This window comes from Leptodactylus fuscus, chromosome 6, assembly GCF_031893055.1.
Source record: "Leptodactylus fuscus isolate aLepFus1 chromosome 6, aLepFus1.hap2, whole genome shotgun sequence".
Taxonomy (NCBI): domain Eukaryota; kingdom Metazoa; phylum Chordata; class Amphibia; order Anura; family Leptodactylidae; genus Leptodactylus; species Leptodactylus fuscus.
The window spans coordinates 105,332,314-105,404,402 of NC_134270.1; positions in this window are offsets into that span (position 1 = coordinate 105,332,314).

The window sequence follows — 72,089 nt, forward strand, 5'->3', positions numbered from 1 at the left end:
TCATGCAATGATTCACTTTGTATCATTAAATATACCTGTAATCACGAATAAATGGAATGTGTAAAGTTGGGTTCCTGCCACTGACACTATAAGGTACAGCACTGTTATAAATCCAGTCCTATTTGGCAACCAGTGATATATTCTTTCATCTATATTTCTTGGTATTTCAAACTCCATAATCATTAAATATGTGCAGTATTTATGAGCCTGAATTTGTATTCCATCAGCTGAGAGATGGGTCATAGCAGGTGCTAACCTGTTAACTTTGTTGCAAGAAATACTCGAAGTAAATCAGATTTATGTCATTGAGTTATTAGTTTATTCTCACCCAGTGATGATATTATAGTAAGTAACATTGTTAAAGCAAGGTAGAAAAGTAGGAGAGGATGGTGGAAAATGTTGGATGAGAAGATGATGGCTTCCTGGAAAAATAATGATGACTTGTTATTAATCTCTGTAGTGCTAAAGCAATTTCTCACAGTAGAGTTCTTATGTCATTGTTATTGCCATCTGTGATACATAGTAGATGATGTTGGATGAAGACACAGGTCCATCAAGTCCAGTTTATAACCCCACAGTGTTGATCCAGACAAAGGCAAAAAATCCTTACGAAGCTAACTCCAATTACCGTATATACTCGAGTATAAGCCAAATTTTTCAGCACGGTTTTTGTGCTGAAAAAGTCCCCCTTGGCTTATACTCGAGTCAGCCCAATTTTTTTTTTTTTTTGGGGGGGGGTCTATGACCATCCACAATATCAATGTATAGAATATCCCATAAAATAGTGGGGAAAAATAGAAACTTTAAAAAAATAAATAAATAAAAGTTCTAAATCACTCCTTTCCCTAGAATACATACAAAAGTAGAAAATTAGTGTGAAACACATACACAATAGGTATCCCTGTGTCTGAAAGTGCCCGGTCTACTGAATATAGGGTATCCGCAGTGCTCGTCTTCCGTCAGAAAGGGGTTAATAGGAGCACTGCAGATACCCTATAGTCAGCCAGACTGAATTCTAAGTGGGGAAAAAAAAAAAAAAAAAAACAGTCCTCAAGCTCAGGGAAGGGGCAGACAGACAACCAAAACACCCCCTTCCCTTTCCCAGCATCTACTGCACCCAAAAACTCCGACCATTTTAATTTTAGAAATTTTCCAGGAGCTGCTGCATCACCCCCCCCCCCTTGGCTTACACGCAAGTCAATGTTTTCCCAGTTTTTTGTGGTAAAATTAGGGGCCTAGGCTTATATTCAGGTCGGCTTATACTCGAGTATATACGGTACCCGATGTGAGGGCAAAAATTCATTTCCAACTCCAAATCCAGCAATCAATAGAAAACTCTGGATTAAATTTTACCAAAAATTTTCTGTCCATGAAAGGCATCCAGGACCTTTTTAAACTGGCACAATCAACTCTCTACAATACCCTGTGACAGTGCATTCCATTGCCTCACTGCTCTAACAGTAAATCTATCTTAATCTTTGTCACCTTTATCTGTATTTCACATATCTTATTTTATACTTATAATTATTTAATTCTTCATCACGCCCCTCCTCTTCTTATATAATTTTTAAATGCTTGAGTTATTTATTTATTCTTTAAAATCATTTATTGTTCCCTTCACAGTTTTGTTTAACCACAGTGATTTTCTTTTGTTCCCATATGGCACACAGTATATCCTTCACAAGACATATTTAGGCTGAGGTCCCACATTGAGGAAACGCAGCTTTTTTTGTTGCACATTTTATTGTGGTGTTTTGAGCCAAAGCTAGGAGGGAACTGAGCAGAAGGTAGAAGAACTTCCTATATATTTCCTATTCCTTTTGTAGTCATTCTCGGCTTTGGCTAAAAAAAACCCCGCATATTAAACAAAAAAGTTCCACACAAGAAAAATTTATAAAGAAAATATAAAGTTCATTATAAATAAAAAAAATACGTATAACTACATAGTACACATAACAGAGGGAACAGACTATATCCACAAACCATTCAAACATGGCAGTAATTATATGCAAGAGAAAGAATCAAATATGTATATATAAATAAAACCTATGTAATATATGTGTGTGTATATATATATATATATATATATATATATATATATATATACATACATATACATAAACATATAAAGGCAGTGTTCCCCAACTCTGAGGACTGTTTTTTTCCAGCAGGACAATGCGCCATGCCACTCAGCTAGGTCAATCAATGTGTGGATGAAGGAGAACCGTATTAAGACCCTGTCATGGCCAGCCCAATCTCCAGACCTGAACCCAATTGAAAACCTCTGGAATGCAATCAAGAGGAAGATGGATAGTCACAAGCCATCAAATAAAGAAGAACTGCTTATATGTTTGTGCCAGGAGTGGCATAAAGTCACCCAAAAGCAGTGTGAAAGACTGGTGGAAAGCATGTCAAGACACATGAAAGCTGGGATTAAAAATCATGATTATTCCACCAAAGACTGATTTATGATCTCTTCCTGAGTTAAGTCATTAGTATTGTTGTTTCTAAATGAATATGAACTTATTTCTATGCATTATTTGAGGTCTGACAGCGCTAATTCTTTTTATTATTTTGACGATTTCTCATTTGCTGAAAATAAATACAAACATTTTTGCTTTGAGTTTTGGAGCCATGTTGTCAGTAGTTTATATAAGGAAAAATATCTTTGTAACATGTTAGCCAGTGGATATGAAATATAAAAGCATTTTTTTGAGGAGTCTTCAGTAGTTGATACCTTTTTTAATGGCTAACTAAAAATGATGACATATTGCGAGCTTTCGGGACTACTAAAAAGGTCCCTTCGTCAGGTTGGTATAACACAATATCTGAAGGCAAGCACATTTATACAGGAATAGAATGTTAGATGTTAAAAAAAAGTTTAAAAAAAAACATATATATCAGTTCACAGGAAGGTTCTAAGAGTTCTATGGCTCCTTTGATCAGTGACGTGGTGTCTAGTTGTTGTAAAACGACATAAAACCCTGTGACTGGTTTAACCCTCTTTGGAGTGTGTCAAAGGTCATCATGAGTTTATATTCCCATATCCTTCTGTGTTTTCTGCTTTTTACCTCTTTAAACCAGGATCTTCATATCATTGATGTTATTCTGATTTTGATTGCAGAAGTGTTTTGGCACAGGGAGGTCCATTCTCTTCTCTCTAATCGTATGTTGGTGTGAATTCATCCACATTCTGAGTGTCTGTCCCGTCTCTCCTACATACAGGCCCCCAGGACACTTAGTACACAATATCAAATACACCACATTAGGTTGCTACAGGTGAAGGTACCTGAGAAACTGAAAATTTTGCAGTGGTCTCTTAATTTTTTCCAGAGCTGTATATATAGACAATAGATATATGTGATCCCATAGAAACACATGTACATAAAATAACACCTCTACAATAGTGGCCAGAAATAGTTAATGCAAAGAGATATGGGAAAACATGATATTGTCATGACTACAATGCTGCACTGCTGATATAAACAAACATCTCATATATGCGAGCTATACTGCTTGCTTATATACCACGTTGGATAACACACATGTTATGCTTTTAAAAATGTTCCACTTAGCCTGTGTACTTTTGTTTTTAAAGACTTTTTCCTGGAATCAGAGCCGCTTTAACCATAGGGCCAATGATGCACTTGCCCTGGACCCTATTGTAGCGGGAACCCATCTTGGACAGTGGGACAGTCCTTGCTGTCCCACTGTCCAAGGCAGTGGGTCCAAGCTACCCCAACTCATCAGCATCCTCTGACGTCTGTACCAACATTGAAGATGGCCAAAAGTAGCGCGGAGTACGCCTGAGTCAGGGAGAGGTAAATAACATTGTTTGTAATGATTGTATCCTCCCCTGGATCTCCAATCATTATACTCTGGGATCTGAAAAGATCCCAGAGTATAATGATTGTTCATGGGTGGTCCACAATGGTTCATAATAGTATATGAAGGGACAACTATGGGGAGCATAATAGTGTGTGCAGAAATACGGTTTGTGTATGTGTGGGGGTGTGAGGACCATGTCAAATATTCGCCTTGGGGCCCGCCCATTCCTAGTTACTCCACTAGACCCCATATTGATGAAACAATTTCTTATTGCAGACTTTACTGCATTTTTTTTTAACCAAAGCAAATAATGGCTACAATAGAAATAGGGAATATATAGGAAGTTCTTATACTTCTAACTTCTGCTCAATCCACTTCTTGCTTTGGCTTAGAAAATGCAGCAAAATCTGCAAAGCAAAAAAGCTGTGTTTCTGCAATGTGGGGCCTCAGCTTTAGGGGCAGATGATAAATAACCCCCATTGACTACTCTTTGTCACTGCCTCATATGACTGGTGCAAGTCATAAATACAGCATGAAAAGGATCTTCATTTAGGCCACACCCACTTTTCTTGCCAAAAAGCGAAAGTGGCGAGAGCAGCATTACAGCATGAATAAAGACACCAATGCTTCATAAATGAAGTGTAGTGCAGAAAAAAGACTTCAAAAAGGTGCAATTTACCCCCCCCAAAAAAAAAAAAAAAAAATTGCACAAGTACCTTACTAAATGTGCCTCAATGAGTAGTGTTTTGAAAACTCTGTTCACACATAGCAGATTTTTCCATAGCACATTTTTGAACCTGCTGAAGATCTTAAATGTAGCTTTACATGAATTTCACATCAACTTTCGCTTTGAAATGCACCTTTTCAAAATTCAACGCAAATAAGCTGCAGAATCTGATCTGGCCTCACAATGTTTTAAGCTTACTGATACAAAGTTGTCTTTCTTGCCACCACAAAGATTGTGATCTCAGTTCTGTTCTGCCATTTTTCAAGTAAATGCTATATTTCTGCAATGATACGTGTAAAATTGAGCAGTATTTTGAGCTGCAGCTCCATTGCTTGGTTGAGTAAACGCTAATGAATCCCAATGCACTGATTTCTCCGGCAGTGGATTTTCTTCTTGGACAATTTGCCAATCAATTCTAGAGATAATATTCATGTGATGTCCTGAAACCGAAGCACAACGCCATTTAGAAAGAAAATGATGGTAACATTTTATATGTTATAGAAATAGACACCAGAGGCGCATGTTGCATCTTTGAGACCTTGGTCCCTCTATGGGATGACATGTGCATTCACTGTCAAATTCTTTATTTTCCCTTATATAAGGCTGTACGCACTAAAGCTAAGGCCCCACGTTGCCAAAAAGCTGCTTTTTTGTTGCAGTTTTTGTTGTTGTTTTTTTTAGCCAAAGTCAGGAATGGATTGAGGAGAAGGGAGAAGTATAAGATGTTTCTTTATATTTCTTTCCATTTCTTTTCAAGTCACGCTTGACTTAGGTTCAAAAAAACACAGCAACGATGGCACATGTCTGGTGGGAGTGTACTCTATTGCGCCCTTTTTTGTCGGGGGTTTGCCGAGTTATCAAGCAGGTTGCGGGTATAGATTTGGTGGACGACTCTGCCCCCCTACTCCTCTCCATATTCTCACGTAAGTTCCGAAAACATATCCATAGACTCCTGACACCCCCCACACTTCTATTCTGGCTTAAGGAGATTCTTAGTATACGCAATATGAAGAGTCTGGTAGTTGAGCTTTAACAGGATGACAGGGTGCACCAGCAGACGCGGTTCCTCTGGAACCATTTCTACTATTCTTCTGACTTACAATCCTTCTTTCCTTCTATGTCTTCATAATGTTGTCCTCCCTCTGGGTGTTTTTTCCTCTGTTTACCTATTATGGTTGATGTTGATTGATTCTGAGATCTGACTCAATTGCGACAGAGTACTTTACTGCTTCCTTCCCCCTTCCCTGAATTTTCTACCGGCGTCCCCTGCCTCTCACTCCTGGTCCCCCCCCCCTTCCATTTCCTCCCCTAACCCACCTATCCCTGATCCTGTTACCCGTGTTATTTTATATGTTTGATAATCTGTATAAAATTCAATTTAATGAGAAAAAAACACAGCAAAATCTGCAACAGAAAAAGCAGCTTTTCTGCAATGTGAAGCCTCAGCCTAAACTAGTTTATTGATGAATTAATTAATGTACTATGTGATTGTATATTGCTGTTACTTTGCCTTTTATCTGCACACTTATAGCATTGTTCTATTACTACTTTATTCAATAAACTAAGAATTAAAAAGAAATCTTTCTTTTGCAATAAATGAAGAGATCATCTTTTTGAGACACTGAGCACTTTTGATTGCTTTGTTTTTCCTTTACTGTTTCTAAGTCTTGAATGATCATAAAGTGAAATAAAGTAAAATCAAAATAAAGTGGCTTTTTATTCCTCCTACATTGATGCCATTAAAGGAGAGCCCTGTTCAGAATAATGGAGAGAATTTATCACGCATCTTGAACCAGTTGCAGCTTATGGGGCATTTTAGTCTAAAATTTGCAACTTTTGGTTTATTTGCACCCCAAACAAGAACTTTTTGAAAGATTTTCCATATAAGTTATACCAGCAGCTGTTGTAAATTATACCTCTGACGTAGATTTGAGATTCCGGTGCACAGAAGTCAGGAGATTCATCAAATTTCATAAAGTGAACATAATAGGATAGATTTATTTACTAGTCGTCATGAAAGCCCCCAACAGGTGCAGGCTACATCTAATTTATAAAGAGGCTCAAGCCCATCCACATATTGCAGAAAAATATGCACAGCAGAAACGTTGCAGTTTCGGAAATCACAGCATGTCAATTATACCTATAGAAACAGTAGCATTTTCCCTATAGGTATAACAGAATCAGAAAGTCCACAGAGGAAACTGCTGTGGACTTTTTTTTTTTTTTTTAATGTAGATTGTGAGCCCCACATAGAGCTCACAATGTACATTTTTCCCTATCAGTATGTCTTTTTTTTTGGAATATGGGATGGAAATCCATGCAAACACGGGGAGAACACACAAACTCCTTGCAGATGGTTTTTTGCCCTTGGCGGGATTTGAACACCAGGACTCCAGTGCTGCAAGGCTTCAGTGCTAACCACTGAGCCACCGTGTGGCCCCCCAACTGCTGTGGACTTTCTGTGAAAAGCGCTGTGGGAAAAAACACAATGAGTTGCTGCGATCTGCTATGTGGGGCCAAAGCCTCAATCGGATTTTTTCCCTTGTGCCAGAATGGAGATCAACATTAGTTAGGAACTGGTGTAGATTTCCATTATAAATCATGCCAGAAAACTGGAATGAATATGTCAGACCAGGGCGTTCTGATTCTGGTTCCTCCTGCTCTGATCATGTTTGCACAATGTGGTAAGCAAGGCACAGAGAAGGGCTTGTGGTGCTTGTTTGGTGTATGAAAGTGCTTTATGCCAAATATGCAATATAATACGATACCTCTATGACAAAAAAAAAAAAACTTGTTATAGAGAGATTATTAATTTCCCATCCAGTGCTAGGAAATGGGGAGAAGCCAATGCCAGTCTTGATAAATCTCCCCCACTGTCTCCTTCAATGATTTGTGAAGAATATTTTCTTCATATAATGGTGTCACTGGATGTATCCATCAAAGAGTCCACTCATTCAAATGAAGGAATTCTAAAAAAAATAGATAGATACAATATGTAGATAATATAATGATAGTAAAAATCTGTAGCTAGAAATACAGTAGAAATAGAGATAGAGAGAGATAAGAGAGAGGCAGACAGACCGACATCAGATACATGGAAAGCCTGTATTACACCATGTGGTTTGGTATGTAATATGTGAATGTTCTATCATAATCATAAATACTTGAACATTGTCGTTAAATTATATAAATATTCCAACAAAAAAAAAAGCAATTTAGCGAAACAGTATTACTTTAGGGAGGCAGTATTACTCTAATAAAAATGATGTATATCTTAATTTGGGTCTCATTCCTTACACTGGAAAATGGAGTAATGACTAAGATTTAGCTCTCGCTTGCTGTACAGTTGGGAATTTCGAAAATGAGACTAAAGCAATTATGATTCTGTTCAATCTCCACTGTAATAAGAGGCTCAGTGTATGGCAGGTATGGAGTGCAAGCTTCTGTATTTAATGCATACTTTGTTCCCTGTGCTTTGTGGCCTGTGTATGCATTTATAGTATACTGTATATAGGAGTTATTGTACAAGCCAACAATAACACTGGCTTGTTCCAGTAAATATACAGGGTACAAAAAAAGACCAAAGATGTACACACAGGACTGAGTTGAATACTGAAAACTAAAGCTGTGCCCCCTTGACACATTAGCAGAGAAGAATGGCATTATTCAAGTCAGGAGGAGCCCAAGGCCAATTCAAGTGGGGGCACTTCTGGTTGCGGTGTCACCATATGAACACTGGGAGAAATAGAGTCTGTACTCCAGGGGCCCACAGATCAACTCCTCCATTCCATACCAACACCTACCTACTAGGCATTTCCATGTCAATCCATCCTGACAGCTTTAGACTAGAGGAAAATTTCACGCCATGGTAAAAAGGTAAGCAATGGTTCTAAAACATCGCAAGTGCAAGATGGTAACTGGTATTCTTCTCCCAGGCAGGTCTGGGGCTGACAATAAACTCTCAAAAGTAAAGTTATCTGACTTCGGATAACAGTACAGTTGGAGATTGTGAATATAAGTCTAACATTCTCAGGCTGTTAACCATCACAAACCCATTAGTTAAGCTCCCGAATCTGATTAACACTTTCTCTCACTTTATACAACTGTCTGGCCTTAAGTTCAATATGTCTAAATCTGGGTTTCTCATAAGCGTGGAAAATACCTCAAAAACTGATCGCCATGGCTGCTTTTTACAGGTATGACTACTGGACTAAGTGCAGGAGTGGGACATGGCGGGCGACGTAGACTCTTGTTCGGCCATGAACATGCATATGCACTTTACAGAGTGTCCGCTGAGTAGTATTTGTTACTTGTGTCATGGATATCATCTGGTTGTTATTTGGTTGTATTCTGCCTCTTATTGTGCCTCTCATAGTGTAGCTAAATACTGAAAACTTCTATTGACACCAACTCCAATGACCGTGCTCATGCATGCAAAACAAGGCATCCTGCATAGATACGCCGTGCTTTTGCTGCTGTGATCAGAGTTATAATTTAGTTTGTAGGACTCTACATTATTAAATCTGGACTATTATTTCCCAGAGAACCTAACGGAGAAATACATCAGATTACTAGTAAGAGAGAATAAATGTCCTCAAAATGTATTGGCTCTTGGAGGCAGGGAGGTGGATGGGCAGTGTGAAAGACATTAGTTTATTCTAGATGTGCAACCTTGTGGTCCCAATATGACTGCTGACAAAAGGTCATGTCACTGCACAGCAAGAAAAACATTGAATGACCACCTGGAGGTCTTAATACGATACCCTAAGGGGTTTAGGAATGAGTGATTTAATATATACAGCATAGAAAGGCCTCATATCATATAGAAAGGCCTCTTTTCATGTAGCTTGAACCTCTGTCCTGACTATATTGCACCCATGCTGTGAGATAATTGCATTTCTTTCTAATTAGCGTACATACATCTGACTATAGAATGTTTTCAGCACCATGGACAATGGTATGTGTTGTGCCAGACTGTAGTGAGTCATAGGCACTGATATGGAGTTCGTCTCTGGTGACCACTTGAGTAATTAATTAGATGTTCTTAAGTCCTCCATAGAGAGGTGAATTATACATGAGCTGAGAGTAGTTTGTCTCAACCTCATTAGGAATTCATCTCAGTTTACAACACTACATCTTTCTTCCAGGAGACTCAAGTGCAACTTGTAGGGAACTAAAAGTAACCACAAGTCTAAAGATCTGCCTATAAATGGAGTGTGCCCATGGATGGAGAATATCCATGGCTGACCTGTGACTGATGAATCTTCATATATGTAGATTAGCAATTTGTTCAGTTCTTATCTGCATGATGGTAAATGGTGCTTGTCATGGCAGTTCTATCACAGACAGTTTCCCTAAATCACCTCATCTTGGAAATGTGGACAGATAATTACAGAACATTAATACATAATCATCTCCTCCATCTCCAGTCTATGTTTTGGTTTGTGACGTTATCTCTTTGGGACATTTAATCTTCCAATCATCCATAACCAGGTATGATTTATAGCAGATTTGGATGGAAAATGAAAAGTGACTACAAGAAATGAGCACAGTTTGCTTTCATGCCATATAAATGCAGGAGCTGTGTCTGCAATGCAGGACAGCTGAGTTCTACACAACTGTGTCTGTGCTTTACATGGGAAAGCAAGTAACTGTGTTACGTTATATTAAGGAGATTTTCCAGAATTTTCATTTGAGTTGTAACCTTTTGAACAACTATGTGTTTCCTCTACCGCCCCTTCCTGACCTACCTCTATAATCTATAACCTACTCTCTGACAATAGAGAAGACCCCTTGCCAGCTTTTACTAAGAGATGGGAGAAAGATTGGGACTTTCTTTTCTTCAGATGTGTGGCTCTCCGCCTTCCAGTCATACCATTAATTCTCCTATTCTTGCAAAGCACAAGAGACTATCTGTAAAATTCTCTCTCGCTGATACAGAGTCCCCTCTGACCTTCATGAGATTTTCCCTTCTGTATCGGACTGTTGCTGAACATGTATCACAAGTCGGGGTATAGTGCTCCACATTTGGTGGAACTGTCCCGTGTTACATCCTTTTTGGCACAAGGTCCTGAGAGTGATCAAAACGGTCAAAGGCGTTACAGTGGAAGATGACCCTGCCTCTCTTCTTCTATCTCCCTATCTATTCTCTATCTGCAAAGTAGGCTTTCTCCTAGTCGCAGCCAGGTCCTTCATACCCAGGCTTTGGAAATCCCCATCACCAATGACCCTCTCAGCCTGGCTTAAAGAAATCCTCTATATTAGGTGTATGGAGGACATGGTTGCAGAGCTTAAGCCAAACGACAGCACCTATCAGAATGTGTGGCTCCTATGGAACACTTTCTACTACTCTGCTACCTTTCCATCCTCCTTTCATATCCCTTCCACCTATCCTGTCACTCGTTCCCTCCTATTCTCAACCCACTCTCCTCCATCTAGGCCTCATCCTTTCTTCTCCTCCTATTGTGATGCCTCTCCCACTCCCTCCCAGACAAAACTGTTGTCCTGATAGGCTTGTCGGGAGATGCATTCTCTCCACTGTTCAGTTTTTGTTCTCTTTTTTATGTCTCCTTATACATTAAGTATTTACTTGAATGCTGCTCTTCTGCGCCAGAGCCTGTTCCCCACTTTTTTGTCCCCTGTGTTTTCTACCTACCCCATGTCTCTCGTACCCCATCCTTTTCCCCCCACAGGATCCCTCTCTCTATCTCTGTTCTGACATTCTACCCATATGTTTTGCCTTTTTCTAACTTTGTTCTTTGAAACTTTGAAAACTTTAATACAAATTTATAATGGAAAAAAATTGCAAATTTAAAATTGCACTTTATCTTTAGCAATTTATCTTTATCTTTAGTAATTATCTTTCTTTTTGGCAATTATGAAAATGCTCAAAAGCAATTGTGAAATAATAAATTCAGCACTGTTACATTTGCTTATGGCTTGATAATTAGAACCTAAATAGCCAATATCTCATTATTTATTTACATACTTTTCTCACAAGACATTTGACCTTTATTTTGTACATCAAAGTAATCAAACTAAATGCAATTAAACAGTTATAGATACACATCGTGAGTCTCATGTATAAATCCAGTAGCTATATTGGAGTTGTCCATAATGTTATAAGGTTCAGAGAGACATCCAAGACACAGAGACCAGACGAGTTACTACAGGAATAACTGCAGGAGTTGTTACTTTTCCTAAAATGGTCACACTTTTCAGCCAACTTTCATGCCATTTCATATCATGTGATTCTGGACCAAAATGAAATGCACTTTTAATTAAAAAAATGTGTCTGCTTTCTGCCTGTCTTCCTTCTAGCTTATTTGCTATTCACTCTTTTGTAACCAAGGAAGTCCATCCATAGTTGTCAGATAAAGGCAAGACAGAAAGACAGTGAGTGCAGAAAATAGCCCTTTTCTCTCTTCAGACGGTGAATGGAGAGGGGAAGGGCTGATTCTCCTCACAGCCTGCACAGACATATCTGCAAACTGTTACTGTGTGCAAAAGACTTAGGATTCTGCAAATCTCACAGCTTACAATGTAAGAAAAGACTGTACTTATGTACAGGGGTACAGGGCCCAATACACCTGCTACCTCTGCACAACCTATAGTTACAGTATACCCCTGCATATTGTAAAATATATATTGTTTGGTGTATGCCATATACTGGCCCATGCATTTCCATGGTTCTATGCTTTCTAGCAGTATACAATACCACACATCTATGAGGACATGAAAGGTCCTCTTTAAAAACTTAGATTCCTCTATCACTCAGTATAATGACACAGGCAAGCAGACAGAGAAGGAAATGAGTTTTATTCTCTTGTTTGTTTTCTGTTACCTATTGAATTTTACCAGAATCCACCTTTTTTGTACCTCTTTTGGTGGTATGGACAGCTCCCTTATAGAGGACCTTTCATGTCCTTGGGCACACATGGTTTTATATACCCCTAGAAAGAGGCCAATTTAACTGCTCACAATAGAACATGGATGTATGCTATTTGAGTATGGAGCTTGGTAATGGAATACCCGTTTTGCCTTTGGTTGCATTGGTAACAATGAAAAGGTTGCCTGGTGACCCCAGATGAAAACTGGTGCTCTAGCCTTGTCCCAGGCACATTGAACATCATATTTGCACATGGATTAAGATTACAAGATTACACTTTGACACAAAACAATGTTAACTCTTTCATTAACTGTCCCTACAATAGCATAAGTTGTTTACAAACTATATTATTTTGCATTATTCAGATGGTGGTAGACTTCTTTTAATATTTTCTGAATAGATGGAAATATGAGCCCAGTTGTGTAAGGCTAGGTTCGCATCTATACATGGGTTTCCGTCATTCGGGTCTGCCAGGGGGCCAGGACAACAGAGACCCTTACCGCTAAAACGGCGGTTACCTGTGGACACCCTTGGACCCTATAGACTATAATGGGGTACGCAAAGTGTCTGTTGGGTTTCCATCATTTTTATACTTAAACTGGTGGAGGAAAAAGTCCTCCGTGCAAGACTTTTCTCTCTGATGATTTTCGGCAGCTTTAGTAGTGGAGTCTCCAGTCCAGATGTGTGCTAACTTAAAATGGCAGTCCTGTATGTGTTAGAAGAATAACATTTGATGCATGCAGATGCGCAACACACTATATGTCAGTGTTTCCAGTATCAATTGTGGAGATACAGTGTTTTGCTTAAAAACAGATTCCTTTATCACTCAGTATAATGAGACAGGCAAGCAGACAGACAGGGACATGAGTTTGTTATTCTCGTGTTTGTCTTGTACTACCTATTGAGTTTTCTGAGAATCGGCAGGACTCAGGGGAAATCATATATATTTACACTTTTGGTGACGTTAAGTGATGTCATCTCCATTCCAGGTAGCTGACACAAGTAATACGTTTTCTATTTGTGGCTGAGATAAAGCCTGTGGTGCTCTTTTATAATAAGCGGAAGCAGAAGGGAATCGTGGTTATTTTGTCTGCTGTGGAAATACCAACTAATGCTTCAGGGTTCAGGGACATTGTCCAAAAATGGACTATTAAACAATAAGATTGAAAATAATAGCTGGTACTGATCAATGTGAACTGACACAGGTGCAGTGTTCACAATCCGTGTATTAAGCCTTTTACTATATATGAAATTGGAAAATTCATCTAATCCGCTGAGGGCACAGCCGCTTTTACTTTGTAAGACACAGTCATTCGTTTTATTTTTTGTCATATTCTGAAAGCTATAATCTTTGTACGGTAGCTGAAATTGTTGCAACATGAGTTTTATTTTTCATTGACATACAGTAAATTTGGAAAACCAGAACTTTTCTCAGTGGGATGAAAACAAATACCATTGATCTTTTTTTTTTGTTTAAAATGTTCACTCCACTGCCTAAATAGCAAGCTATCTTAAAGGGGTTTTCTGGGGCATTTTTTTTAAAAAAAGATCTATTAGTGCTAATAATGGGTTAATAAGTACAACCATATACCTTTAGCAGTGCTTTGAGTGATTTTTTTGGGTGTCTCTGAGAGCTCTTGGCATCTTCTACATTTGTTTGCATGGTGTAGGATCCTATGTAGCTGCAGCACTACATCCCTCACATTGCTCCCCCTCCTCTATTACTCCATTACACCCCCCCCATCTCCCTAGCTATCCCGTCCTCTACTAAACCTTCCCAACTAATTAAGCCCACCTGCCTCCCCCACCACATCATACTTACCTATCTTCCGCTATGGGAGACGGCTCCTCCTTTTCTTTTACTGTGCGCAGGCTGAAGACACCTACCTTCCTCTCTGCCAACACGTCTACAGACTAGAAATTGCTCTGACACCTGCGCAGTAGAGATGGAGTAGCACCTTCAGACTGAGCAAGCACTTGTGGAGAGGAAGAGTGAAGAAGCCACTCCTGGAGAGGAAGGTACACAACCAAGATGGCGTTTGTGGGTGGAGTAATGGTGACGTTCTGTTTCAGAAATGGAATGTCACCAGATTATCATAAAGTGTCCATGGGGTGGTCACATGACTACCCCTGGGACATGGGTAATTAAAGTTTTATTATAGTAACTAATTAGTAAATTAGAAGTTAGGCAGGGGAAGGGGTTTTAGTTTAGGGGTTAATTTTTGTTTCATCCTAGAAAACCCCTTTAAGGCTCATTGTGCTTGTCAGCATGCTAGCTATTTTTTTCACAGCTGCACATTGACCCTTTTTTTATTTTGGCTCCATACACATGCAGGTGTTTTATCACCATGTATGGGGCTGTTTTGCAGTCCAGGCTCACAAAGAAATGAATGGATCTGTGGAGGCATGGGCAACAAACGGATATCCTCCATGTACCATCTGTGCCATTTTTCCATGGACCTGTTACTGCACATGTTCGCATTTACCTTATTCTGTGGCTGAGTGACTGTTTTTGGATAATCATCTTCTAAAAGCTATATCTTTATTCATTTACCATTAACCTATCTAGCACAGGGCCTGTTTTTAGGGACAGACTTTTCACTGTTACTGATGAGAATTACAAGTAGTCAGGAAATTCTTGCCAAGATGCCTTGGTTGCTATTAATCACAGCATATAAGAGGTTAAGTGCCTAGGATTTATCTACAATCTCAGTCACAGCAGCAGGATGTCAGCTCTACATTACTGCCAGCTAGTTACAGCATGGTGTGGGAATGGGTAAAAGGGATTTTCCATGGACATAACCACATTTAAAATTAGTACACAATTACATTTGTTTGCACATATAGATAATTAGACATTTTGATGAATTTTGGGGAGCATTGCATGTATGTACATGGCATAGGACGTGTACTGGTGCAGATCCTGCCATGCACCAGTGACTCAGAGACTGACACCCTCTATAGAGACAAGGGTAAGAAACTTCCATAGAAGGTGCCCTCAGGCACACCTGAAGCACCGGAGGGACCCTCCAGAAGCAGAATTGATGTCTATCTGGCCTCACAGCTGGCATTTTCCTCACCAGCTCCTTCCTTGCTGCGGCTGTCTTGCAGCTCCATACCTCCCAACCGTCCCGATTTCCGCGGGACAGTCCCGATTTGGGTGACATGTCCCGCGGTCCCGGTTGGAGGGAGGTATGTCCCGATTTCAACTCAGATCTGCGTCCAGAGGACGCAGATCTGAGTTGAACACATATGCGGCTGAAGGAAGGAGCTGACACAGGTCAGCTCCTCGCTTTGCCGCTGGCCGCCTCTCTCCCTGACACATGCGGCTGAAGCGGCTCGCGTGCTCGCTTCGCCGCTGCGTCTCTCTCTCGCTGACACATGCGGCTGAAGCGAGGAGCTGACCTGTGTCAGCTCCTTGCTTCACTGCTGCCGCCGGCTCCTGGCTTGTAGACGCGATGTACAAGCCAGGAGCCGGCGGCAGCGGCGAAGCGAGGAGCTGACACAGGTCAGCTCCTCGCTTCAGCCGCATGTGTCAGCGAGAGAGAGACGCAGCGGCGAAGCGAGCACGCGAGCAGCTTCAGCCGCGTGTGTCAGGGAGAGAGGCGGGCAGCGGCGAGGGAGCGGAGGAGAAGGTAAGTTTAATGTGGAGGTGGAACGTGAATCTGGGGGCAGATGAAGGAGAGGACGGCATGACACTGGGGGCAGAGATGGAGAGGACGGCATGACACTGGGGGCAGAGATGGAGAGGACATGAATCTGGGGGCAGAGATGGGGGACATGAATCTGGGGGCAGAGATGGAGGGACAGGAATCTGGGGGCAGAGATGTGGGGACATGAATCTGGGGGCAGATATGGAGGGACATAAAACTGGGGGCAGAGATGTGGGGACATGAATCTGGGGGCAGAGATGGAAGGACATGAATCTGGGGGCAGAGATGGAGTGGACATGAAACTGGGGGCAGAGATGGGGGACATGAATCTGGGGGCAGAGATGGAGAGAACATGAATTTGGGGGCAGAGATGGAGGGACATGAATCTGGGGCAGAGATGTGGGACATGAATCTGGGGTAGAGATGTGGGGACATGAATCTGGGGGCAGAGATGGAGAGGACATGAAACTGGGGGCAGAGATGGAGGGACATGAATCTGGGGGAAGAGATGGGGGACATGAATCTGGGGGCAGAGATGTGGGGACATGAATCTGGGGGCAGAGATGGAGAGGACATGAATCTGGGGGCAGAGATGGAGGGACATGAATCTGGGGGCAGAGATTGGGGGACATGAATCTGGGGGCAGAGATGGAGGGACATGAATCTGGGGGCAGAGATGTGGGGACATGAATCTGGGGGCAGAGATGTGGGGACATGAATCTGGGGACAGATATGGAGGGACATGAATCTGGGGGCAGAGATGTGGGGACATGAATCTGGGGGCAGAGATGTGGGGACATGAATCTGGGGGCAGAGATGGAGAGGACATGAATCTGGGGGCAGAGATGGAGGGACATGAATCTGGGGGCAGAGATTGGGGGACATGAATCTGGGGGCAGAGATGTGGGACATGAATCTGGGGGCAGAGATGTGGGGACATGAATCTGGGGACAGATATGGAGGGACATGAATCTGGGGGCAGAGATGGAGAGGACATGAATCTGGGGGCAGAGATGGAGGGACATGAATCTGGGGGCAGAGATGGAAGAGGGACATGAAACTGGGGGCAGATGAAGGGTGTATATGAAACTGGGGGAGAGATAGAGGGGGGACATATAATTTACGGGTGACTGTAGGAGGATTATACTGTGTGCGGGCACATGAAAAATTAACGAGTGGGTGGAGTCAACACAAAAGTGGGCGGGGCTAAGTTTGCCGCGGCGCGCTATGCGCGCCGCACATTTTGTCCCTCTTTCGGTTCTTCAAAAGTTGGGAGGTATGCAGCTCTCCCTCGACAGCGGCACAATCTGATGTCCCTCAGCTGCCGCAACAATCTCACTCATTGACACCATCGATGCAGATCATAGAGCTAGGGGAGAGTTCACCTGACATGGCACTGACCCCTCCTTCTGCACCTCCTTCCCTCTAGGGCCTGCGCCATACATGAGCTTCAGCATACACTGGGGGAAGCTGGTAGCTCTCCTGCAGACTTCCCTGCTGACTCATCTGACCAAACATGTGGCCATTTAACTGATGACTTTCTCTCACCCTCTTTTGGACCTGCTCGTCACCCTTCTTCCCTTTTCTTTCTCTGCTGGGTCCTATCTGGTTCACTAGGTCCATTTCAAAAACCTGTAGCAAACTGTTCCTACTTACCACCCAGCACTCTTCAATACTTTCCCCTGAGGGTATGACTCCAGCCATGGTGCATACTTGGTCCACTAAGGGGTTGTTTAGATTCTCTGAAATGATTGACCCCTTTCTCTTTAGCCCAAGCCCCTTGGCTACTTCACCTCCACTCTGGGCATACCTGGATCAGAGTGGATTCATTATCAGCAGTTCATTCACTCTCTCTATGGGGACCTAAAGGTCTGTGAAGAGCCTGAATCCTGCCATATATCAAATTCTTTCCCTCTTAACGATATATGGGAAGCTGCTATGGTTAGACCTTTATAATTTGCACAATGGCAGATTATTTAATCACAAGCCTCAAGATTTTTATTTTTTTTTGCATTGTTTGCTGTGCTTATGCCATTCCTGTTACTATTATATTTAGTACTTTTCTTAATGGTTTTCTGAAAACCATTTCATGAAAGTTAAAGTTAAAAAAAAAAAAAAATTTTCAATGTATCTTTAACGTGTCCCAAAATCAAATTCCCTGATCATGGTCCTATGCAAATTTCTAGAATGCACAGGCTATAGCACTTAATGTACAATCTGACTCTTATTATTTTGGAGGTTTTAGGTTTTACAGTGGTCCTTTGCTTTAAAAAGAATAGGTCATACCTTTTTGATGGTACAGTCCAACCACGACGCTCACTAATCCTAAAATCAGTCCCAATCATGAAAACAGAGCAGTCAGTTGAATGTAAGCATGTGGGACCTTGTTTCCAGGATTGATAGAGGTTCTAAAGGTTAGACCCCCATCGATCAACCAGTTATGACCTATTCTGTAGGTAGATCATAACTTGCTTTGGAGCCACAAAACCAATACAGTTGAAAAGTACAGATTCTACAAAGATTTCTTGCATAAATTTAGGAGGCAGGTTTATTTTTCCTTGCTTGCCAGTTTTTTGGTGTACAATGCACAAAAAATGTGGACATTTTTTGCGCAAATCATTATTTGGGCCAAAAATTGGAACTTTTTTCTGTTCTTGACCGCTCACTCCATTTTTCCTAAAAAGTGGTGAATCGCGGGAGCAGAAATCTGGCAGATATGATACTATAAATCTACAGGTGCACTGGCCGACGGAGAGTGCACCTCATTTATGTAAATAAGACGCTCCTTCCACCGGCTCCGGGTTTATGAAGAATCTTTATAATTCTGCTGCTATGTCTTTACCTAAATACATGGACAAAATAACAGCTGAAATCCGCTGGTGGCCAGGGTACCTGTATTTTTCACTGCGTCATCTAAATATAAGAGGTAGTTATTCTGTAACCCTTCTGCATGTATGTTCTAGACTTGTTGTTATTCCCAGCGATTTTCTCTATTTTATGATGCTGGCTTTCTGCCTGCTGGGAGTGAAAATTTGCATTTGCTAGCACAGAAAAGAATGGTTATAACCTGCTGGATTGTCTTTAAAACAGAAGATACACAGAGACTAATCCCTGACATGAGAAAAAAATGTCACATGCCCCTGTGAACAAATCCCTCTTTCCTCAAAGAATTATTGTCTTTAAACAAAAATGTCAGCACTAATCTTGTCTTCTGCTTCCTGAAGATAAAAGAGGAGTGAGGAAGGGTCCGGGAACAATCTAGAGATATATTCTATAGGGGATAAACCCTTATTTCAGCAGGTAACCAGCAGATTGTAGAACACCATAGGCCTGTAGAAACCAAACAATAACTGATATTCGCATTACTAGATCAGTAAACACGGTAAAGACATTTTTCTAGTTTGGATGGAGGAGTACTCCCCATGCTTGACTATAGCTGCATTTGAATCCCTTCTTAAGGCCTTCTTAGGTCAGGGCTCCATGTGACATAAACGCTGCAGAAAAAAAAAAAAAATGGCGTTTTACAGTCCCAGCAAAGTGGGATGGGACTCAAGTGAATTCCATGCCCACTTTGCAGTAAAATACGTGGTGTGGACACGCTGTGATTTCCAAAGCCGTTGTGGTTTTGGAAATCTCAGCATGTCAATTATAACTATGGAAACGCCAGCCGTTTACTTATAGATATAATTGAAGCAGAGAAAACTTCTGCAAACTTTCTGTGCAATGCACTGTGATAAGAACCGTGATGTGTTGCCACGGTGGTTTTTCCTGCATTGCTTTGTTGCTGCAAGACACCACGCAACACCTTAGCCTTACTGTGGTCATAAAATGTAGAAAAATGTGTGAGACAAAACTTATATTCTAGTAATCCACACCGTGGAGAGCGATCTCCTGCAAGATGAAGGCATTGAAGCTATGGACTGGCCTGTTCATTCCCCAGACCTGAATCCGATTGAGCACATCTGGGACATCATGTCTCGCTCCATCCACCAATGTCACGTTGCACCACAGACTTCCAGGAGATGGCAGATGCTTTAATCCAGGTTTGGGAGGAGATCCCTCAGGAGACCATCCGCAACCACATCAGGAGCATGCCCAGGCGTTGTAAGGAAGTCATACAGGCACGTGGAGGCCACACTCACTACTGAGCCTCATTTTGATATGTTTTAAGGACATTACATCAAAGTTGGATTAGCCTGTAGTGTGTTTTTCCACTTTAATTTTGGGGGGACTCCAAATCCAGGCCTCCATTGGTTAATAAATTTGATTTCCATTGATGATTTTTGTGTGATTTTGTTGTCATCAATTCAACTTTGTACAGAACAAAGTATTCAATGAGAATACTTCATTCATTCAGATCTAGGATGTGTTATTTGTTTGTTCCCTTAATTTTTTTTAGCAATGTATATAGAATAATTATTTTCGAGATTTGTATTGGGATTGAGTAGTTTGGGACCAAGATTCATTTTGGATCCAACAAGTTCAGTACAAACCACACTTTAAGTTGTCTTAGTATATAACACTGTCAGGGCTCCTAGGAACCTATTCATCCAATTTCTAGCTCTCTAAGGCAAACAAAGCTGAAGTTATGTCAAAGTGAAAGTGACAATCTATGGAAAACTGGATGGCACGCAGTGCATACATACTCATAGTTTAATGACACACTGCACGGCCACTTGCTTTAACACATTTTCATATTTAAAATGATCCGATAATTACTGGGTTTTTTCTTGGGGGGGGGGAGGTGCTTAAACTGTTTTTTTTTTTAGCCAAACATAGCGGTTGTATTATAGAAAATTATGGTTTTGTAGAAAAATGTCCTTATTTTGTTGATTTGTAACTGCTATAGGCTTGTTCTTACTTGGGAGACAAGCTTGTGGTTGTGAGCCTAGGTGAAAAGTGATGAAGTGATGAATTGGCTTTCCAAATCAAAAATCTGTCAAACATGATCCCTTCATGGGAGCTGATATGAAATCAAAATGGTTTTGGATTGAATGATGCCAACACTGTGAAACCAACAGTGTGGTATAGTGGAATGTGCTAGACTAGGCCACTGGATGTGTCTGGGTGAGTTGTGGAAGTGGTGATAGCTGTGACAACATGTGCCGGTACAGCATAGAATAATATGATGGATCAGGCAATAGGACATGTCTGGTTGAATAGTGGCAGTGGAGGTACCTGTGGCAGTACAGCGTGGAGTAATATATTGGATCAAGCCACAGGACATATCTGGCTGAGTGGTGACAGTGGTGCTTGTTATGGCAGCATGGGAGGCAGACAGTAAAGTATGGATTAATATGATGGAACAGGCTGCAGGACATGTGGTGATAGCTGTGGCAACATTAGTCGTAATACAGCATGGAATAATGCGATGCAACGGGTCTCAAGCAGCAGGCAGCATAATGGGTCTCAAGCAGCAGGCAGCATAAGCAGTGTAGTAAATGGAACATGATATAGAGGAGATGGAGGAAGAGGTGTCAGCCAAAGGTGTGTGAAAATCCTCACAGATAATTTATGGAAGGGCCTTTCTGTCTCCTTAAGATTTGTAATTAACACAGATTCCCATTAGTGATGTGGCAATTTCTGATAAATTTCTTTCTCCTAGCCAGAGCAGTCTGCTCCCTCTTTTTGATGAGCTAGATGAGAACAGTTAGCATTGTATGCAAGCAGAGGAGGAAGACATGACTGGTGCTGGTAGTAGCATCAAGATGTGCGTTACTACTACTGCTAGTAATTTTGGTAGAAGAGCTAGGGGGTAATCTGGAGGTGGAAATTCATAGTGTGCACATGATCATGATGTGTCATGATGTGGTGAAGATGATGATGTCATTGCCAATGATGATTCTTTTGTGGATAAGACCTGGCAACAGAGTCAGGGCACCAAAAGCGGCTCTGTACAGCTGAGCACTTATCGTGATCAGGATTGGCTCCTACTGATCAGGTATTCATAGCCTATCTTGAGGCTAGGTCATAAAAAAAATTAAGCCCGAACAACTCCCTTAAAGGAGGTTGTCCATACATTGGAGCAACCCATGCATGGAGGTCTCATGCTGTGGCCTCATTGCTAGAAATCACGTACCCTATATGATCACTGAGAATAATCAGTGGCCTAAATGGTCACTGGAGAAGGACTGCTGACATCATTGACATATGTCACTAGCGGTCACATGAGGCGCAGGACTCCTGGCAAGAAGATAACAGCATGAGGCTGAATTAACACTGGTGGAGGACAACAGAGTACAATGAACAGGTGAGTATGCTTTTATTTTATTTTACACCTCCTTGCCTGCCACATGGGTTGCAGATCAGTTTTTCCAGGACAGTATGATACAGGTAATGTTTACAATTCCAGGAGTCATGCTGCTCGCTGAGCCATATCCAAGGTTAAAAGCTTTGTAGTGACACCTTGATTTCCAAATTAATCAGATTTTTAATGTCCACATTCCTGAATTATCCTGACTCAATTTTTTTACTCACCCAGTTTACAGCCATTAAGGCTGATGTATAGGGATTTTACAGCTACATTTGTATTCAACCAATAATCTGCAGTTTCCAGAGTGAAAAAAGCCTGTTAGTGTCTTGAGATGTATGATCATGGAAAAATCAATTTCAAGAGAAAAGAAGATAATTACACCCATCAATGTTGGCAAACATCGAAAGTATAATTATATACATTGCACAACGAGTTCTTTAGCATAGTTATCTAAGGAGCTGGAGACAAGGTGCCAATTATACAAAGAGCTTCCTCCTACAAATCATTCCAGAGTATGTGACAGACAACTAAGGGTAGATTTATTAAATTATAGTATCTATCTGTCTGTCTGTCTATCTATCTATCTATCTATCTATCTATCTATCTGTCTGTCTGTCTGTCTGTCTGTCTGTCTGTCTGTCTGTCTATCTATCTATAATTTCTCATATCAGCATTCACTTACAAATGCTGCTATCCATGCTGCTGACCATGCATCTATATTTAGCTCCTGTCATTCAATTCTTTATTGAAAAACAAGGAGAGTATATATATATATATATATATATATATATATATATATATATATATATTTCATTTTATTTAGGGGGTAATGCACTTTATTCAACTTTAGTATCAATGGCTGTTCATTGCTTTCAGTGGCCACCCTGCTGCTATTTCTCATGAGGCTTCTTAGAGGGACCATATATGTCCACAGGGAATCTAAGTAGTAGGATGGCAATGGTCAGCTTGATTCTGATGGACTCGAACTTTATGAACAACAGTGATGGAATAAAAATCGGCATTGCTCTTTCAACAATTCATATATGGTAATCTAAAAACACTTTCTCTTTTGGACTGAAACTTTAACCCCTTCCTGACATACCATATTGTATCCTTAAATTTTGTGGTTGCTCTAAGATCAGGGGACAATCGTACACATCAGGGAAAGTGTTTGCTTACATAGGCAGTATGGAGACTTACAAGTCATTCCTGATCCGCTAGGGATTCTGGGTAAAAAAATATGCAAATCTATTCTCCAGGACGTAATTAGGAGAACAGTGCACTCTGTGCGCCACCCTCTAGACAGCAGCATCCTTAACATCATCCTTAACATCATCCTTAACATCATCCTTAACTCAGTTATAAAATCTTTTTAATCATGATGTGGATTTAATTGCCAAATTAGTATTTCTATCCCAAAAGGAACAGATTCCCAGCTATGGACAGCGCCGTTTCGGCCTATTGGGCCTCCTCAGCATAGCGCAGGGATACTGATTTGGCAGAGTGAGAGACTATAGACCAGGTCTGGGGACAATCGTACACATCAGGGAGAGTGTGTGCCTACATAGGCAGTACGGAGACTTACAAGTCATTCCTGCTCTGCTAGGGAGAGAACGGTGTACAGAGTGCACTGTTCTCCTAATTACATCCTGGAGAATAGATTTGCATATTTTTTACCCAGAATCCCTAGCGGAGCAGGAATGACTTGTACGTCACTTTCCCTTTCCCTATATTTCAAATAAAAAAATAACCAAAGGTAAACATAAACAAATGCCTCCCATTGATTTCAATGTGTAGCACGCGTAAGCCAGTGCCCACTGAAATCAATGGGATCTGTTTTGAAGCGCCGCGCTCTGACACGTGTATACGTGTCTAAATGAGTGGCGCGTTACTCCGTGAGAACAGAGCCTTACAAGTACAATCTGTTCTGCAAAATTAAGCCCTCATAAAGTTCTGTGAATGGAAAAAATACACATTTAAGTCTTTTAAAATGTGGGGAGCAAAAAAATTAAAACAAAAACTGAAAAATAGGTGCAGTGGAAAGGGTTAAAGAAGAAATGCAAACTAGATCATTTATATCAATGAAAGCAATGCTATTCTTTAATGTGTCCATTGTATCTCCTATCGATATGAACTCTTGGAGCTCCAATCAATTAGTGAAAGGAATAACAAATAATTCCTTAGTTGATGAATCACCAAGAAAAGCAACAAACAGCAACTAAATATAGCAAATAAAAAAATCAATGATTCACCTTGTATAAGTACAGTCACATACATCATTCAGGAGCTTGTAATTTATAGGAGTAACTGGAATGGTTTAAGATAATTGGTGACTTGTCTATTAGTTTTAAATAAGTAAATAAGTGTCTGGTTGTTCATTTATCCCCTAAGGATCAATACATGGAAACGCATAGCACGGAAGCGATTAATGATTTATATATTAATGTTCATTGTCCATTGTGCTCATCAATGTTCTTCTTCTCTTGGCGTAAACAGCAACATTTCTTGTAAGATCAGATGTTTTTAATTTAGATCTGCTCTTCTTACACCTAAAAACAAGAATAAATACATGGAACTGTCGACATCTGTCTTCAGAGGAAGTGTGTGAATTATCCTATATACACAGCCCATTCACATTAATGTGACCACTTGTCAAAATCCAGAATAACCACCTTTCGCAGAGCGGACTGCTGTGAGACGTGCAGGAAGAGAGGGGATGTTGTGATGATGTTCACTGGGACGTTGAGCCATGCCAACACCAGTGCCGTGGACAGAAGAAAAGGACCAAAGGTCCATTGTGGAAGAGCCACGCTCTCTGGTGTACAGAAGAGGATGGTACACCAAGATCCAAACTCAAATTATTTATTGGATAACATACAGCACAGCACACAGCACGACGCGTTTTGGCCTTTACAATGACCCTTTCTCAAGTGCAAAAAGAAAGGGTGTGCTTCTTGTTCCAGCACTGGGCACAGGTGTTCTTCTTCCCCGGGACCTGCCGCTACATGTTATACAGGAAGTGAGCAATGGTAAACATTATCACTCAGTGCCATAGCCAACTGCACTAGGTTACCCAGTTGAGCATCCATGGCGTGAACAACCTGATCGAGGTGGTCCCACAGATTCTCAATTGGATTCAAGTCCGCGGAATCTGCTGGCCAAGAAAGTACGGTAAACTCATCCTGGTGCTCCTCGAACCACGCATGTACAATGCAAGCTTTATGACACGTTGCATTGTCCTGCTGGTAGATGCCATCATCCTGAGGAAAAACAATTCCCATGTAGGGGTGAACATGGTCCACAAGGATAGATGCATACTTGTGCTGATCCATTGTGCCTTCCACAATGATGAGTGCACCCAGATGACTGATGAGACGTGCCTTCTGCGATTGGTTATTTAACGTTGACGTCAAAAGTAGGCGGTGGTCCCATTAATATAACTGGACTGTGTATTTAGTGATGAGCTAAGTGGGAACCTAAAGGCATAGAGAGTGCAAATCATACAAACAAATAACCTCTCCATGTCAAAACAATTGTCTACAGATTTAAGAGGAATCAGAGTTTTGACTACTACTGAGATCATACAAAACTGTTTTTTTTTCGGTTATACTGATGTAGTTGAAAGACAAACGTTGAGGAGGAATATACTCAGCCAGTGAACTATGATGATGTAGCCAAAAAGGCCTAATAATGAGACTGTAAGGATTGGAGTCAGGGTCAGGCAGTGCAAAGTGACACAGCTGGGAAAGCAACACTGTGCAACTAATGACAAAAGGGGTCGCAGGCCCTGCAGCTATAACTATGCTGTAATATCTGAGATGAGGCAGACCAATGCACTTCCTAATTGAAGTGCGCATACCACGGCTCCTAACCTATCTGGCGGCTAGGATAAGGGGAGAGGAGGCCTTGAAAGTCCTAGGGACTGGAGTCACGGGGTCACACCTAAACAGAAAGCACAGTGTAAATGCAATGCAAAACAAAAGACTAAACAGCATGGAACCAGGGAGGACCACAAGTCCCAGCAAGACACAGAAGAGAAGGCGAGGTCAGACGAGCAAGAGGTCAAGCCAGGAGATATAATAAAGGTACCAAATCAAAAGACAAGGGATAGTCAAAAATACAAGCCGGGTCTAAAAACCAAGAAACATATGGAATACAAACAGACAGGGAATCAGACTGAGCAGGGGGACCAGGAAACACAAAGTGAATGGCTGGCAAGGATCCATGCCTGGGTGGGGATTAAATAGCAGCAGAGAAACACACCTGATGGCTAACGGCATGGAGACTGAAGGCAAGGAAAAGATTAACCCTTAATGACCTAAGCACACCCAATAGAACTCCTAACACGTCTCCCAGGGAGACGCCGCGCAGCAAGGAGACCGCGGCGACTCCGTATCCTGACAGAGACACTGCATCCACATGTTCAATTCACTTCCAGGTTTTCATGGGCACCTCCCGCCATTATACTACTGTCTCCCTATAATTGTTAGATTGGATGGAGTACTTGACATTTCAAGATAATTTTATAGGTATTTTTCTAGGTGATAGGATTTAAAGGATTTCCTTATCATGAAGGGAAATTTGCATTTCACATTCCCAGGAGGAGGCAAATGCCTTCTCAAAGACAGAAGGCAAGCTGAAAGTTTTAATCAGGAACATCATGATAAAAAGTATATGGCTCATTATTGTGCTAGGACTGTCTAAATACTGCTCTTAGTGCCCAAAATCCCTGTGTGAAGGATTGAAGGCTTAGTTTAGTAATTTAAATACCAAAGCCAATAGTAAAGCTTTATCTCACACAGAGGTCACAGAAATAATGTATAGTTCCCCAGTAGCCATATATGTCACCTACAATTCAGGAAAGCTATCATGGGACTAGTACCAAAGTAGCAAGGAGGAGAGTCAGGTGTGGATTAGTTATGTCCTCTATAGAGTGAGATATTGTCAGTAACAACCTGACCCCGTGCTTCCGGCATCAAAACTACCTAGCTCATCAGAGGTGTGAGCCGGAAATCAGTTACCTAGTTAACCAGTTACCTAGGCTAAAAATAGCATATCTAGAAGCACACATATAACATAGCTCCCCCCCTCCAGCCATAACACAATAATGAGCCATATGCTTTTTTTGCATGATGTTCCCGATTAAAACTTTCAGCACCTCATGCCAGTTGCTGTTACAGAGAGCCCTCTCATAAGTGTAGTATATTATATACATGAGGTGCTCACTAGAGGTGAGTGAGTAGTGAAATATTCGATATTCGTTTTGAGTAGCTCGTCAATATTCAACTATTCGACCGAATATCGAATCCCCTTATAGTCTATGGGGAAAAATGCTCGTTTCAGGGGAAACAACAATTCGACTAAGGAGGGTCACCAAGTCCAAAATGACACCCCAAGAAATGATGCCAATACCTCTGGAATGCAACTGGGACAGCAGAAGAAGCATGTGTGGGGGCATCTAACACACCCAAGTCCCAGTACTACCCCACTATCACAGCCTATAAACTAGACACTTTCCAAACTCAATAGAACCTCTATGGAAAGTGGAAAAATACTTGGAAATCTTCTTTCCTCTATGGATATGGAGAGAAACACAAATTTAAACCTAAAGAAAAATTAGCATGCGCTTATCACAATTCTTGACTTGACAGCTGCGTTAACCAGGGTGCAGGGTACAACGCAGACCAGGCCCGAGCACCAGGAACAGGTGTTACAAGGGCTAGCGGATGATGCTTCCAACTGTTTTTCCACCAGCCAGTCAGTCAGTCAGCCACTATGATTCTTCCAACTGTTTTTCCACCAGCCAGTCAGCCACTACCTCCAGTCCAATCTTGCCCCCTCCCAAGAGCTGTTTTTGGGTACTTTTCCACTCTTTGACTCTGTTCAACCACTTCACGAATCCAAGGAGCTAACAGATGAATGTCTCTGTCCTATCCTGTGGAGACAAGCACAGCACCAAAAAAGGTGGCTAGAGGCAGAGGCCTGTCCAGAGGAACAGCACAGCTGCTTCACAGAAGCCAGGCCAGAGCCAGCAAGGTCCAAGATGTTCCTTGTACTAGCCACTCACCCAAAAGTCACCCATCGAGGCCACGTCCCTTGATGGTGTGTAGATTTTTCAACGTATGTGCGGAGGACAAACTGAGTGCAATTTACACACTGTGCAACTCAAAACTGAATAGGGTGTTCTGAGAAAAGCAACCTGAGCACCTCAGCCATGCACTGTCATTTGTAAGGCAAGCACTGGGCTCAGTGGGAGAGAGCAAATGCAGACCAATCGTCGACCGGCATTGCCAACAATGACTCTTCCACTGTTTCCAGTGCTGGTGCTGTAGTCCAGACCACCAGCCTGGACACCTTCACATCTGCCTCTAACACTTTGGGGAGTTCACCCTCATCTGCCCCTTTTCCTGCCTCTGCTCCTTTTGCCTGCACCATCATGCTCCTCTTCCCAGCAACTCCCATCTCCCAGGCATTTCATTGCAGGCAGAAGTACAACGCAACCCACCCACATGCCCAAGCCTTCAACGGCCTCATCTCAAAACTGCTGGCCCTGGAGATGTTGGCGTTTATGCTAGTGGAGACTCAGGCCTTCCGTGACCTGATGGCAGCTGCGGCACCTCGCTATGCTGCCCCTAGCTGTCACTTAAACACTATACCATAAGGTGATTGACTATTTATCCCTATATTTGATTATACTTCATTATAAGGGATAATGCACTAGGTGTCGCGTGGTACTGTTTTGTGTTTTTTTCCTAGCTGTCACTACGTCTCTTGGTGTGCCGTCCCCGCCTTGCGCCAGCACGTGTTCCATAACATCAGTCGGGTCCTGAGTTCTGCACTTTGCTCTAAGGTCCACTTGACCACTGATGCATGGACAAGCGCATGCTGTCAGGGACACTGCTTCTCTATAATGACAGGCTGGGTGAGTGTAGTGGAGGCTGGGCCTGGCTCGCAAACTGGGGTGGCCTATCTCCTCTCCCAGCCCAAAATTCATGCCAGAAAGCCTGTTGCTCTGCTGCAACATTGACCACACCTGCGAGCTGTAAACGCTGCAGCACTGGCGTGTGGAGACGTCAACAGGTCATGCTGAAGCTCAGCTTGGCCGACAGAAAACACACTGTTCCGAGGTGAGGGATGCCATCCTAGATGAAACTGCAATGTCTTTCTCGCCGATGCACCTGGGCCCAGGCATGGTCATGTGTGATAATGGCCGAAACCTAGTAGCAGCTCTGGAGCTTGCCAGATTCAAACACGGTCCACACTGCCAGACTCAAACACGGTCCACACATGGCCCACATTCTCAACTTGTTGGTGCTAAGGTTTTTAAAAACCTACCCCATTGTGACTGATATACTGGAGAAAGTGCAGCCATTTTTGTAAGTCTAATGTAGCCACTGCTAGCCAGAAAACATTCAGAGCACACTCCTGTCATCTTCTCACCGTTGGATGATGGAGGAAGTGGAGGAGGATTAAGTGGCATTTGAGGTCACTGTCCCACATGAGGGTAGTGGGGAAGTTCAGTGCATCCCATTGCTTCAGCGCAGATGGTGTGACGTAGTTCCTGTCCCACCTCCCCTGCGCAGTTATAGGTGCAAAGAACGTGCCAGGGAAGGTGGGAGGGGATATGAATTTTTTCAGCGTTTGTCTCTTGTTATTCGATTGTAATCAAATACCTCGAACGGCCTGATATTCAATCGAATATGTATTTGATCGAACGGTGTTCGCTCATCTCTAACGAATAGGTATGTAAGAAGTACCATTTCTCCCATATGGGCAATGCACAATATGAAATTTCCTGTGTATATGGACACTGCATAGTACCACTCCCCCTGCATGTATGGATGTTATATAGTACTAATCCCCATGTACTTGTATATATGAATGCTGTATAATAATTCTCCTCTTGTATATATGGACAGTGCATAGTATCATTTCCATTGTATTTATAGATAGTACATAGTATTGCTCCTCCTGTATGTATGAACCCAGCGCATCATCACTCCTTGTGTTTGTACGGACACTACATAGTACCATTTTTCCTGCATGTATGGCCATTACACAGTATGACTGCTTCTATTTTTAAGGACATTGCATAGTACTATTCCTCCTGTATGTATGGAAACTGCATAGTACACAAGAACAGATTATAATAAGGGCAGTGGCGTAACTAGGAATGGCGGGGCCCCGTGGCGAACTTTTGACATGGGGCCCCCCCGACACCGAAGATCTCGACCGAGTTCCTCCTACGCATTCCTGCGCGCTCTATTATGTCCCATAGTGTCCCCTGCACACAGTATTATGTCCCTTAGTGGCCCCTGCACACAGTATTATACCCAATAGTGGCCCCTGCACACAGTATTATGTCCCATAGTGGCCCCTGCACACAGTATTATATCCCTTAGTGGCCCCTGCACACAGTATTATGTCCCTTAGTGGCCCCTACAGGACTAAATACTGTCACCGCTGACCGCTATACCAGGACAAATTGTGGATAAAAAAAAATCTGGTCCTGTGCATTACAATTTAGTAACTCCATGTGCCTCATATTAATAACAGTTAACCCTATCATGTCCCTCACATTAAGCCTTGTGTACCTCACATAATAGTTACTGATATGTGAGAGACATGGAGGTAATAATAAAGTATCTTCATTACTATTACCCCCAAATGTCTCACATATCAGTAACTCTTATGGTGAGGCAAACAGGGGTTAATGTGAGGGAGATGATGGGGTTAACTGCTATTACTATGAGGCACATGGAGTTACTAAAACACAAGTAATCCCCCCAAATGCCTGATAGTAATAAGTAACCCCAGTACGTACCTGTGTATCTTCAGTTTCATTTTCCTGGAGCAGCTTCTTCCTCTTCTCTTCTGTGCAGGAGCTCGGCAGGGATAAGCCCCGCCTCCTCCTCTCATTGGTGGGCAGAGGACAGCAGAGAAAGGGAGGGGGGAGAGAGGGAGAGCGTCCTGCAGCGCTGACAGGAGCCAGAGCTGCAGCTCCTGTGTCTCCGTTGCAGCAGCTTCGGGGCCCCCTGTTGGTGGAAAGTATTCCACCAACAGGGGGCCCCGATCATTATACTTGGGGGTCCGAAAAGACCTCCGAGCATAATGATAGCAGCAGTAGCAGCTGTCACCGGGCCCCTAATGTCCCGGGCCCTGTGGCAGCTGCTACCGCTGCTATGGTGGTAGTTACGCCACTGAATAAGGGCAAAATGGAAGGTGGAAGCTTGTCCATTTGTAATCCACAGATACAGTTGGTTACTGTGGTAGGGTATGGGAATCTAATGCTTGCTCTTACTTGCCATTTTTCCTGATAAGCTATAGGCCATTTTAAGCCTGTAGCCTATGAGTGAGCACGTGTGCCCTACGTGACTGCCAAGGCCCAATCATAGGTTTCAGTGGTCTCTGACATCTTTCAGAAGGCCAGAAAAAGCCCAGAGAGGACAGAGACCCATAACAGAGACAACAGCGAATCCCAGAAGACGCGAGTAAGACTTTTACTCATCTCCCCGGGCCTCTCTTATTATATTCTGGGGTGACGAACCTGAAAGGTTTTGGAAAATTTGTAATGTACTCCTGTCATTATTAACCAGTTTGGTCATTCCTAGTATGTATGAGATTTTTTTAAAGGGGCTCTATCAGCAAAATCCTGCAGATAGAGCCCTACATATGCGTGCATAGCCTTTAAAAAGGCTATTCAGGCACTGTAAAAGTTAAATTAAACTACCCCCCCCGTTTTAAAATAATAACTTAAAAAAGAATGTTCTCTACTTACGGAACGTTCACGCTGGGCGGGCATTCTGGGTGCGTCTTCATCTTCTTCCCTGCCTCTTCTTCCTCTGACGTCTTCGGGTGCCGTCCTCCTCCGGCGCTTGCTCGCGGACACTGATAAAAAAAAATAGCCCGGGCGCATGCGCAGTAGCCGTAGTAGAAGCCGTGTGCTACTGCGCATGCGCCCGGGCTATTTTTTTTTATCAGTGTCCGCGAGCAAGCGCCGGAGGAGGACGGCACCCGAAGACGTCAGAGGAAGAAGAGGCGGGGAAGAAGAAGACGGCGCACCCTGAATGCCCGCCCAGGGTGCACGTTCCGTAAGTAGAGAACATTCTTTTTTAAGTTATTATTTTAAAACGGGGGGGGGGGGGTAGTTTAATTTAACTTTTACAGTGCCTGAATAGCCTTTTTAAAGGCTATGCACGCATATGTAGGGCTCTATCTGCAGGATTTTGCTGATAGAGCCCCTTTAAAAAAATTTATTAGCATATGAACTGTATTATACTGCATAGGTGTCACAATAGAGTATTATATTACTTGGAGAGATGCTATGGGACACTATTCTGTGTGAGGACACTAAGGAGACAAGTACAATATTTGGGCCACAGTATTAGATTTAGCAGCCGGATGCAGGTAATGAAAAAGTGACTTGTAGCTGCAAGAAATGTAATGGCGGTCTGCAATCCAAAGAAACATCCATTTTTTTCATTTTGTGTTTACTGGGGTCAAATTGCATTAATAATGACATGGCATATTTATTCGTCAGGTTATTACGATTACAGCAATACCATATTTATATTGCTTTTATTATGTTTTACCGCTTTTACAAATAAAATAACAGTTTTTGGAAATCTTTTTTGAAGATTTTTCTGGGATCACCTTATTTTGATGCCTATAACTTTTTTTATTGTTTTGTTGATGGAGATATATCAGGTCTCTTTATTTGCGGGACAAGTTGTACTTTTTACTGATACCAATGTTTGATATGTATGACTTGTGATCACTTTTTATTGCAGTACCTACAAAGTGAATGGGTGGAAAAGATGGGTTTTCAGGAAATGCTTGTGTTTTTTTTTAAATCGTAGCATGTCAATTAAACCTATGGAAATACGGACCTTTTCCACATACGTACAATAGGAGCAGAAAGTCCATAGAGGAAACCTCTGCAAAATCGCAAAGAAAAAAAAACACAATGCGTTTGCACTGCGTTTTTTCTGCAGAGTTTTTCTGCTGTGCTTCGCTTTGTGGGGCCTTAGGCTTGGAAGGAGAAATATGATGAGAGATGATTAAAAGACAAAGACAGAACAAGGGATACAAAACATGAGCTAAAAAAAACTGAATAATATATGAGACTTGCTGGAGATGATTGTGAGCTGGGATTCTGGCTTAAATTTAAGAGCACTTGCAGACAGCGAAAGAATACCTGTCACTCACCTTGAAATGTCACAGTTTCTAAAGTGTTTCCCCTGTATCCCACCTCTTTCTTGTGAGAAATGGTAACCTTCTTAATAAGACTTGGCATTCTCCATTCACAGTATACAGAGCATTACAAGGATTATCTTTCCATGTTGACAGGTTCCATGTACAGTAACTCAATGGAATTCTTAAGATATCAGACTATTTGCAACTGAGTCCTAACCTCATAGCAATGGCAACAGGTTTTTCAATAATAGGTTATAATTATGTCGGTATTGCAAGAAACTAGTAATACCTGTATGTTATGGGATGAAATGTTATTTATTTGTTTATTTATTCCGTATTTTTCGGACTATAAGACGCACTGGACTATAAGACGCACCTAGGTTTTAGAGGAGGAAAATAGGGAAAAAAAATTTTGAAGCAAAAAATGGTACAATATTTAATATATGGGAGTTGTAGTTTTGCAACAGCTGCAAGGCCACATTGACACGTGACCCTGCAGCTGTACGGGGATGCATAGAGTGTTTTTTTTTGCGGGGCCAGAAGTACTTTTTAGTTATACCATTTTGGGGAATATCTATTGCTTAGATCACCTTGTATTGAAAAAAAACCCAGTGGTTTATGATATATGATTTTCTACTTTTATATATATATATTCTAGGGACAGGAGGTGATTTAGAACTTTTATTTATTTCATATTTTATTATATATTTTTAAAGCTTTTTTTTTTTTTTTTTTTTTTACTATTTTATTCCCCCCCGGGGGCTTGGGCCTGCGGTCACTTGATTGCAAGTCCCATAGACGGCAATACAACTGTATTGCCGTCTATGGGACATTCTGTCTATTAGTATTACGGCTGGTCATAGACCCAGCCGTAATACTAATATAGCAGTGACAGGCCCGGGAGCCTCATTAGGCTCCCGGCTGTCACCCGAACAGGTCGGCTCCTGCGATATCGCCGCACAGGAGCCGGCCTGCAACTTCACAGGTACGGGGAGAAGGGGCCACCGATACTGACCCGGCATCCGCTGTACTAGAGAGGCGGATGCCGGGCGAGGGATAGACGCCGGCACAGGTGCCGGGGCCTGAGGCCTGAAAAAAAAACCAGTGGTTTATGATATATGATTTTCTACTTTTATATATGAAGAGCTCAACGGAAAAATGGCCTAAGTCCACATTTTGTCATATTTCAAATTATTACCTAGAAAGCTTCTTTGTACCTCGTTCTATGCATTGGGTTTACAAGGTACCTAGGATTAATGACCTAAGTCCATATATTTCAATGCAGAAGAATTTACATTCAATGGAATAATGGCCTAAGTCCAATACAAACTTACTTACTTCACTCTCGTTGGTCATTTTTTCATTGAAATCGTGACTTCCGGTCTGTTGTTTATATTAGTGTAAAAACTTTGTCTTATTAGGCTCCCGGCTGTCACCCGAACAGGTCGGCTCCTGCGATATCGCCGCACAGGAGCCGGCCTGCAACTTCACAGGTACGGGGAGAAGGGGCCACCGATACTGACCCGGCATCCGCTGTACTAGAGAGGCGGATGCCGGGCGAGGGATAGACGCCGGCACAGGTGCCGGGGCCTGAGACATCGCTACGCTCCTCTGCCCTGCATGAAGCCAGCGGCGGGGGCACGGAGGAGCGGAATAGCATCACTCCTCCCGCTGCTGGCTTCATGCAGGGCAGAGGAGCGCAGCGATGTCTCAGGCCCCGACACCTGCATCTATCCCTTGCCGGCATCCGCCTCTCTATTACGGCGGGTGCCAGGCGCCACATTCGGACTATAAGACGCACCCTTCTTTTCCCCCCAAATTTGGGGGAAAAAAAATGCGTCTTATAGTCCGAAAAATACGGTATTTGCTAAGGTATTAGTGATTCAGGATCATCCACACATGATATGGCTAAGGAATTGCTTAGCCTTCCCTAGAGATTTAAGGCTGAAAATGCTAGTTCTTATTAATAAATAGTGTTATTAGGCAAGTGGCCATTGCACAACACTGGCAATGCCTGTGAAAATCAACTACTATTGAAAGGTTGGCATCTATTGGAAACTAAAGGGACCAGAACTGATGAGAATCTCAGGTTGTAGCTGCAGAGTAGTTACAGATTGGCACTTCAGATGTTTTCTGGTAAAGCTGTGAAAAAGAACAACGTCAGAATGGTCAAGGGTTAATAGCACGTAAACAGTCTGAAAAGTGCAGAAGTGATAGGAATGATCCAAGATGTAATTAGAGGGCCAAGGTTGACATGAGAAACATAAGTATCCCAAATGGAAAGAACAAAGCTAAAAAATCCAAAGAAGCTGGACAGTGCTCAACTTAGACACCTGTGCTGATGTATCTTTCTATACGGTCATTATGTAGACCTGACCCAGTCATGCATGGATGGCAGGAAACCACAGTAACCATGGACATTAAGCCACCAGAGGAGTAACTTTATTTTATTTTTTTTTTCTTATGAAGATTGTGAGCCCCACATAGAGCTCACAATGTACATTTTTTTCCCTATCAGTATGCCTTTGGAACATGGGATGGAAATCCATGCAAACACAGGGAGAACATACAAACCCCTTGCAGATGGTTTTTTGCCCTTGGCGGGATTTCAACACCAGGGCTCCAGCGTGCAAGGCTGCAGTGCTAACCACTGAGCCACCTCAGTTTGAGAGGTAAGAAGCAGTGGCATCAGAACCCTGTCACCGCCTTCTATATAAGGAGACATGTCACGTCCACATGATGGAGCCATCCTCAATCGCAGCCAATGAGGAGACTGCATGGGGAGGAGTTGAATGTTATAACTTCTCCCCTGGGATGTCCCTCCCTCCGATGGGTGGGGACACTGTCAAATTCACCTAGGAGACTGAGAGGCGCATATCCAGATGACAGGAGTCTCTAATCACAGCAGAAGAAATGGTACGTATGTAAAAAGTAGCTCACAAACTCATCCAAATATAAAAGAACAAAAAAACTTGATTGACTGCTGTGCACATCATCAAGGGCTTAGCCACCAAGTATTAAAGGGATTCTACCATTAAACTACTTTTTTTTTTTCTAATTACCACGTCGGAATAGCCTTAAGAAAGGCTATTCGTCTCCTTCTCTTCGTAGTTCTATACAGGAGCAATAGAGAGGCCACCCCAAAATGGCCGCCGGCTCCTGTATTGAACTGCAAGAGCGGCTACCCAAAAATGGCCGCCGGCCATTTTGGGGTAGCTGCTCTTGCAGTTCAATACAGGAGCTGGCCGGCAGCCATTTTGGGGTGGCCTCTCTATGCTCCTGTATAGAACTACAAGAGCAAGAGAAGCCAGAAGAGGCGGAGTTGCTGCAGAAGAAGGAGGCGGCGCAGGAAAGAGCTCTGGGCAGCAATGAGGACGCGCTCATCGGTGTTTCAGCGCTGGGGCCCGCCATCATTGCTGCGGAGAGCTCATTTGCATACCAGTTAAAACCGGTATTTCTACGGAATGGCGCGGCGGAGACCACGTCTAAAGGTAGAAGACGAATAGCCTTTCTTAAGGCTATTCCGACGTGTTCATTAGAAAAAAAGGTAGTTTAATGGTAGAATCCCTTTAAGTCTTGTTTATCAGAGGGATTAAATACTCATTTTTTTTTTAAAATGTAGATTGTGAGCCCCACATAGTACATTTTTTCCCTATCAGTATGTCTTTTTTGGAATATGAGATGGAAATCTGTGCAAACACAGGGAGAGCATACAAACTCCTTGCAAATGGTTTTTTGCCCTTGGCGGGATTTGAACACCAGGACCCAGCACTGCAAGGCTGCAGTGCTAACCACTGAGCCACTGGGTGGCCCTGATCAAATACTCATTTCTCTATGCAAAATGCAAATAAATTTTAAACATTTATACAATGTGATTTTCTGGATTTTATTTTTCATATTTTACCTGTCACTGTTAAAATTAACCTACCCTTAAAATTATAGATTGTTCATGTCTTTGTCAGTGGGCAAACTTACGCTGGGTTCACACCTGCGTTCAATGTGTCCGTACTATGGTTTCCGTCTTCTGCATGGCAGAAGACGGAAACCATAGATCGGGTCCGGCCGTGCGCGGCGGTGAGCGTTTTAGGCTCTCCGCCGCGAAACCGGATTTTTTTATCCGGACACAGAGTAGTGCATGTCCGACTCTGTGTCCGGATTATAAAACCCGGTTTCGCGGCGGAGAGCGCAAAACGCTCACTGCCGCGCACGGCCGGACAGCTTTCTCACCCATTCAAATGAATCTGTTTTATGCAGGAAACGGAAACCTGCAATAAGGAAAGAAGAACGCAGATGTGAACGAGCCCTTACAAAATCAGCAAGGGGTCAAATACTTATTTCTTTCACTGTACATCTTAGAGGACTGATGCAGTGTCCACACATGAAAGGAGCTAAATATAATGCTCTAATATAGTGGGATTAAAGCGTCTAGTATATCTACGCATTTCCACCACCATTACAGGGGTTCATCAGGAGACAATCTCATCGCTATTTGTGTGTACAGCACACCCTATGATACCATATCCTTTGATTGAACAAGTAATTTGAATCTCCTGAGCCACATTGAAAAATATGTAATGGGCCCCCACTTACACATACTGTCTATACTGTCTATAATATTGGCATCTTCTTATGTTGTATTGAATCCTTTTGACCACCTGAGGTTTCAAGTCCTAGTACACCTGCTCCCCCTATAGCTATGCAACATGAAAGGAGGATCATGGTGTTGTACAGCTGCAAAGTCAGTAAGAGAAACATAATAGCTAAATGCATAGATTGTACCTATCTAGACTACTATGGGTGCCATAGTCTACATTGTGCAGGCTGAGATGGCAAGGGTCAGAGTGACAACGGAATTTTTATGTACAAATACAGCCATGCCACAAGAACTCCTACTTCCATCTTCCTGCTAGATGTGCAGTCAGAATTAGTTTCTCACCCTACCATTAAGTGTTAGACAACTAAGACTTTGATATAAAATTGGACCAGGTTCTTTGACACACTATATAATTTAAGGTATCGGGACACCCATACATTAGACCTACAGTAGCATTTATGGCATTCCATTCTAAGTCCATATACATTAATATGCTGTTGGTCCCCCCTTTTCAGCTAAAACAACTTCTACACTGGGAAAAGCTTTGTACAATATTTTAGATGTATCTGTGGGCATTTATGTCCATATATCCAGAAGATTATTAGTGAGGTCAGACACTGTTATAGGACAAGGTTTTCAGTGGGGTTTTCAGGGCTCTGTATAGGTCAGTCCAGTTCCACACCAAATTCACCCAATCATGCTTTTATGGAGGTTTCTCTGTGCACTAGGGTACAGACAAGAGTGAAGCATACAGATATCAGTAATACCTTGGTGTGCTAAAGCATTAATATTTCCCTTCATTTGAAGCTAAGGGGCCTAGGCCAATGCCTGAAAAACAATCCCATAGCAATACCCCCCTCTACTAAACTTTACAGTTGGCACAATGCAATCATTATCCTGGTATTCACTAAACCCAGACTCGTAATAATTTCATGATATGCAACAATGGCATCCTATTGCAGAACAATGCTGAAATTCAATGAGCTCTTAGAATGACCCATTCTTTCACAAATATGTTTAATGGCAAATGACATGGATACACTTATATACCAGTACAAAAAACAAGGTGTGTGTGAAAGAAGCCACAATTATAATAGACCGTTCAGCCCTATGAAAGATCCCCCACCATAGAACACATACACTCTGTACTATGTACCACTGTACTTACAAGGTATTGGAATTTCCAAGATGGCTGTACAGGAAGGAGACTCAGGAGACAAGAGGTAGGCAGAGTCGTATTAATCACAGTCTTTATTTCAGGTAGGACAACATTAAACAGCATCCAATTTCTGGAGGTACAATACTTGTTATATTATAACTGGATTCTGGGGCTCAGCTGATAGATGTTACACCTATACCAGGGGTCCTCAAACTTTTTAAACAGTGGGCCGGAGGCAGAGCAGGTCGCACAGACATCGGGATCGGTGCCCTCCAAATTTAAAGTGAAGTGCGCTCCATGCCCTGGCCCGAGCTCCCCAGGAGCTTCATTATAAATGCTCGCCTGCCGGCGTTGTCGGCGGGGCCAGACAAAAGTGCTTGGCGGGCCGCATGTGGCCCTCGGGCCGCAGTTTGAGGACCGCTGACCTATACTGTCTTTACTCCGCACAGTGTGGGGGTGTAGATTAGCAGGGTTGTCCTGTCCATCCTAATGTGCATGCAGGGTCATAGATGTGAGGCCCATATAACTAACACTTATCCTGAGATTCTTATATGGTACACTGCTCTCCTGACTGCTGACTGATATGGGAATGGCGTAGCTGCACGTTCTCCAGACTAGCTTGAGGTTTGTGTCAGTCACTTTTCACTCTCCACATTTCCTCCTTCTTTAGAGGAGAAGAGAAGACTCTTCCTCTCTTCCCCTTCCCAGAACTCTATATCTCTCAGAACCCATCCTGTAGTGGTTCTTCTCATTAAGGGTATAGGGCATACAATCTATACATAACAGTGCAAACATATTGCATATGAAAGGAAGACCAGCGCACTAGACTTTAGCGGAACTTTCGGTACCCAGTTCTACTGCCCCCAGAGATTGGACACTTATTCCTTATGCTGTGGATTCAGTATAAGTGTACTTAAGGGCACAAACCCTTTCAAGTGCAAATTAAATGTAAACCGTTTCTGTAGCGCTCCCAGTTGGACACTACAAATGGATCGTTCTATAATGGACAAAGTGCTGAAATACTAATATACTGGGGCTGAACATATCCCACACACATATTACTACAAATTGTCTGATGTCCCTGGGGAAGATACAATTGTGGTGATGTGCGGGAATCTGCACATTCCTCTGCATGTGGGTATTTTGCTCATTTGTATAGCATTATTATAGTATGGCCCTTATACCTATATTACAATTGGTTTTGTTATATAAATAGTGGATATATATGTACATCTTGTAATCCTGGTACATAGTAGTATACAGTGGCACCCTGTTTATGTGTTTTAGTACAGCTTTTTGTATTTTTTAGTGTTTTGGGGTGTACAATATGTGTTCAGGATTCATTATTTATTTTGTAATACATTTTGGTAGATTTCAGCTTATATGGCTTCATTCACACACTTATTTTGTTTTAGTGGCATATATTGATATTTTGGATTGTTTAACTTGAATGTTAAATATGGCATTTGGTTCAGGATTTTTATACATCTGTGACAATGGGATTGCATGAAAGAGCTGAACTCAATGTTTAGGACGTATATCCCAATACTTTTCTCCATGTTGACCAGGGCATATGAAAGAGAGACTTTATTGCACAAAGATTGTTCTTTTGTCATGTACATGGTTTACTCATCTCCCTCTCAGAAAACTGGCACGTGTCAATGGAGATTAGCAATTTGTGTTTTGCACCCGTAATATTTACAGCGATTGGGTCTCATAAATATAGATAGAATGATCATCTCTCTGCGGAGGTTTCCATCTAACTCATGAATGTATTCTGTTGGAGCTCATAGCCTGGGTGAATGTTCTAGTTTTCGATGAAATGACTTGTTGGTCATAGATGTGAGCAGCAGAGCATGGCAGGTCATACCAACACTGGACTAAGGCTTTGTAGCGTTGCATTAAAGTTGAGGTATCGGGACGCATGAGGAATATCAATAACATATAAGACATGATGTAAGCTTGTTAGAAAAGGAATTATCGCACATTTGCTTCTAAACCTTACTTTTGCATATGGGAACAATCTAAATAACTAATCTACCATCTAATAACTAGTACTTCACCTATTATATAAGGCTGACAGAGCTATAAAGCTAGCCAGCATAGACAATTGAGTAATTCTATAGAATATATATATATATATATATATATATATATATATATATATATATATATATACACTCACCGGCCACTTTATTAGGTACACCATGCTAGTAACGGGTTGGACCCCCTTTTGCCTTCAGAACTGCCTCAATTCTTCGTGGCATAGATTCAACAAGGTGCTGGAAGCATTCCTCAGAGATTTTGGTCCATATTGACATGATGGCATCACACAGTTGCCGCAGATTTGTCGGCTGCACATCCATGATGCGAATCTCCCGTTCCACCACATCCCAAAGATGCTCTATTGGATTGAGATCTGGTGAGTGTGGAGGCCATTGGAGTACAGTGAACTCATTGTCATGTTCAAGAAACCAGTCTGAGATGATTCCAGCTTTATGACATGGCGCATTATCCTGCTGAAAGTAGCCATCAGATGTTGGGTACATTGTGGTCATAAAGGGATGGACATGGTCAGCAACCATACTCAGGTAGGCTTTGGCGTTGCAACGATGCTCAATTGGTACCAAGGGGCCCAAAGAGTGCCAAGAAAATATTCCCCACACCATGACACCACCACCACCAGCCTGAACCGTTGATACAAGGCAGGATGGATCCATGCTTTCATGTTGTTGACGCCAAATTCTGACCCTACCATCCGAATGTCGCAGCAGAAATCGAGACTCATCAGACCAGGCAACGTTTTTCCAATCTTCAATTGTCCAATTTCGATGAGCTTGTGCAAATTGTAGCCTCAGTTTCCTGTTCTTAGCTGAAAGGAGTGGCACCCGGTGTGGTCTTCTGCTGCTGTAGCCCATCTGCCTCAAAGTTCGACGTACTGTGCGTTCAGAGATGCTCTTCTGGCTACCTTGGTTGTAACGGGTGGCTATTTGAGTCACTGTTGCCTTTCTATCAGCTCGAACCAGTCTGGCCATTCTCCTCTGACCTCTGGCATCAACAACGCATTTCTGCCCACAGAACTGCCGCTCACTGGATGTTTTTTCTTTTTTGGACCAATCTCTGTAAACCCTAGAGATGGTTGTGCGTGAAAATCCCAGTAGATCAGCAGTTTCTGAAATACTCAGACCAGCCCTTCTGGCACCAACAACCATGCCACGTTCAAAGGCACTCAAATCACCTTTCTTCCCCATACTGATGCTCGGTTTGAACTGCAGGAGATTGTCTTGACCATGTCTACATGCCTAAATGCACTGAGTTGCCGCCATGTGATTGGCTGATTAGAAATTAAGTGTTAACGAGCAGTTGGACAGGTGTACCTAATAAAGTGGCCGGTGAGTGTATATATATATATATATATATATATATATATATATATATATATATATGTTTTATAAATTACTGTAATTAACCCCTTCCTGATGAAGTCATTTTTCAGTTTTCGGCTTTCGTTTTTTGACTCGCCACCTTTCTAAATAACTTTTCTATGTTTCTGTTTATAGAGCTGTACAAAAGCTTAATTTTTGTGGGACAGTTTGTACTTCATAATGGTTTCATTTACTATTCGTACAATGTACTGGCAAGCTGTAAAAAAAATTCTGAATGGGATACAATTGGAGAAAAACTGTGTTTGTATGACTTTCATATGGGCTTTGTTTTTACGGAATTCAATGACTGATGTTGTGTTGGCGTGGAAGAGGAGTAGAAGAAGTAGGAGAAACAGTTGGTTATGATCGTAATGACCACCATGTGCTAGATTTAGATGTGGCCTGCCTACAAGGAAGATCACAGGGATAAGGAGTAGGATGGTCTTGTTAACTTTCCCTGCCAGTGCCACTGCCTGCCAAGTCTTTTTGCCAAATAAGATGGTGATGCCTTTTCATGTAAGTACATAAACATGTAATTCCTACATTTGTTCCTACACAGCCATGGCTAAATTTCTGCTTTCAGATCGTTACTGTTTGGCAATGTAGAAAGATTCCCCAAATGGGACATGACTGCATGTAGTTGGTGCCCTCAATATCAGCAGTAGTTGAAACATATCTGCCGTTACCAGTGCTACAATTCCCACCCTGCAAGTTTCCGCTAGGTCTGCCCCGAGCAGGCTTTTTGGATGTTGGACCTGCACATTGGCTGGAATTTTTACTATCACCACTGGCACCACTCTATTTATCTGATGTCACATTGTCACCCTGACCCAGTTGCCAGGTTATATTCACAAAAGAATAATCTTCATAAGCAATAGACAAGATTCCTGCATATCCTTATAATTTTCGCATCCAAATTTTTCCCTAGTTCCTCTATCAGAAGCACTACCAGTAGTAGTATAACACCTCCTGCTACTACTACCTCCACCATCAACAGTCATATCTTCCTCTAAGGCAGTGGTTCCTTTCTAATGCCGTGACCCCGCAATACAGTTCCTCATGTTGCCGTGACCCCAAACCAAAAAATAATTTTGTTGGCTACTTCATAACTGTAAGGGCTAGTTCACACAGGGGGCGGTATAGCGGATTCATAGCGGATTTAGGCACTGAGAGTGACGCGGGGAGCCACGTCACTCTCAGGTCAAAACACGCTTGCCACGACTGTCGCGGCTTCCCCCCCGGAGTCGGCTAAAATTAATGGGCCGACTCCAGAGGTTGCTGCCGCCAGGCAGACGCCGTGGCTCACCGAGCCGCGGAATCCGCCTGAAGAAAGGGCAGCCCGCTTTTTTTTCCCGTGAGCGGCAGCATGCCCACTCACGCAAAAAACAAGCCTGGCAGTCTAAATAGACCTCCATTGTGAGGGGGCGGATTATGACGTGGATTTTGCGGCATAATCTGCCCCCTCTGTGTGAACGGGCCTTAATTTTGCTACAGTTATGATTCGGAATGTAAATACCTCATATGCATTATGTATTCTCATTGCTACAAATCAAACATAATTTAAACATAGTGATTAATCACAAAAGCTCTCTTCCACAAAATCTGCTGAACACCCCCCCCCCTTGCTCACACACAGCCTGAACCCCCTTTCCCCCATCTTGCTCACACACAGCCTGAACCCCATATCACGCTCACACACAGCTTGAACCCCCTATCATGCTCACACAGCCTGAACCCCACTATTATGCTCACACACAGCCTGAACCCCACTATCATGCTCACACACAGCCTGAACCCCACTATCATGCTCACACACAGCCTTAACCCCCTTATCATGCTCACACACAGCCTGAACCCCCCTATCATGCTCATACATAGCCTGAACCCCACTATCATGCTCACACACAGCCTGAACCCCCCTATCATGCTCACACATAGCCTGAACCCCACTATCATGCTCACACACAGCCTGAACCCCACTATCATGCTCACACACAGCCTGAACCCCACTATCATGCTCACACACAGCCTGAACCCCCCTATCATGCTCACACACAGCCTGAACCCCCCTATCATGCTCACACATAGCCTGAACCCCACTATCATGCTCACACACAGCCTGAACCCCCTATCATGCTCACACACAGCCTGAAACCCCCCCATCTTGCTCACACACAGCCTGAACCCCCCCTATCATGCTCACACACAGCCTGAACCCCCTATCATGCTCACACACAGCCTGCACCCCCTTTCCCCCCTCTCCCCTTGCTTACACATGCTGTCTCTTTTTTCCATCTTACCTTCCAGTCTCCATTCACTGCAGCTTGCTCTTCCTGTGTAACTCGGCACTGTACTGAATAGCTCCGCCCACACCAGAGTCCGATCACATGGTCATGACGTCATCACAGGTCCTTCAGCTCACTAGGATCTACCCTGCTGCAAAAGGTAAGGGCTAGTTCACACGGGGACATGCACGCTGATTTTGACAGCAGATTTTGCGGCCAAATCAGCGTCCATACAATGTCCACACTATGTGAACTGCTCCCGCCGCGACCATCGTGGTCGCGGCATTCACCTCCGCTGTCGGCTCAAATGAATGAGCCGACATGGAGGGCGCTGCGGCTGGGCGGAAGCCGCGGCTCATCGCGAGCGGCTTCCGCCCGAAAGATAGGTCATGTCGCTTCTTTTTCTGCTAGCTCGCTAGCAGAAAAAAAAAAGCGAGCAGTTCACATAGGGATACATTGTATGGACGCTGATTTGGCCGCGAAATCCGCTGTCAAAATCAGCGTCCATGTCCCCGTGTGAACTAGCCCTTAGCGCGGCTTCTCAGCTGCTAAAGCCATCGGAAATATGTATTTTCCGATGGCTTTAGGCGACCCCTGTGTTTTGGTCGTTCGACCCCCGTCGGGGTCGCGACCCACAGGTTGAGAACCGCTGCTCTAAGGCAAAACAGACAAAGTTATGACATTATTATACTCATCTTTTTTTTTTTTTTTTTATGTAGATTGCGAGCCCCACATAGGACTCACAATGTACATTTTTCCCTATCAGTATGTCTTTGGAATATGGGATGGAAATCCATGCAAACACGGGGAGAACATACAAACTCCTTGCAGATGGGTTTTTGCCCTTGGTGGGATTTGAGCACCAGGACTCCAGCGCTGCAAGGCTGCAGTGCTAACCACTGAGCCACTGTGTGGCCCCCTTATTATACTCATCTTGCTTGTTTGTGATCTGCTTGCTTTAGGTGTATGACCTCTTCCTTTCCCTAACCTGTGAACGTGAGCTGCATGCCCTGACCCTTTAGTTTTATAACATTGTACTCCTGCTGACTTCCAAAAACCAAAAAGACTAGAGTCTTTTACCTTCAGACCACTCCTTTGCCTTTACCTTGGTGTATTGCCTTTTGCCAGCTGTCACCTACCCCAGGACCACTCAGAGAGATAGCGACCCAGAGGCACTAAAGGGTGAAGACTAGAGGTGCTACTTAGATAATACACTTGGAAATGACCCAAAGTCAAACTGGTTTGGTGTCCCAGCTATCTATGGTTAGCCTTCAATGTAAATACAATACTTAGGGTAGTCAACTAAATAGCTAGGGTATATCTCTGTGCCATCAGGGTTGAGCTATAGGTATCAGTACAGGTAGCAGTACATTTGTCATTGTTGAATTTATGTGATAGCAAAATTCAATGCATAATTTGTAGAGATGAGCGAGTAGTACTCGATCGAGTAGGTGTTCGATCGAATACTACGGTATTGGAAATACTCGTACTCGATCGAATACTACTAGCTGTAGTACTAGGCCCGATGCCTAAGCAGAGTGAATGCAGAGCCGGAAGAGGACGCGGGGACACTGTGCAGGGAGAAGACTTCTAAAGGTAAAAGAAGAACCAGCGTTGATTGGCAATGTATAGCATTCTGCCAATCAACGCTGGTTCTGCATCGAATCCAGCCCGACCCTCACTCATGGACTTGGTAAGTAGAATTTGATCGAATGTTGCCTACCCCTGAAATGAGCATTTCCCCCCATAGATTATAATGGGGTTCGAAACCCATTCGAACAGTCGAACAGTGTGCGGTTGTTCGAATCGGATTTCGAACCTCGAACATTTTAGTGTTCGCTCATTTCTAATAATTTGCTAAAATTTTAAACACAATATTTCTTACAACTTAAAATCTGCGGAATCTATATTTGTTGTCTCTGCCTCATTATGAGCAAATTTCTTCCATGTTTGTGATAATGAGGAAATGTGCCATTATTTAGTCAGTGAAGCATTGATGTTATATAAAAAATCCCAAGCAAGCAACTTTCACTGAACCATTGATCTGCATGTAGATGGAAAGTGGTTGACATCTGGTGGTCGCACTCCACCAATTCCAGTTACATTCACTAGAACCAGGCTCCCTTCATTGACTTGTAAAACACACAGCAAAATCGGAACACACTGTAAGTATAACAGTAGTTGATATATAAGTTCCATTATGTACTCTACGCCTTATAGAAACATGTCCTTACCGCCAAGATACGAATAACAACCGCAAGAAAGGTAAGTATGACATAAATATACAAAATACTAATAAAAATATCAAAAATCTTTATTATAATAATTTACCACATATACAAAAATAGGACAATGTCAAGAAAACAGATGTACACATACAAAAAATGGGTGTAGTGGGATGCCACAGCTGATAGTGGTCCCTTTAGATACTGCTAATTTTCCTCACAAAAAACATCAGAAAATACAACATATACCCTCATATCATGTAATAAGATCCACCTAGGTGAGTGTTACCGTCAATTATGGTTATATAGAACCTAAATATAGACTTTTTTAAATCCCAATGCTATTTGTTCGCCCCATGAAGGGGAACAGTATATATATAGTATCAAGGTCTATAGGTTCTATTGCAATATATCTTGCTTCCTATATGCAAAAAGAGGTACATACATTGCCCTCAAAGATCAGTAACCAACATACATTAGGAAGACAACATGTTTGTAGGTATCACTAAAGCATATCTCACTTCCTATATATAGTGAATAGCACATGCATTGCCCTCAAGGGTCCAATAGTCAGCATAGATTAGGAAGTAGACATGTTATAAATACAACAAGGCAAACCAGTATAGCCACTCACCCATGGAGAGGATTGTAAGCAGATCACCAGGGACGGGCACCCACCACCCAAGCCCCGACGCGCGTTTCGGCGCAGAGAGCCTTCGTCAGGAGGAAGAGGAGGAGACATTCATGTTCCCTATTTATATGCCGGCATAAAGCATTGGGGTCCAATGGAAGCAGTCCCAGCTGCTGATAATAAACTCGCAACATTGCGAGTATGCGCCGCGGGTGAAGAAGCGGCGCATGCGCATGATGGCGCACAGGACGGAGCACATGACCGAGAACCCGAAGTATCGCGGTCACGTGACCGTGATCTCGCGATGTTACGGCTCCGGCATGTGTCCGTACAGGCGCACATCAGGCATGCGCACTCACCCACTGCAATGTATTTTGCATTACTTATGGACCAATCCAGCGGATCCCAATAGCTATAAGCTAAAGAAAATACTAGCCTATGTCGTAATTAGAGTAATGGAACTATTCAATCAAGATAACCCCATAAAATTGAAACATTAGATCATGAAACAGGTGAATCGTATATTCAACATACATATATGACCGCAGGAAGTGTAAATTTATAACAGCACCAGTAATTAAGAGTACTACCTAGAGCACTTACATAAGTATGATAATGTGCAAAAACAGTGCCATATATTAACCCATTACAGGTGTGATGTCAAGATACCCCACACATATTAATATATGAATTATAATATTATGTTTAAATGTGTTATACTATCCAAAGAATTTTTTAATTCATAAATCCACAAATCGTGATAATAAATTACAGTAAGTATCATATAGCATGACAGTGAATAAAAATACTAAAAATAAAAATAAAACTGAAGATCCAAAATGCCAAATGAATCAATAAAAAAAAAAAAAAAAAAAATATAAGTGAGAATGAGCGTGAAGCTCTAAATATCTTAGAAGAACTATATGAGGAATCTAATTCTCCTCCTTCCACAACAGCATCTGTTGTGAATGTACCCGAGTGTATAAGACGCCCATCTAAAAAGTTTCCCCCTCTATCCATTTGTCCTTCGGTTGATCTTTTTGTAAAATTGGTGTCTCAGGAATTTCAAAAGATACCATGGCATGTCAGAAATGACAACCTATCTAAGGAAGAGAGATCTGGGTTGAGATCTCTGAGTCAGAAAACTGACATCATTATAAAGGCTGCAGACAAGGGTGGCAATGTGGTAGTGTGGCCATCCTCAATGTATGAAGCAGAAGCCTTTAGACAGTTAAATGATACAAAACATTATAGGAAATTGACATTTAACCCTATGTTAACTTTTTGTAGAGATCTTGAAATTATACTTCAATCCGCCTTGGAGAGGAATGTCATCTCTAGAGATGTGTATAACAATTTGAAAGTGGACGAACCATCAGTACCAACCCTATATTTTCTACCCAAGATTCATAAAAATTCCACTACACCACCGGGCAGGCCGATAATTTCTGGTATAAATGGACCATTTGAAAATATCTGTCGTTTTATAGATTTTTATTTGAAACAGTTGGTTGAGACTCTCCCTTCCTTTCTCCGTGATACTAGTGATCTGTTGAAACGAATTGATGACTTGCCCTTAGATGAGAATACATTACTTGTTACGTGTGACGTTGAATCTTTATACACGAGTATTCGTCATGAGGACGGCCTACGTGCAACTAGATTTTTCTTGAGTGTAAGTAATTTTTCTCCTGATCTATGTGAACTAATACTGATCTTGTTAGAGTACGTCCTTACGCACAATTTCTTTACATTTAAAGGGTCCCTCTACCTACAGCTCCAGGGAACAGCAATGGGGGCGGCTTGTGCCCCCTCATATGCTAATTTGTTCCTGGGGCTGTGGGAGAGGGACCTCCTCCCGGACGATCGGGACTCGTCGATGTGCCGCGTCCATTCCTGGATGCGGTACATCGACGACATCCTGATCGTCTGGGGGGGTACGGATATACAATTGGGTGAGTTTATTGACACACTCAATAAGAATGATCGCAACATCCGTTTGACGTATAACTATAGCAATAATAAGATCGATTTTTTAGATGTATCTCTTTTCAAGGATACCAGTCATAATTTACAGACGGAGATTTTTAGGAAACAAACATCAGTAAATTCACTCCTATTGGCCTCCTCTTCTCACCCTCCACAGGTTATTAAAGCTATCCCAACAGGGCAATTCTTACGTATGCGACGGGTATGCTCTACGGATCAAGGTTTTGAAAAATTTTCAAATGATCTTAAAGAACGTTTCACCAATCGAGGGTACAGCCAACGATCTATTAAACAAGCATATATGAGGGCAAAAAATTCCAGGCGGACAGAATTGATACATTCCTCTAAAATAAAACGACAAAGCCCACCTGGGGTACGTTTTATTACCAAATATCACTCGCGATGGGGTGAAATGGTGAATGTGTTAAAGAAATTTTGGCCTGTGCTTTTGGGAGATCCTATATTAGCTAATTATATCCCTTCTTATCCCACTGCTATCTCTCGCAGAGCCCAAAATCTGAAGGATATATTAGTCAGAAGCCACTATGAAATTGAAGAACCAAGAATTTTTGGGGCTGGTCCACCAAAGGTGGGTAGTTTCTCTTGTGGACGCTGTGTGGCATGTCCGAATATGGTTAGGACAACAGAATTTTGTAATGCAAAGGGGGACAAAACGTTTAAGATCAGACGTCGTATTGACTGCAACACAAAATTTGTGATCTATCACGCTACATGCCCTTGCCGTAAGGTCTATATTGGTTTAACCACTCGGGAATTGAAATTACGTATACGAGAACACGTACGGGACATCAGATCGATTATGGATCTGGATACAGATAGATCTAAACCAATAGCGAGACATTTTTTTCTGCATCATAACAAAGACCCATCTCTATTAAAAGTGTGTGGTATTGATACCCTTCCCATTAACATTCGGGGGGGTAATTTAAAGAAGAGATTAGCTCAATTAGAGACAAAATGGATCTGGAGACTTGGCACTCTTACCCCGAATGGTTTAAACGAAACCCTTGGCTTTAGCTCCTTCTTATGAATACATGACGCTGCTTTGACAATTATATGTTTTTTGTTTGTTCTTTGTTTGTCTGTCGGTTATGTGCAAGATCTCTTTTAAAATATGTGTACTTATAATCTTTTCTCGTTTACAGATATTGTTTGTTTATGTACGTGTCTTTTTGGAATTCTTCAATCAAGATTTTTTTTTATTGATTCATTTGGCATTTTGGATCTTCAGTTTTATTTTTATTTTTAGTATTTTTATTCACTGTCATGCTATATGATACTTACTGTAATTTATTATCACGATTTGTGGATTTATGAATTAAAAAATTCTTTGGATAGTATAACACATTTAAACATAATATTATAATTCATATATTAATATGTGTGGGGTATCTTGACATCACACCTGTAATGGGTTAATATATGGCACTGTTTTTGCACATTATCATACTTATGTAAGTGCTCTAGGTAGTACTCTTAATTACTGGTGCTGTTATAAATTTACACTTCCTGCGGTCATATATGTATGTTGAATATACGATTCACCTGTTTCATGATCTAATGTTTCAATTTTATGGGGTTATCTTGATTGAATAGTTCCATTACTCTAATTACGACATAGGCTAGTATTTTCTTTAGCTTATAGCTATTGGGATCCGCTGGATTGGTCCATAAGTAATGCAAAATACATTGCAGTGGGTGAGTGCGCATGCCTGATGTGCGCCTGTACGGACACATGCCGGAGCCGTAACATCGCGAGATCACGGTCACGTGACCGCGATACTTCGGGTTCTCGGTCATGTGCTCCGTCCTGTGCGCCATCATGCGCATGCGCCGCTTCTTCACCCGCGGTGCATACTCGCAATGTTGCGAGTTTATTATCAGCAGCTGGGACTGCTTCCATTGGACCCCAATGCTTTATGCCGGCATATAAATAGGGAACATGAATGTCTCCTCCTCTTCCTCCTGACGAAGGCTCTCTGCGCCGAAACGCGCGTCGGGGCTTGGGTGGTGGGTGCCCGTCCCTGGTGATCTGCTTACAATCCTCTCCATGGGTGAGTGGCTATACTGGTTTGCCTTGTTGTATTTATAACATGTCTACTTCCTAATCTATGCTGACTATTGGACCCTTGAGGGCAATGCATGTGCTATTCACTATATATAGGAAGTGAGATATGCTTTAGTGATACCTACAAACATGTTGTCTTCCTAATGTATGTTGGTTACTGATCTTTGAGGGCAATGTATGTACCTCTTTTTGCATATAGGAAGCAAGATATATTGCAATAGAACCTATAGACCTTGATACTATATATATACTGTTCCCCTTCATGGGGCGAACAAATAGCATTGGGATTTAAAAAAGTCTATATTTAGGTTCTATATAACCATAATTGACGGTAACACTCACCTAGGTGGATCTTATTACATGATATGAGGGTATATGTTGTATTTTCTGATGTTTTTTGTGAGGAAAATTAGCAGTATCTAAAGGGACCACTATCAGCTGTGGCATCCCACTACACCCATTTTTTGTATGTGTACATCTGTTTTCTTGACATTGTCCTATTTTTGTATATGTGGTAAATTATTATAATAAAGATTTTTGATATTTTTATTAGTATTTTGTATATTTATGTCATACTTACCTTTCTTGCGGTTGTTATTCCCTTCATTGACTGTAAGTCTCTTTCTACATCCACAAGTTTTACATTACAGAACCATTACTCCGCTTTGGCTATGAAATGGAAATAAAAAGATGTAGCGCCCCACAGAGTGTGTCACTACAAATGTCATCTTATGTGATCTATACTGCGTACTGTGAAGGTATAGTGAGATCCAGTCAACCTGTTAGCACACACAAAGTTCCACAGCCATTATCCATTTAGGAAAAGGGGTGGAGCTACAGACTGGAAGAGGGTCTCTCTCTTTTTCAGTTCCAGTTCAGAGGGTGCAGGAGTGTGTAGGAGAGAGGAGCAGGTGTGTTGAGGTGCAGGGTATGCTGCAGCCTCATGGTGTGATAGCACAGGAGGCCGGAGACCTGCAGAGGTGAGATGAGACCTTACAGGCACAGAGCTGCAGTTATAGGACCATCAATTCCTAACTAGTGTGTGAAACACTTAGAAAATTGAGAGATTCACTGGACTGAGGCCTAGTGAATGCAGGATTCCTGGAGGCTCAGTAACATACAGAGTTGGGGTGAGTGTATCCAGCATCCCAAAGAACTCGCGTTACCTGCTGTCCAGAAGGGGGATCTACCCAGTTGCAATTAACCTTTGAGCTCCTGGAACCCAGGACCAGAGGAAATCTATTAGAGAGTTTGAGCAGCAATGGAAGGCTGAATCATACTAGTGGTAAAAGGGAAGACTGGCATCTCACTATACTGGAGCAAGGTGAATCCTCCTGTAACATCTGTTATCTCCTGCTGACTACAGAAGTAAACTGTAAGTGTTTGGTTAACCCCTGTCTGGACTGTATTCTTTCATCGATCCTCTGTTACTCCTCCTGGAAATCATCCCTTCCTCACCTATATCATCTGGCCCTGGGACCTGCCCTGGTTGGGGAGGGTATAACATCTGGCACTGCATCACCACCTATTCCCAGAGGCCCTGCATACAGTGCCCGGCTTCACTTCAAGCCGAAACCCCAACTGGCGTCACGACAAACTTTTATTTTTCTTTAATCCATTTTTGCTTAAAACTCCCCTTTTTCAAGGCGCTGCCGCCCCCAGTGTCGGGCCTGCTCGCACCGTGAATCTATATAGGCCGAGCCGGGGCGACTCACCTTTTTGGCGTCACGAACAGGATAGCGAAAGTGCGCAAAACTTTTATTTTTGTTCAAAAAGACTGTTGCATTTTTCAAAATTTTCCCTGCTTTCCAAAATAGCAACGGACAGCAGTTGTATGATTCAAGTTACATTGAGCTGCAGGGTTGGTGTCTTTTTCTTGCAAGCCATGCTGAGTGCAGAACATGTGACATGCCTGTGCAAGAAGCAGTGAAAGATACAGATTGCATCATCCCCTGCAATGATAAGTGATCCATCCATCCATCCCTCCGGATCAACGCTTCACAGTATCAAGTCCGGTGAGTGTGGCCTTGCTGGGGTTAACAAGGGGGGTGATGTATCAAGCAAGTGGATCCTCATCCCCAGGCCCCTCTGATTCCCCCATAGACTCTAACCGTGGTCACAACCAAGTAACTATGGCACCTATATTGCCATTAACAATGCCGTACATTCCAGGTGCATCCTGGCTGCCCCAGTATACAGGCGAGTCCCATAGCCTCAGAGACTTTAAAGAAAAGCTGAGTAGCCTGTTTGACCTTTACCCTATGACAGAGGAGCAAAAGGTCGCAATATTAATAAGTCAACTTGGTGGTGCAGCACAAAGGGAAGTGAAATCCTGGCCATTGAGTGATAAAAGAACTGTAAAGGACATTTTTACCAAACTCAGGATCACCTTTGACACCCGCACCAGAGCTGAGATAAAAATGCGGTTTTTCAGTTGTAAGCAAAAACCGCAGGACACTGTGAGAAATTTTGCCCTCAATCTGCAAGAAGCCTTGTGGGCTATTAAACAAGTAGATCCAGATAGTATTCAGGATGAGGATAGGATGCTAAAAGAACAGTTTGTAGAAGGCCTATTGTCAGAATCCGGTAAGGCCCAACTGCGCATGATGGCCCTGCAGAATCCTGATATGAGCTTTATTGAATTCAAGGACAGATCCATCCGTATCCTGAGGGAACCTGTCTATCCATGCGGACAGACGGAGGAGCAACAAGTTGCTCTCCACAGGCAAACACCTGTGAGCCCTGCAAATGCTGCACCTTTTCCATCTACTGTACAGTGTGCACAGATCCAATCTGATGATGCTGCAGAGCTGCGGTTACAAATGACTGAGCTAACTAAACATGTAGCTGCATTAACCAAAACTGTTCAAGATCTCCAAGTTTCTTCTCCAGCAAAGATCCAGCTTGCTTCCAGCCCAGAGGATCTACCTTGGAGACGTTCAAGAAGAACATTGTTTCCTCAACAGCGACTGACGCGCAACGGCAGGAGGACCACTGACAAGTTTGACCCCTCTGGCCGACCCATCTGCAGACGGTGTGATAAGGTTGGTCATGTTGAGAGAGAGTGTCCTTTAAATGGGCAACTCCTGGAGTAGAGGACCAACCTTCAGGAGTAAGACGATTTGGTCCAACTAGCTGGAAAAGCAGGTATGTGGGTGGACGTCCTATAATTCCAGTTACAATTGATGGTGTCCCTTTCACAGCGCTACTGGACACTGGTTCACAGGTAACCACTATTCCTCAGACTTTGTTTCGCAGGTACTGGACTGATGCTGATATTACCCAGCATCCAAATGGGGACTTAGTACTAATTGCTAGTAATGGTCAGCCCCTGGCCCAGGTGGGATATAAAGAGGTCACCATGAGAGTGGGTGGCACGGATCTTAAATCCCAAGGTCTAATAATTGTTGATGTGGATGAAGGGGAATTTGCTAATATGTTAACATTGGGGACTAATGTGTTGGAGAATTGTCTAGATGAGGTAATTGCCATCTTACAGGACGCATTGAGATCTACCCCCTACCAAGAAAGATATGCTCTGAATAAGGAGATTAAAGCCCTTGTCCAGCGTCAACAAGTGGAGTTAGCAGGTGGAGAGATTGGCAGTGTGAGGGTAAGTGACCCCAATTCCATCATGCTTCCCCCCAGGAGTGAAATCATTGTCTGGTGCAGAGCAGCAATAGGCATCAAAGGGCAAGACTACCAGGCCCTGATGGAACCTGTCTATTCTGACTGTAGACCCACTGTTATGATAGCTAGAGGGATAGTTAATGTGAAGAAGGGCAGAGTACCAGTGCGCATATTGAACTGTGGGGAGGAGGAGGCTTGCTTACCCAGGTATGCCACAGTAGCTAAACTGTTCACTGTCAGTAACAATGACATCCAGCCAACAGAGCCCTTGGCTTCCTCTGATCAGACAGATGTTAATGATTCCCCAAAACAGTTAGAGGACTGGTGTCAAGCAATACACATTGGCACTGACAGCACTCCTCAATACCAAAGGAATGGGGTTGTGCGGTTAGCACAAGAGTATGCAAGGGTATTCAGTAAGACTCCCTTGGACTTTGGGCAGGTGAAGGTAATACAACATACCATCCCCACAGGAGACCATCCACCAATTAAAGAAAGGTATAGGCCCATTCCACCCGCACATTATCAGTGTACTAAGGACATGATTAAGGACATGAAGAGTGCTGGGGTAATCAGGGAAAGCCATAGCCCCTGGGCAGCACCCTTAGTGTTAGTTCGCAAGAAAGATGGGACAATGCGCATGTGTGTGGATTATAGAAAAATTAATAATATCACGCACAAGGATGCTTACCCTTTGCCGCGCATAGAGGAGTCACTAGCAGCGCTCAGGACGGCTAAGTACTTTTCTACCCTGGACCTAACCAGCGGGTATTGGCAGGTTCCTGTAGCAGAGGCTGATAAGGAGAAGACTGCCTTTACGACTCCCATGGGTCTTTACGAATTTAATGTCATGCCCTTCGGCCTATGCAATGCGCCAGGAACCTTTCAAAGGCTGATGGAGTGCTGCCTAGGACACAAGAATTTTGAGACAGTCTTATTGTATCTAGACGATGTGATTGTTTATTCCAGAACATATGAGGATCACCTGCAGCACCTGGCTGAAGTCTTTGAGGCCTTGTCCAACTTTGGCCTGAAGGTCAAACCTTCCAAATGCCATCTCCTGAAACCAAAGGTACAGTACCTAGGACATGTGGTCAGTGCAGAGGGAGTTGCCCCAGACCCGGACAAGGTGACTGTGATCAAGGACTGGAAAGCTCCAACTACCATCACAGAGATCCACCAATTTCTAGGGTTAGTTGGCTACTACAGACGATTTATCAAGGACTTCACTACCCTAGCAGCCCCCTTGCAGGATCTCCTTGTCGGCCAATCCAACAAGTCTAAAGGCAAGAGCCCCCTAGTGGAGTGGAACCCCCAATTGGAAGACTCTTTCCAGAAGCTAAAGCAAGCCCTCACTGGAGAAGAGATCCTAGCCTATCCTGACTACAGTCAGCCCTTCATACTGTACACAGATGCAAGCAACAATGGACTTGGAGCTGTCCTCTCTCAAGAACAGCAAGGCAAAGAGAAAGTCATTGCTTATGCAAGTAGGAAGCTTCGTCCTTCTGAGAGGAATCCAGTCAACTACAGCTCCTTCAAGTTGGAGCTTCTAGCAATAGTATGGGCAGTCACAGAGAGGTTTAAGCATTACCTGGCTTCTTCAAGATATACAATCTACACCGATAACAATCTCCTGACACACCTGGACACTGCTAAGCTTGGAGCTCTGGAGCAGAGATGGCTTGCCCGCCTATCCAATTTTGAATTTGTCATTAAGTACCAAACTGGCGAGAAGAACCTGAATGCAGATGCCTTGTCCCGTATGCCAAACCCTCCTGATCCAAAAGAGGAATCTGATGACTTAGAGGAGGTAGAAATGCCAGCGTTCTATAACAGGCGAATGGCCCATAACTCTGGCTGTATGACTGGAAGAAGTCTAGCAACTCAAGAGATCTCCCTGAATCCATTACCTCATTATGGCTGGGCCGAAACACAAGAGAGTGATCCAGCTGTGCACCTTGTCAAAGAACTTCTTGGAGTAGAAAACACCTCTTTACCTGTGGATGCACCACCAGAAGCTCAACAGCTCTGGAAAGAGAGGAAGAAGCTCTTTGTTTTTGAAGGGAAGTTGGTTCGAAGAGCTATCAATCCAAGAACCCATGAACTACTTTGGCAGATCGTAGTACCCCAAAAGGACATACCTATGGTGCTAGGAGCTTATCACAACCAAGCAGGACACTTCGGGTGGAAAAAACTAGAAGTGGTGATCCGAGACCGTTTCTTCTGGACGGGTATGAGAAAATCCATTGAGCAGTGGTGCAGAGAATGTGGTACGTGCAATCTCAGGAGAAAAGACACTACTACTCAAAAGGCCCCCCTGCAACCTATCCAGACAAAGCAACCCTTGGAGATAGTGGCCTTAGACCACGTGCAGCTGACTCCCAGTAGATCGGGATACACGTATGCCCTTACCATTGTGGATCATTACTCCCGCTTCCTGGTCGTTGTTCCAGTTAAAGACCAGACTGCAAAAACAGCTGCAAAAGCATTCCAAGAGCATTTCTGTCAGCCCCATGGTTATCCTGATCAAGTCTTGACTGACAGAGGTCCAGCATTTGAAGCGGAGGTATTCAAAGAGTTCTGCTTCCTCTATGGATGTAAGAAGATCAGAACAACCCCATACCACCCTCAAGGGAACGGACTTTGTGAGAAAATGAATCACCTGGTCATCAGTTTGTTGCAGACCTTGCCTTTGGAAGAGAGAAACCAATGGCCTGAAAAATTGCCTGACTTAATTGAAATGTACAACCATGTCCCGACTAGCTCCACAGGGTATTCTCCAGCATACCTAATGCGTGCCAGACCAGGTAAACTTCCTATTGACTTGGAGATGGGAGTCCTAAATCCTGAGGAAGTGCCCAACTCACCTGATCTTGATTGGATTGCTGAAAGACAGTTGCAGTATAAAAAGGTTCAGCAGTGTGTAGAGCAAAGCCTTGACCAAGCTAGGCAAAGACAAGAGAAAAGCTACAACCAACATGCTCCAGCTTCCCCTTTACCAGTTGGTGAGCAAGTATTGAAAAGAAAGAGAAGACACCACAAACTAGATGATCAATGGGAATCTGAACCCTATACTGTCCAACCATCTAATAGCGATAACAGCAAAGTATGTAAGATTTCCAAAGATGGCGGAAAGACTTGTATAACTGTATCCAGAGACAATCTGAAACTATGTCCGTCTCAATTACGTGAGGAAGCAGGAAACAAAGTGGAAGAAAATCCTCAACAATCAGGAAAATCTGAGACAGAAGTTCAGACCATACTTGGGCCGTTTCCTAGTTCTTGGCCGCAAATTGAAGGTGCTTTAGTAGTACCAGTAATGCTGTTCCCACAAACATCCTCTCAGGAGATAACGGATTCTCAAGAACAGCCAATCCCAGTTCCTGATGATGTACCAGCGCAAATTCCAGTAAGCCCGATTCCTAGTGAAAGTATGTCTACCGTTTCCCTGGTGACTCCAGTAAGTAGGAGAAGACTGCCAGGAATCCCATTTTTGCGTAGATCTCAGCGCAATACACAGGGACAACTCCCCATACGTTACAGGGACAATAAGTAGAGGCATACTAACCCAATATGTTTACAGATAGTTGTGTTGTATTTGTATATGTTCAATTCAGTTTATGCAACGTTAAAGGTTTAATTTAAGTGCTGGCTCCCTAACGGATTGCACTAATAGGCGAGTCAGAAATATGAACTGTGCATTAATACTTACTCTCCTGAGCATGGCATTACCAAGAGAGAATGGACTAAAGGAACTGTGCCAGTGTTTAACATGTTTAGTTTTTCAGGGTTCCTGCCACAATAACTTTCTTGTGGTACTGAAACTTTTAAAACTTCCATTTGCCTACCAACCTCTTCAAGTGCATGGAATGCAATTTATGCAGGTGCACCAACGCTCCCGGGGATTGGGGGATGTTTCAAATATGGCGGCCTGTCGGATAGGAGCCATCAAAACAGCCTGTGCAGTGAAGAATTTTGAATGTTCCAAAATACTCCGCAGCTGCACTCGGAGTTAAGGAGGTGGACTAAGCGGTTCGGGGCTGTAATCCGCAAGGAAAGCAACCGTGAATGTTGCTGGGTTGTAAGGAATACACAACCAGAGACTGTTACAGAAATTGTGTTTCCTTGAACATTTTTGTGACAGTTTAAAATGGTCTTAAATAAGTTGCACTTTTCTCCTTAGGGAATTTACTTACATATGAAGTTTACACTTGTATGTAATGTTCTTCAAACACTATGGTGTTCATGTTACCGTCTACCAACCCTCTTCTTAGTTCATCGGAAGGGTAGCCCGAGACGTGCTACTTTTAACAAGGGGGGAATGTAGCGCCCCACAGAGTGTGTCACTACAAATGTCATCTTATGTGATCTATACTGTGTGTTGAGGTGCAGGGTATGCTGCAGCCTCATGGTGTGATAGCACAGGAGGCCGGAGACCTGCAGAGGTGAGATGAGACCTTACAGGCACAGAGCTGCAGTTATAGGACCATCAATTCCTAACTAGTGTGTGAAACACTTAGAAAATTGAGAGATTCACTGGACTGAGGCCTAGTGAATGCAGGATTCCTGGAGGCTCAGTAACATACAGAGTTGGGGTGAGTGTATCCAGCATCCCAAAGAACTCGCGTTACCTGCTGTCCAGAAGGGGGATCTACCCAGTTGCAATTAACCTTTGAGCTCCTGGAACCCAGGACCAGAGGAAATCTATTAGAGAGTTTGAGCAGCAATGGAAGGCTGAATCATACTAGTGGTAAAAGGGAAGACTGGCATCTCACTATACTGGAGCAAGGTGAATCCTCCTGTAACATCTGTTATCTCCTGCTGACTACAGAAGTAAACTGTAAGTGTTTGGTTAACCCCTGTCTGGACTGTATTCTTTCATCGATCCTCTGTTACTCCTCCTGGAAATCATCCCTTCCTCACCTATATCATCTGGCCCTGGGACCTGCCCTGGTTGGGGAGGGTATAACATCTGGCACTGCATCACCACCTATTCCCAGAGGCCCTGCATACAGTGCCCGGCTTCACTTCAAGCCGAAACCCCAACTGGCGTCACGACAAACTTTTATTTTTCTTTAATCCATTTTTGCTTAAAACTCCCCTTTTTCAAGGCGCTGCCGCCCCCAGTGTCGGGCCTGCTCGCACCGTGAATCTATATAGGCCGAGCCGGGGCGACTCAAAGATAATAGAGATGTTTATGAATCCTCCTCCTTATTTCACCTTTCACTTCCAAGAAATAGTACTAAGACAAAAAAATCTTTCTAAGAGCAATTTGCAAACAGCCACTTAGAATGAATCCTGAGGGTACTATTGACTCCTGAGTCATTACATAGAGAGCGTCAAAGTTCCTGTGGTACTACATGTACCTGATCTCTCATTACAAATAAGTTCCTCTCTAAGCCTATTCACACACATGATGTTTATGGCACAAGGTGGCTCATATAACATTTGGGAATTTTAAATACAATCCTTAGAAATAATGACCAACTTATATAGATGCTTATCTGTCATTTGTAGGGTTGAGCGATCGGTTTCGGAAAAGATCGGATTCCGATCGGCAGGATCGAGGTCGGAAGTTATGTTTCCACAATGCTTGGCTACTGGCCAAGCATTGTGGGAACAGCTAACATGATGCCTGAAACTCAGGCACCATGATAGCTATGGGCAGTAATCTCAATGGTTGTCGGCAGCATCATCACACCCCTCTATATAAGGGCAGTGATGATGCAGACGCCACCATTCTGCTGCACATACTAGCTAGGGAGAGGAGCTCAGTGGTAGCTAGGGTCAGTGTAGGCAAGTGTTTAGCTGTGCTAATGAGGGTGCTCAGACTGTATATACCTTTAACAAAAGGCATCCGTTCATTTCTGAAAACCAGTGTCTATCTATAATTCAATAGGCAGCTCTGTCCTCAGATATGATTTGAGCTGGTGTCCTGTGGCTCTCAGGTCGTTCTCTTTGTCATTGAGATGTGGAGTCAGGGGTTGGGTATCTGCCTTAGCATATGCTTGAGCTGGCTGGGTGTCTCAGTAGATGCGAGCTTCAAGTGTTTGACATTGTCATCAACCAATCAAGTAGTTCCGGGGTCTGTAAAAGACTCACGGCTGGCTTCAGTCCTCACCGGTTTTCATTGCTACCAACCAGGATTCTTGGCTCAGTTTAGGAGGAGAGTTTTGTGGAAGTTGCATGGTCTTGGGAGCAGATTTTAAAATGGTGTGAGTGTTGCCTTGTGTGAGAGTCTGTTTAACCCTCAACATTTCTGCTCAACCCCTGTCCTGCATTTCTGGTTGCCTGACAGTGTCTTGGTATTATGTGAGATTTTGTTTAGGGCTTCAGGTTTATTTTGCCCCTGTCCTGTGATACCCTTTCCTCACTACTCCACTGTTCCTCTCCTCAAAGTCCTGTTGTGTGTTTATGGTTGTGCTATGTCTGTTTGTTTTCCAGCACATCCCATCCAGGTTGTTTCTGTTTGTAGCTGCAACTATTCTTTTATTAGAGGTGACCACCTTACCACCTTTAGCATCCCAGTCCCTAACCTCTTTCAGTTCTTTCCCCACCTGTCTCTTAGGTCTTCGCGTTTAAAGAGTCAGAAGTTGTCGGGCCAAGCTTAGCTTGGGTATAGCTGACCAACACCCTCAGGCAGGGCCTAGTCAGCCATCGTAGCGCCAGGGAGAGTTTTCCTGCACCGTTGGCAGAAAGAGCATTATAAAGAAAATGATATTAATACAAAATGTCTCATCGATTTTCTGTAGCTCTTCCTGCACATAAAATTTTTTTTTGTATAAGTTACAATTTTTCTGAGGCTCATATGCTTCAATTTTTGGACTCCACGCTAATGAAAAAAACTTATTTTAAGGTCTATACTTCCTTGAGGAGAGGTCACTCATATGACTGAGGCTCATGTGCTTCAATTTTTGGACTCCACACTGTGTAGTGATTATAAAACAATTTTATGGCCATTTAAGTGTTCCCTTGCTCTTTCTATGCATTCTAAGAACTTGTATGTGTTTTGGGGGAACTTTTTTTAGCTTTTAAAAACGATCTTAGAAAAAAAAAATCCCATTGACTTGCATTAGGATCGGAATTGGGATTGAGATCGGGTTCAAAGGGAAAATGATCGGAAATCGGATTTCAAATCAATCCTGAAATCTCAAGATCGGCTCAACCCTAGTCATTTGTTGTCCTCAATGTTAACTGCTCGGTGGTTTTAGTTGATTTATTTTGTCTTGCTTAATTTGGATTCATCTATGAGCCGTGACTACAGTTTTACTGCATTGTCTATTAGCATCTTAGATAGATGAAAAATCAACCTTTGCTCCTTTGCATCACTCTTATATGTATTCCCGTACATTAAACTGACCATAGATTCAATTTTATTTACATCTTTTACTCAAAATGCCATTACACAGATGCATCACAGTTGCCCATCCATCACAGAATACAATATAAAATTATCACTCTCACCCACAAATCCATCCATAGTGCTGCAACCCCTATATCTCCTCTTGTCACTGTCTACCGACTTAACTGTCCTCTCTGTTCTACAACTGACCTTAGACTTGCATCCTCTGTTATCCAAACATCCCACTCCCTGTCTCCAAGACTTTTCTCGAGCTGCCCCAGTTCTCTGGAATGCTTTACCCCAGACAATCAGATTAATTCCCAACTACGGCAGCATTAAAATCGTAAAATCAAATCTGTTTGGCCAGGCTTATCACGTGACCTGATCATACTATAGAGTGCAGAAGTATAGAACAATAATACCTTTTATCCTTCCTCTTCTGTTCCTCAGATCCTGACCTCTTCATCTAGAAGTTACATTGCACTTCTTGCACTTAATATCTGTTTATTCACAGATACTGGCTGGTGACGGGTTTATAAGCTTCAGTTACATAACCTTTTCTATTAAAAGATGGCTGGACCATTGTAGCAAAAAAGCCCTCTGACCTTTTGTGTCCCCCTATCTTCTTATAGACTGTAAGCTCTTGTGAGCAGGACCCTCACTCCTACAGTTTGATATGTTTATTTCTTTGTCTCATTGTAACGTCTCATATTGTCTGTTCATGTGTCCTCTGATTTGTAAAATGTTACGGAATATGTTGGCGCTATATAAATAAAGTTATTTTATATTATTAATAATAATAATAATAAACTGCTCCTACGGCTAGGGTCACACCTGCGGTCGAAGACCATTCGGAGATTCTGTCCCTCCATTCCGCAGGCAAAATACAGAGAGAAAAGTCCGCAGATAACCACTTTTAAGTGGATTGGATTTCCATTTTATAGGGTCCCCAAGCAGACCCAAAGAACGGAAACCCCAAAACGGGTGTGAACCTAGTGTAACCTGGGATGGATTTTCAGCTGGATAACAAGAAAAATTTTCCCTTAACTGTTGTGAACGAACTGCATTGTCAACACAATAGTTATCAATTTTCTAGTCTTTCATCACACCGCAGCCTGATAATGTGGTGGCCATAACAGATATTTAGTAGTTTATTGTCACCACTTTCTGGTTCAGGTCACATTTTGCCTTCAGGTTCAATGAAAAGTTCTTTACTTTTTGATAAAAGTAACGTAATCCTGTTGGTTAAGTCTGGAAGCCCTGAATGTGAGTAACCTTAGACACTATATTACCCTCAGTGCTGAACACAATACTATGGAAGAATAATTACCCAACAATGGAGCTGCCATGAGATATAAGAAAATTCAACTTGAGAGTTATTTACTGTTTGATATGTGAATCTGGGGGTGGGGTAACATAACAGTGCCCCTTGCTCATGCATGTTACATTATAATATCCCTGGATGGCATAACTTGGTGCACGTTTGTCTCTAATTTTCTTTTGCATTTTATGTCGGAGAAAAAGCTGTCAGGAAACTGGCCATTGCTCTCTAGCTCATTTACAAATGTTGCAACCATTGTGGAAAGGAGAGCCCTATACTAGTTCACGCAGATAATGGGAAAGCGGGCATACGATTAGCCTGAGCTGGTCCCAGTCTCTCATGAGCCGTAGCAACTGTATGTGCTGTTTCCATGGTATGCATGCCCTTGGCTAACATGAAGCAGCTCTAGATGTGATGTGATGGTGAGTTCAGTTATAAAGACTTGTTTTGATCAATATGAGTAAAGGCTCATAAACAAGTGTAATAACCAGGTTAGAAGATCTCCTCCAGGAGCAATGTTTTTCTATAAAGTCTCTCAGGTTAACATTACATTTACATAGCTCTGTATCTTGGAAGTCTGCCAGGTCATTGTTCAGACTCCTGCTGAGTGAATCTGGCAAAAAGCAAGATAAAGACATCAGTCTACCACACAAAGAAATCAATGGCTTTACTTATCACTGACTTGGGGAAAGCCTGTATCAAAATAAAAGGAAATAATACTTTAAGCTCCTTGGGTTCCAAGTGGTGTCTTGTAAATCACTAAGCCCTGAGACTAGTACACATGTCTAGTATGAGAACTAGGTTACCTAAAAATCCTGTAAAGATTTAAAGGGTTAGGACAGGAATCACATGGCCCACAAAGTGATCCTGCACATAAAGATATAGAACTTTATCGAATATCATTTGGAACATCCGCTGGTAGAGATAATCAAACAGTGAAATGTTCGAAGTTCGAAATTCGAACTGTTCGATCGAATATTGAACCCCATTATAGTCTATGGGGGAAAAAATACTCGTTAAGGGGGAAACCACTATTCGACTCTGGAGGGTCACCAAGTCCACTATGACACCCCAGGAAATGATGTCAACACCCTTGAATACACCCTGCACCTCCGGTGTAGTCGAGCTGAGCACACGGCCAGCACTGCTACATCTCGGCATAGGAATGCATTGACCAGTGTTGATTGGCCGAATGCCATACAGAGTACAGCATTCGGCCAATCAACGCTGGATCTGCCGGAGGAGGCGGAGTCTAAGATCGGTCCACAGCAGTCTCCATTCTGGTCCGATATCACAGACTCCGCCTCCTCACAGACGAGTCTCCGGCAGAACCAGCATTGATTGGCTGAATGCTGTTCTCTGTATGGCATTCGGCCAATCAACGCTGGTCAATGCATTCCTATGAGAAAAAGTCAGCTCCCGGATATCGCAAGCTGACAGGGATTCCGACCAGATAGAGCCTCAAAGAGCTGTGTGAGTAACATTCCCGCCTAAATAAAGGTTATCCCTAGCTAACCCTGCCTGTACATCTGTCCCTGTCTCACAATCACATAGTTCACAGTCTCATATGAACCGGATATTAAATCCACTATTCGTATAAATTGGAGGTCATCTGATTTAGCCAGCCAATTACTTTTTCTGATTTTTTGCCTCCGTTGTCGTAGTTCCTGTCCCACCTCCCCTGCGCAGTTATTGGTGCAAAAAAAAGCGCCAGGGAAGGTGGGAGGGGAATCAAATTTTTAGTGAGTTTGCCACGTGGTGTTCGACTGGAATCGAACATCTCAAACAGCCTGATATCCGATCGAACATGTACTCGATAGAACGCTGTTCGCTCATCTCTATCCGCTGGTACATAAAATACTTTATTATAAAATGATATAATTTCTTGTATATAGTAATATAGAGCATACTGCTGTACCCTGGGTATGTTCTCGCATATAGTAGTATATGTACAGCTGGTACAAGTTATCTATCTTATTGTACATAGTGATAAAGACTTTACACAATTTGATTAAAATGAGCACTAAGAACCTAATTTTCATGTATTTCCATAAATATTAGACATAGCAGTAACGCTGTTGGTACTAAGAGAGTGCTGTTGCAATTTTTGTGTTTGCATTTCTATTTTAGCCATTCAGTGGAAGCTGCAATCTCAATACTGATGCCAGTGCCGAGGCAACTGCACCCTCTGCACCCCCTCAAGTTACACCCCTGTAGCCATTGCATTGTACACATATGCACATATATTTCATATTGGTTGGAAGCTTTGGATTTGTGTATTTGTTGGATTGTGCATACGGGGTATGGCTGACCTCCAATTTGGTATGTGCATGCAACCCATCTATTCACGGCTAATTTTAATTAACATTATATGAACATAATATGGTTGAACAACACTCCCATTGAATTCATTTAGAGGCCACAGCCCAGAGAGAGGTGAGTAGGTCTCATTGAATATGTGATTGAATTGTGATTGAATATTTGATCAAAATGTGTGCACCTGAACCTGATTTACATGTATTTTTATATACAGTGGTCCCAGGAGTAATGCCCTAGGTGCTAACAGGCTGTGCCCTTGGTGCTAGCAATTTTTGTGCAGTGATAAGGACCATGCAGATAAAACCTGGACATCTCTGTACATGCAGAGCCGCTTTAACCATAGGCCAAACAGTGCACTTGTACCAGGCCCTATGGTTGCAGCGGCCCGGGAACCAGACTTTTTACTCGGGAGAACTCCACTCACACCTGTTTATTGCACGCCAGTAAAGTTGAAGCCTATGACAGAGCAGGGAGCTCTAATTTCCTCGCTCTGCCATAGAAGACTTACAGTGATGTCTCTGTAGGATGTTCTGGCAAAGATGAAGACGTAACTTCATCACATCACTTGTGCTGGGCCCAGACTTGCACCTGAATGCAACAACAGGAGAAGGTGTCAACTGCTCCACTCATCAGGGGATTCTGGTAAAGTGAGTATAAGACTTATTGCTTTGTTTGGTTTTTTTGCTTTTTTTAAAGACAAAGGGTGCAATTACAGCTGAGGGGGCACTCATTGCTGAACATGGATACATTATTTATAAGAGAGTAATATCTGTAGTGGGGAACTTTTATTTTTTAGGAGGGATATTATTATTATTATTATTATTATTATTATTATTATTATTATTATAATGGAAAAATATAAATAACAGTCCCTTTAAAAATAAAAGTTTTTCCCTTATAAACAATAGTTTCCCCATAAAAAGCCCTCCTTAAAAATAAGTTTCTCCCTCATAATAGCTCTCCCTTATAAATAATAGTTCTCCCTTATAAATAATAGTTCTCCTCCTTATAAATAATAGTCCCCATGAATAATAGCTCCCCCCTTATCAATAATAGTTCCCTTCTTTATAAATAAGAGACTATTATTCACTAGGGAGATCTATAAGATATATAGAGGCTATGCTAGAATAACCTGGGCATCTTCTGTCATATAATGATATATGTTCAGCTTAATAGATATGCATTTTCTTATGTATAGTGATATGGACATACTGATATAACCTAGGTGTCTACTCTATGTAACTATATGTACATCTGTATAAGTTATACATTTCCTTGTTAAAAGTGGTATGAGCCATACTGGCTCAAATTGGGAATCTCCTGTAAATAATTATGTATGCATGGCTAGTCTAAGTGATATATATTCTGTTTATAATTATATCGACCCATGATGGTGAACCTATGTCACATGTGCAGAGATGGCATGCAGAGCCCTCTCTGCTGGTATGCGCGCCATCGTCCGGATCACTCACTAACTGGGAATCTGGTACAGAATTTACCATTAGTGAGCGATCACTGCTTTCAGCTGTAAGTGCAAATGCACCTACAGCTGAAAGCTGTCTGTGTAGGCCGCGGTCCGCGGAACCACAGCTTACACTGACTGCAGAGTATGAATTTTACCCCGACGCAGGAGTGATGGTGTAAGTCATCAGCACCTGCAATCAGAAGAAGGACGCCCGGCTGCTCTTCATGGGACTTCAGGTAAGTATAATATTTGAGTGTTTGTAGAGGGAGGGCTACTGTGGAGCATATAATATTGTGTGGGAGCGTACTGAGGAACACATAATGCTTACTGTGGAGCATATAATACTGTGTGGGTGGGGCGTACTGTCTGAAGGAGATCCCAGAGTATAAAAATAGCACATCCAGTGCCAAACAAGTTCGGCCTGAAATGAGCCAGAGGGCTGAAACTCACGAATATCTGTCGAGGTTTCCCCTTCTTTAGCACTGTTCAATGTGACATGTCCCTATGGTTGAGAAAATATTGTAAAACTGGAATGACAGCAAAAGGTACACATAGGCAAACCTCTGCATGGACAGATCATCTGACTGAAAGAATGATGAGTAGTTATCCATTCTATACTGCAAGTGAAATTATCCTAGGGAAACAAACAGTAGCAGCACAAAACTATGAGAAGACATTTGCACAACATTGGGCTATGAACCAGATATCCAGCCATATGTATTTCATTGACTTTAGGCTACCATTCTCAGAAGCTATCATGGTGCACAGCAGGATGGCAATAGAGACTGGAATGGGGGGGGGGGGGTCTATCCTATTCAGCAATGAATCATCCCTTTGTATTAAATACAGTGATAGCTGGAGATTGCTATGGAGACCACTTGGACAATGCAATGAAGATGCCTTTACAAGAAAATGTCACACCAGTTCTAATTCTGGGATTATTGTGTGGCATAATATATGAAAGCCAACCCTTGTAGCATTCCTATCAAGGAGCTGCCAGCAGCTAATCTTAATGATACACATGAGCGTTCAATATGGCATGTATGTTATACATCTTCTGCATCAGGGTATATCAAGCTGGTATAACCTGTTGCATTTTCTGGTATATAATTATATATTTACAGCTGGTATAACTTATACATCTTGTATATAGTATAGAATGATTGTATAAACTGGACATCCTCTGGTATATAAATATATATGTATAGCAGTGCACTCTTTGATATAGAATGAAAGAAGATATCTCTTTCAAAAGAAGAAACATGTCCCTTTATCTCCAATGTCCTTGTTTTCTTACAGCACATTAAATAGACAGTCAATGGAAGCTCTGGAAAGAGGGGATGTTGAGCTGACAGATTCCATCTCTCGTTGTGATCCGGGACTTGTTAGAAAGCTAATTAGTGATAATGTTTCAGGATTTTCACAGGCTGCTGACATAGAAAATTGCTTTAGTGCTTTGGGGAGAACGTGTCACTTTCAGAAATATCAACAAGTTCTCTGGAAGAGAGGCAATACTAAAAAGAAAGATGGAAGATCTTGGAAGAAACAATGACAAGTCTCTGAGGGTGGATTTACTCTGAGTATCTATGAGTTAGTGTATTTTGTTTTAAATCTGTCACACATCTATTATGAAGGGCATTACCATCTCTGGGGGCACTGGCGGGATGGAGTTATGTCCTTGTGCAAGTTTAGTTCAGTTTTGAATATATAACACTAGATAAATATTAAAGAAACATTCCAAGTAAAACCTATAGACTCTCATATGCCAAGTGCAGGACCACAGGTGGAGGTGCATGACAAGTAGTTAGGGAAAAAAAAAAAAAAATAAAGACTATCAGACCTTTCCATTATGACCTGGTAGTGGGGAGGCCACAGGCTGGAATTGTTAGACTAGGAAGGGCCCAAAACCATGGCAGTTCCTACCCTTGTAATGCCAGGCTGCTGCTTGTTTTATCTGACTGGTTCTGAAAATTTGGGGCACCCAATGCCATTTTTTTCATTCATTCATTCATTCATTCATTCATTCATTCATTCATTCATCACCAATGATCATTAATGGAATCTCATGAATCCAATCTATACGTCGTAATCAGAAAGCCAAAAGCTGCCTTATTTCTTATGTCTGCTGTGGTAAATGGATAGAAACCAGAGATTAAGGAACTTTGGTTTCTATTCTGGCACAGGGGACCTGGAGATGAGACAGAATCCCAATGGTCCAGAATGAGCTAGTGCAGGGAGTTCTAGAGCTACATAAGAGATCCTGCACTAGTTATGTGCCCAGGGTTACTCCCAGTCATGTTGAAAGGAAGCCAATGAAGTGACCTACTGTCAATGTGACTGGTAGTGATCCAATGATATTGAACTGTACTAATATTGATTCAGCATATAGGAAGGTAATGAGTTGTATGCTATCTTAGTACTTTGGAAAGTTGGATAGTACACGTATACTAGCCAGCTTTCCGTGGTACTAACAGCGTACAGCTCATCAGCTTCCTCCATGCTGAATCAATGTTATTATATTTTAGTGTTAGGTGGTGAAGGATCTTCTGGCTATTCATATGGATTGCCAGGCAACTCCTGACATGCAAATGAACAGCATCTTCTGAGCTGTAGGAAGTGTAATACTCCACTCTAGATGTTTTACAAAAGAAGTGTTGGTGCCTTCTGTTCCTCCAGTGAAGAATAGCTTTCCACAAATCCTTGCCATCTTATTCAGTTTTCTTCATGAGTGCCTTTGATATTTTCACATTAGCTTCTACGTTACCATTGAACTGACTGTGATATAGGGATGATGAAACGTGCTCAAATTCCCACTCTCTAGAAAATCCTATGAACTCAGATTTGATAAACTGTGATACTGCCGTGATGGCAGATTCAGGGATTCCATTTCTACTATAATATAGTCATCAGCATTATATTATTGGGACACGAACCTCCCAGAAATCCTAACAACAATCGACAATTATTAACCTCTTGCTGACATCTGTTGTAATAGTATGGCAGATGGCACTTTAAGTATAGTGCCCGTTCAGAAGCAGACAGCCGTTGGTAATGCCTAATAACAACAGTATGAACATAGTCTAACATTGTTAAATATTTAGCAAAGTTTATCCGCTCCAGTTCCCTGTAAAACACATCTTCTGCTTGCATCAAGAGCATCTCATACTTGGGACTGTCCTTGTCCTTTGTTTTGTGAGGTAGTGCTGTTCTTGATAAGAAAACTGAAGTATACTGTACAATTTAGATTTTTTTTTTTTGTTATTTGGTTTTTGTTTCTGCGGGTCTTATGTCATGCTCTGTAAATTTTATGGTGGAGATTTTTTTTTTTTTTTTTTAACAAAAGGGTTGCGTGGCCTGAACACCAAGCATGATGGCAACTTACACCTGTAGCTCTCGGTCTCTCCTATGCTAACATGGAGCTACCAGCCTGCAATACTGCTGATAGGGGGAAGAAATTTCTCCCCCTTAAGAAATTATTAGGCTCCAAGTCATTGCTGGCAGGAACCTCAATCATGAAGACCTACTTCCAGCAGCCTCAGAGAGCACTTACTCCGGCACCGCCCCCGGGAACACATGAATCAATCTGCCATTTTTAACTTCGGCACCGCCCCCAGGCATATGCATCACCTCTATATTCATCCCTATTGGCAGGGCCAGGACCTTTTCTATCTCCCGCCTTCCTTGGAAAACTCTTCTGCCATCCTTTTTTTTTTTTTTTGTGAATCACTTTTTATTGAATTTTTTAGTTTTTTACGTACAAATAAGGTGAATAAAGATAGTCATTCTGCATTCTTGTCCCCTTAAACAGTGGATTTTCATCCCCATAGGGAATGGTTGTCATCATCTTCTCCTCCTGCCCTGCTTTCTACACCAGAGATGCCAGTATGCCCAACAGCCCCCCTCTCCTCACTACCTGACAGCCCTGCTCCATAGCAGCCCTTTTCCACAGAGACTCTGCAAGCTCCTATATTGCACCAGGCTGGTCCTAATGGTAGCAAACCCAAAGCAATCTCAATACTAGATAAAGAACAAAGATACCCACAAAAACTCAAAGCACCAACTAAGTATCA